This window comes from Scyliorhinus torazame, chromosome 5 (genome assembly GCF_047496885.1).
Source record: "Scyliorhinus torazame isolate Kashiwa2021f chromosome 5, sScyTor2.1, whole genome shotgun sequence".
Lineage (NCBI taxonomy): Eukaryota > Metazoa > Chordata > Chondrichthyes > Carcharhiniformes > Scyliorhinidae > Scyliorhinus > Scyliorhinus torazame.
The window spans coordinates 150,594,009-150,665,176 of NC_092711.1; the positions used below are offsets into that span (position 1 = coordinate 150,594,009).

General features: G+C 46.8%; 4 protein-coding genes across 5 annotated transcripts; 1 reads left to right on the forward strand and 3 right to left on the reverse strand.

Moving 5' to 3' along the window:
- Window positions 1–920: 920 nt before the first annotated feature.
- Window positions 921–29,976, reverse strand: LOC140422101 (uncharacterized). Its single transcript, XM_072507116.1, has 3 exons — window positions 29,917–29,976; window positions 27,578–28,896; window positions 921–3,762 (listed from the first exon to the last, which is right to left on the reverse strand). The coding sequence occupies exons 2-3, from the start codon at window positions 28,543–28,545 to the stop codon at window positions 3,048–3,050; spliced, it is 1,683 nt and encodes a 560-aa protein (XP_072363217.1). The 5' UTR covers window positions 28,546–28,896; window positions 29,917–29,976; the 3' UTR covers window positions 921–3,047.
- LOC140422055 (uncharacterized) lies at window positions 11,920–21,714 on the forward strand. Its single transcript, XM_072507032.1, has 2 exons — window positions 11,920–12,284; window positions 14,549–21,714. The coding sequence occupies exon 2, from the start codon at window positions 14,909–14,911 to the stop codon at window positions 16,043–16,045; it is 1,137 nt and encodes a 378-aa protein (XP_072363133.1). The 5' UTR covers window positions 11,920–12,284; window positions 14,549–14,908; the 3' UTR covers window positions 16,046–21,714.
- A 10,870-nt stretch (window positions 29,977–40,846) lies between the features above and the next one.
- LOC140422064 (uncharacterized) lies at window positions 40,847–44,822 on the reverse strand. Of its 2 annotated transcripts, none has more exons than XM_072507059.1 (2): window positions 44,672–44,822; window positions 40,847–43,371 (listed from the first exon to the last, which is right to left on the reverse strand). In XM_072507059.1, the coding sequence occupies exon 2, from the start codon at window positions 43,034–43,036 to the stop codon at window positions 42,026–42,028; it is 1,011 nt and encodes a 336-aa protein (XP_072363160.1). In that variant the 5' UTR covers window positions 43,037–43,371; window positions 44,672–44,822; the 3' UTR covers window positions 40,847–42,025. The 2 variants fall into 2 exon arrangements, with proteins under 2 accessions (XP_072363160.1, XP_072363158.1); XM_072507057.1 differs by lacking the exon at window positions 44,672–44,822 and adding an exon at window positions 44,356–44,614.
- A 20,234-nt stretch (window positions 44,823–65,056) lies between these two features.
- On the reverse strand, window positions 65,057–70,828 carry LOC140422091 (uncharacterized). The gene is made up of 2 exons (XM_072507108.1): window positions 70,709–70,828; window positions 65,057–69,766 (listed from the first exon to the last, which is right to left on the reverse strand). Exon 2 carries the CDS (start codon window positions 69,427–69,429, stop codon window positions 68,752–68,754), a length of 678 nt encoding a protein of 225 aa, XP_072363209.1. The 5' UTR covers window positions 69,430–69,766; window positions 70,709–70,828; the 3' UTR covers window positions 65,057–68,751.
- Window positions 70,829–71,168: the final 340 nt, after the last annotated feature.

A 71,168-nucleotide genomic window follows, 5' to 3' on the forward strand; every position in this document is an offset into this window, starting at 1 on the left:
TTTCTGAAATAAGGTGACCCAAACTGTACACAGTGCTCTAAATATGGTCTCACCAAGGCCCAGTACAACTGTAGCAAATCATAGCTACATTTATATTCCAGTCCCTTTGCAACAAATGGCAATATTCCATTTGCCTTCCAAATCACTTGCTGTACCTGCAAACTAATTTGTGGTTCCTGTACCAGGACACCCAGAAATCTCGCTCCATTTAAATAATGTTCTGTTTTATTTAACCCTTTCTGCCAAAGTGGACACATTCACATTTTCCCACGTTATGCTCCGTCTGTCAATTTGTTCCCACTCACTTAACCTATTTGTTGTCTTTTGCAGACTCCTTAAGTTCACTTCACAAATTACTTTCCTACCAAACTTTGTGCCATCATCAAATTTAGCCCCCATACATTCAATCCCATCATCCAACTCATTCATATAGATTGTAAAATAGTTGAGGGCCCAGCACTGATCCTTGTGACATTCCACTTGTCGCATCTACCAACCCAAACGTAACCCATTTATACCTACTCTCTGCTTCCTGTTCGCTAACCAACCTTCTAACCATGCTGATATGTTGCCCCCCCACCCCCCCCCCCCCATCCTGAGCTCTTAATATGTGTAATAACCTTTGATGTGACATCCTGGGGAATATCTTCTGGAAACCTAGATAAACAGGTTCCCCTTTACTGACATCCCTTGTTACTTCCTGAAAAAGACTCGATAAATTAGTCAATCCCGATTGACTCTCTGAACCACATTTTCAAACATTGTGTCAAAAGAAAAAGAAAATCTCCTCTCGCCCTCTAGCTCCTTTGCAATTAGCTTAAGAGAGACTCACTTTCAGTTAAAGAGCCTGTCAACCTCTTTCACCCACTTTTCCCAAAGTGAATGAATTTAAGCAGAAAAATACCACCAAAAATCAAATATTTTCAATGAAACAAGTTTATTAATGAAATAGAACATGGTTGTAAATAATATCGGAACATTACTTGCGGATCAAAGACAACCAGAGTTAAAGAGTAACCATGAAAGGATGTTCACAATATTTGGGACCCAAATGTTTCTCTTCGGTTCCTCTGTAGCCTGTTCCTGTGACTCCCCACTTTGGACACACGCACAAAACCCCGGGTTCAAGACACCATCAGCCCTGATCAGCCCCATCCCTTGATTTCCCAGTCAGTCCTCTATTAGTGTGGCACCCATGGCAGATTCCCAACTGGGGCACAGGCCCTGTTCTTCTCAGCTAAATTCAGCCCTCAGCTCAGTTGCCTGGCTGTCATTGACACGATCAATAACGAGACGGAAAGGTGCCCGAGGCTCAAATGGAAGACAAAACTGGTGGATTAGGATCTCTGTAAAGATCAGTAACTTCAAAACAAAAATCAAATCCCCAGTCAACAAATTAAAGGATCACATGACAGGACATAAGGTTTTATAACTTTACTGCAACAAACAAACTAGAAGCAACATTAACAAAATATTATTTTTGTAGGAAACCTACACCTTAAAAGTATCAGTCCAAAGTGATTCCTGAGGGTTCAGTTCTTTTCTTTTCCCAATCTGGCAGCCTTTAACTCCAGAACTGTCTTTCACAGTGAAAGATTGGCGAGCTACCAGAAAACTGAGACTAACCATAAATAGGTCATTATTTGGTTGGCAAGATGTAACGAGTGGCGTGTCACAGGGATCAGTGATGGGGCGTCAATCTTTTACAATTTATATCAATGACTTGGATGATGGGACTGAAGGTGGGTCTGAAGGTATGGTCATTTAAGTTTGCTGATGATGCAGGCAAAAAGGAAAAGGAGGTGGTGTTGCACTGATAATAAGGGACGGCATCAGTACATTAATAAGGGAGGATCTCAGATCAGGAATACAAAATGTGAAATCTGTTTGGGTGGAGCTAAGGAACAGCATGGGACGGGTTTGGTGCCAGAGGCACAGTGCTGCCTATTTACCCTGGCCACCCTGAGGAGGTTGTACAGTTTTTTACAGCACCGTTGGCCTGTCTGGACGGTGTTGCTCACGGAGGTTACTGTCTCTGCCACCTGCACCTAGGCACGATGAATGCTGGTAGCTGGCAGCCTCCTTCCCGGGCTGTGGGTCAGGGTTGCCCGCCTCTCCTCCATGGCGTCCAGCAGGGTCTCAAGCTCGGTGTCATAAAGCGGGGTGCCACTCTCCTCTCTGCCATCTTGTTGGCTGGGATGGTGGTGGGGAGTGAAGTGTGTTTGTGCAGCTGCAGCTTGTCAGCCGCCTGAGTGTCAATCATGAATCCGGCACCATCGCTTCTCGGCCTTTTGGCTAAGATCAAGTGTCTGTAGATTGAGCCTTTGGTTCAGATCTGGTATGTCTCTCTTGTGGGGACCATGAATTGGATTCAATTTGAATTAGTTTTTTGGAGCAGGCGAGGAGCTGGATTAGGGGATCACCCCTGACCCACACTCTGGGCCCTGGCTTGGTAACTCAGAAAAGGAAAACATTTATTTTTTAAAAATGAATCCGGCACCGTTTCTCATTGGAATGGATTGTGTTCCCTGTGGTGCCAATCTCTTTGAGTTCCTCCTGCACACTAGTCCCTTGGTTCTCGTGTTTTTAGGACAATTTCCGTATCTTCCTCTGTGAAGACAGGCACACATTGTTTAGTTTCCCTGCCATTTCCTTATTCCCCATTATAAACTCTCCTGTCTCTGCCTGGAATGAACCCACATTGGTCTTTGCTAATCTTTTCCTTTTCACATTCCTATAGGAGCTTTTCCAGTCGGTTTTTATGTTACTCACCAGTTTGCTCTCATATTCTATTTTCTCTTCATCAGTTCCTTGGTCCTCCTTTGCTGAAATCAAAAACAAGTTCCCAATCCTCAGGTTTACTACTATTTTGGCCACTTTATGAGCCTCTTCCTTTGATCTAATGGAATCTTTAACTTTTCTTGTTCGCCACGGTTGCATCACTTTTCCTGTCTCAGATTCCCTAAGAGAGAGAAAGAGAAGAGAACGAAATGCAGTCCTGGATGTAATTGAAGCAGAAACAGTAACAGCAGAATCCATCACTGTAATCAATTGTGAACTTGTTGGTGTCTCAGCAGGGACGAGGAAACATAGAATCCCTTCCCACACAGAGAGCAGGTGAACGGCTTCTCCCCAGTGTGAACTCGCTGATGTGTCTGCAAGTTGCTTGACTGAGTGAATCCCTTCCCACACTGAGAGCAGGTGAATGGTCTCTCCCCAGTGTGAACTCGCTGATGTGTCTGCAGGCTGCTTGACTGAGTGAATCCCTTCCCACACTGAGAGCAGGTGAACGGCCTCTCCCCAGTGTGAACTCGCTGGTGTCTCTGCAGGCTGCTTGACTCAGTGAATCCCTTCCCACACTGGGAGCAGGTGAATGGTCTCTCCCCAGTGTGAACTCGCTGGTGTTTTCTCAGATTGGATAACTGAATGAATCCCTTCCCACACTGAGAGCAGGTGAACGGCCTCTCCCCAGTGTGAACTCGCTGGTGTCTCTGCAGGCTGCTTGAGTCAGTGAATCCCTTCCCACAATGAGAGCAAGTGAATGGCCTCTCCCCAGTGTGAACTCGCTGGTGTGACTTCAGGCTGAATAACGCAGTGAATCCCTTCTCACACTGAGAGCAGGTGAATGGCCTCTCCCCAGTGTGAACTCGCTGGTGTTTCCTAAGATTGGATAACTCAGTGAATCCCTTCCCACACTGAGAGCAGGTGAACGGCCTCTCCCCAGTGTGAACTCGCTGGTGTTTCTGCAGGTGGGATAATTGACTGAATCCCTTCCCACATGGAGAGCAGATGAACGGTCTCTCCCCAGTGTGACTGCGTTGGTGAAGTTCCAGCACAGATGGGACTCTGTATCCCTTCCCACAGTCCCCACATTTCCACGGTTTCTCCATGTTTTGGGTCTCCTCGTGTCTCTCCAGTCGGACAATCAGTTGAAGTTTCGTCCACACACAGAACACATGTACGGTCTCTCCCCGCTGTGAATGGTGTGATGGTTTTTCAGGTTATGTAACTGGTTAAAGCTCTTTCCACAGTCAGTGCTCTGGAACACTCTCACTCGGGTGTGTGTGTCTCGGTGCTTTTCCAGTCACACTGATGTTTAAACTTTGTTGAAGTCAACAGGTCGGGCAAACATTTCTCCTAGTTTTAATGATAGATGAACCAAGTGACTCTGTCAGATCTAGACGTGATGTTTGAGATTTCTGTCTGTAAATCCTATCCTTTTAACATCCTGTAAAAAGAGTTTACAAAAGACATCACAGTCAGTACAGGATAGAAATTTAGAACAGATTATTTTAATTTTTATGGAACATCCTTTCCTCTCTTGTTCCCCAAAAGCTGTAAATCTCCATCCCACTCACTCTCCCTCCATTCTCACTCTGCTGTATCTAATATTCACCTTCCCAATTCTCCTGAAGGTGCTGATTCAGGCTGATTGACAGATCCCTGCTCACTGCTTCCTGTCCTGGACACAGAGGCCACAACTAATAGGAGCTGCAGTCGGCCATTCAGCCCATCAAGCCTACTCGACCATTCAATGGGATCATTGGCCGATCGACCTCAGCACCATTTTTCCACACTATCCCCCATATCCCTCGATATCTTCAATATCGAGAAACCTATCACTCTCGGTCTAAAAATACTTGATGACTGAGGCTCCACAGTCCGCTGGGGTAGAGAATCCCAAAGCTTCACCACATTGTCCTTAAATTCATTGCCGGGGCAGCACAGTGGCGCAGTGATTAGCACTGATGCCCCTCAGCGCCGAGGACCTGGGTTCGATCCTGGCCCCGGATCACTGTCCATGTGGAGTCTGCACATTCTCCCTGTGTCTGCGTGGGTCTCACCCCCACAATGTAAAACGATGTGCAGGGTCAGTGAATTGGCCACGCTAAATTGCCCCTTAATTGGAAAAAAAAGAATTGGGTACTTTAAATTTATTCTTTTTGAAGGACAACTAAGTTTTGCAGCCAGAGGTGTAATTAAAGCATCGTAAAAAGCGTGGGCTAATGGAATGTGAAATGAAAAGCCCCTAGTTGCCACATTCCGGCGCCTGTTCGGGGAGGCTGGTACGGGAATTGAACCGTGCTGCTGGCCTGCCTTGGTCTGCTTTAAAAGCCAGAGATTTAGCCCAGTGAGCTAAACAAGCCCGTACGTTGTTTGGATGAAGGGGATTCCCCGTGGAGTTAATTAGATTTCAGCTTGGTATGATGATGTCAGTACTGGGAAGAGCCACGGTTTCAAGCTTTTGCTTCAAAGCAGTGTTTTAGTTGAGAATTAGTTCAAGATGTGAGCAGAGGTCAAGCATCTCAGTTCAGTTGAAAATATATGTCTGGAGCTGGATTAGCAGTTTCTTCCCAAGCAGTTCAGAAGAGTGTCATTAGAAGGCGTGCTGAAACAAGCTGAAACAGCTTCCCAAGTTTCTTCATGGTTCTGACAGGATTCAGATCTTTTCTTTAAAGCGGTGACACAAGGTCTCTCTTGCTCAAAGAACATCTGTGTAAAGCAGATTTTGCTGAGGGCTAACTGTGTTTAACGGTGGATTGAGAGCTGAGATGGTGTTTTTGTTGTTTGAGTGGGAATAAAGGTAGCAGTTAAGGGTTACTGTATTCACTGTATTGATTAGCATTGTTTAAGGGCTATTTGACAGCGGTTTCCTGGTGTGATGTTAAACATATTTGAATATTGTGTCAGTAATAAAGTTTGTTTTCATATAGCACAGCCCTATTTTGTGTCAAATCACTCCTGGAGTGAGGTATCTTTTCCTCACAATCTGACAAAACACAAATAAAATATTGGGGTTTGTGTTCAGTATCCGAGCCACTGTTGGGGTCTGGTCCGGGATCATAACAGTGAGGAGGTGGGTTATGTGGATGTTTAGGGAACTTTGTACCCGAGGAGCAGAGATTTTACATTCTTTCCAGCCCCACAGCAATGTCTGACTAGAATTGACAACTTTTTTGTGCAGAGGACGATCCTACACCTGGTGTCCTCTTGCATCACAGGGAGCATCGTAATCGCAGACCTTCCCCCGTTTGTCTGGAGTTTTTGCTCGAGGGCTCACCCCCAGGCCGAGAATGTGGAGGTTTGGAGCCTCCCGAGTTCATTTATTACTCACTTTCGGGACGAGTTTGAGTTCCTCCTTTTGGTTAACTTGACTCCTGGTATTTCCCCCTCCATTTTGTGGGAGACGTGTAAAGTTTATGCTCGGGGCTGATCATTTCTCACACTGCTAATAAAAGGTGCAGGATGCTGGAGAACCAGCGGCGTCTGGAGTTTGGTTTGGCGAAGATGAGGAGAATTATAAGAAGCCTCCTAGTAAGCTATTGCTGAAGGAGGTTAACGCAGCAAGAGTGGCTTTGGACTCCCTGTTTACTCAGCAGGTCGAGAAAAGTTGAAAGTTTGTGACGTCGAAATTGTACGAGTTTGGGAATAAGCCGAGCAAATACTTGGCCCGTTTGACAAAGGGATGGAAAAGCGTCATGAAGACGGAGGAGATAAACAGGGATTTTGGGAATTCCATGCAGGATTATACAAGTCTGAGCAGTCTGGTGATGTGTTGGTGGGTGTGGAACATTCTTTCTCTTCCCTGAAGCTTCTGGAGGCCTCAGAAAATCTTAATGATCCCCTTTCTAGGGAAGAGGTGTCAAAGGCCGTGAAGGAGCTGCAGCCGGGTAAAGACCAGGGACCGGGTGGCTGGGGGGTTTTATTGGGGGTTTGCGGATTTGTTGTTGGACCCATTGGTGGGTATGTATTGTCACTCTTTTGACTCGGGGATGCTGCCACCGACTCTTCATGAGGCTAATATCTCTTTGATTCTGAAGGCGGACAAGGACCCAGAGGAGTGGGCCTCTCATCACCCAATCTCTCTTTTGAATGTTGACTTGAAACTGCGATCTTATGTTTTGGTGATAAGGCTGGAGGACATCCTTCCGACAATCGTGCGGGAGGACCAGACTGGGTTTATAAGAAGGCTTTCCAGTAACAATGTTGGAAGGTTGCTGAATGTGATTCAGGCTTTTCAGAAATATCCATTGGATGGGCTGGTGATCTCCTTTCGATGCAGAGAAAACTTTTCCTTGAGTTGAGTGGAATTATCTGGTGTATCTGCTGCGAGGCTTCGGGTTGGGTGAGGATTATAATGAGTGGATTCAATTGTTACATCAGAGACCGGCAGCGTCGGTGCTCAGCAATGGTTTAAGGGTGTTGAATTTTGAGCTTCAGAGAGGGATGAGATTGGACTGCCCTCTGTCTCCCTTGCTGTTTGCGTTGGCCATTGAGCCCTTGCCGGAGGATATTAGATCGGATCCTCTGATATCGGGACTGGGGGGTGGAGTGAGGCAGCACAAGATCACTGTGTGTGCAGATGATGGGCTGCTGTTTGTGTCGAACCCATTGTTTCAGTTCCGGACATTATTGGAGTAGTGGATAGGTTTAGTGGTTTCTCTCGTATCGAGATCAATTTTACTGAGTCTGAGGCCATGCCGGTGGGGAGAGGTTGAGGGGTAAGCCCCCTCCTCTTGCTAACTTCCCCTTCAGATGTCCTCCCCGCCCCCCACACCATGCCATTTAAAAACCTGGGAATGTCAATGGCTCCTCTTTCAGACAGCTATATGGGGCCAACTTTCCACAGCTGATGGTGACTATTAGGTGGGTCCTTGCCCAGTGGTCGGCTCTTCCGATTTCATGGCGAGGGAGGATCGCCTTCATTAAAATGAATGTGTTGCCCAGACTGTTGCACCCTCTGCAGATGCTGCCTATACTACTGTTAACCAGAGTCGTTAGGGGAATTAATCAAATCAGGGCAGGACCTACTCAGTTAATGGTAGGGAGTTGGGAAGAGTTACAGAACAAAGAGATCTAGGAGTACAGGTTCATAGCTCCTTGTAGGTGGAGTCGCAGCTGGACAGGGTGGTGAAGAATGCATTCAGTATGCTAGGTTTTATTGGTTAGAATATGGAATACAGGAGTTGGGATGTCTTGTTCAAGTTGGACAAGACATTGGTAAGACCGCACATGGAATACTGTGTTCAGTTCTGGTCACCCAATTATAGGAAGAATATTGTTAAATGAGAAAGAGCGCAGAAGAGATTTACCAGGATGCTGCCAGGACTTGATGGTCTGAGTTATAAGGAGAGGCTGGATAGGCTGGGACTTTTTTCCCTGGAGCGTAGGAGGCTTAGGTGTGATCTTATAGAGGTCTATAAAATAATGAGGTGCATTGATAAGGAAGATAGCCAACATTTCTTCCCTGATGTAGAGGAGTCTGGAACTAGAGGGCATAGGTTGAAGGTGAGAGGAGAGAGATACAAAAGAGACCAGAGGGGAAATTTCTTCACACAGAGGGTGGTGAACATCTGGAATGGGCTGCCAGAGGCAGTGGTAGAGACGGGTACAAATTTGTCCTTTAACAAGCAGTGAGACAGTTACATGGGCAGCGTGGGTATAGAGTGATACGGGCCAAATGCTGGCAGGTGGGACTAGTTTAGCGATAGGAATTGGGCGGCATGGACTAGCTGGGTCGAAGGGCCTGGTTCCTTGCTGTAAACATCTATAACTCTATCTGGAACAAAAAGAAACCTCGCCTCAAGTTTGTTAAGCTCCAATCACCAGGAGGTAAGGGAGGGCATGATCTCCCGAAAATCAGGCTTCATCAATTGGCGTCTCGTCTTAGGTTCATCAGAGATTGGGTGAGGATGGACCAACATTCATCAGGCTCAATACAGAAGCAGACCAGTCAGTTCTCCCTCGATCCAAAACTGGCATAGGCTGATTATGGAATGCATCTCCATTCAATTTTTAATGTCTGTAATTCATTCTGAGTCTGATGCATTGGGTAAAGTATGGGACTCATATCTCAAATACATAGGCTCCAATTTGACTGACTTGCTCCTCCTGGGCTTTCCATGAGTGAATTCAATTTAACTTAGGCCAGGAGTAGGGCACAGTGGTTAGTTCTGCTACCTCAGCGCCTGGGATCCAGGTTCAATTCCAGCCTTAGGTGGCTGTCTGTGTGGAGTTTGTATATTCTCCTTGTGTCTTTGTGGGTTTCCGCCGGTTACTCCAGTTTCCTCCCACCGTCCATGATGTGCAGTGAAATTGGATTGGTCACGCTAATTTTCCCCTTAGTGTCCAAGATGTGTAGGTTAGGGTGGGTTGACCATGGTCAATGCAACGGGTTACAAGGATAGGATGGGGAGTGGGCCTCTGTGAAATGCTCTTTCTGAGGCTCAGTGCAGACTTGAAGGGGCGAATGGCCTTCTCCACTATAGGAGTTCTATGTCATGTATGTTGTGTCATTCGTTTTAATTTGATTATCCTGTTCATCTGTTTGTAATATTTTTAGGTTTACAAACTAAATTGTTATATAATCTTACCTTCTTTCCCCACTCACTACTTTAACCTGTTAACTGGTTGTTCAATTGATCTGGCATTTCATCCCTCAAATATCCTGTTCCAAATTAATTCTGCAATGTGTTCCTCGGATTTATGTTGGCAATATCTCTTGTTCCGCTCTGTGCCCATGTTCCACTATTTTTTCTGTTACTCTGTTGCATTCATTGTTTCAAAACAATTTAAAACATAACAATTTATTAAAAATCTGTCCCAACTCATCCGTGAATATATTCAATAACCCCCACACCCCACTGGTCCCCGTGGAAGAGAAATCTAGAGACTAATAACCCTCTGAGGGAAGAGATGACAGGAAATATATAACATAGCTACAGTACAATATTATAAGGCTAGAAATAATAATAAATGTACGTTATTACAGAACCATAAATAATATATCTAATCTGTACCATGTAACAACACGAGACATGTCTCTGTCCGGTATTAATTTACTGTCCCCTTAAATGTCAGCCATTGCCTGGAGAAACCAGCCCTTCATTGTGAACATGAGGAAAGAGACCATCCTTTTAGCCAGACAAATAAATGTGTCAAGCTGAGGGAGCAAAGGGTGTCAATGTGTTTAAGAGAGAGAGACCTGGGCCAAGCTTTCCAGGGTCTGCACCCTCCTTGGATTCACTTCCTTTCCCTTCAGTCGCTGCAAGTGACCAATTGAAGGTCAGAATGAGAAAATAAATGGAAAGGGGGAGACTTGTCACTCGCACTTTGCGGCTGCCCTTGGGCGGTTGTGTGCGAGCTTGGTGTCCGCCCCCGGGCCGATTCGAAAGGCAGGCCGCCTCTGGGAGCTTCCTGGATGGGGTGGAACAGCAACTCGGTGCCCATCGCTCCTGGTCCCCGAGGGAAGGGGAGAAGACCGGTTTCGGAGTACTGCGACCAGTCGTGTTTCAAGTCAGCGGTTGAGCTGCGGAGACGCTGCTTCGGACTGCGAGGTTTGCTGTCGGCGGTTTTGAGTTCGCCCAATGGAGGACGAAGGAGTGGAGGAAGGATGGCAGCTGGATAGGCTGCTGGAAGCGGCGGGTCGGGACCGGGAGTGGATGCCCGACGGGCGGCCCGCGGCCTGCAGCCCGGGGTGGGTTGCTGCCGTTCCTGGGGTCTCCGAGGGTTCGGCCCCCTTGGACGCCCTGTGGGCGGTTGGGACTGACTCTGGGACTTTCGTCCCCATTGTCGACTGTTGCCAACATTGGAGCGACTCTGGCCGCTGCCATTGGAGGACTTTGAGGACATGTTGCTCCTTGTGAAATTTCGGCTGGAGCGCCGGGGTCATGACGTGGAACGTGTAAAATTGATGGATTCTTTTTTATGGACTTATCTATGTGTACTAAAGGATTTGTTTTCTTGTTTTCTTTGTTTTTCGTTTTCTTTGTCAGTCTAGGACATACAACTCATTTTGGTTTTCTTTGAAATGTTATTTAGTATTGGTGGTGGAATGCTAATTGGTGCGAAACTGCTCTGCCTTCGAATGGTCCCGTGCCTTCGGGCGGGGTCCAGGAGGGGGGAACCCTCTCTCCTCCGCCGTGACCGGGTCTGGCTCTCCGGAGGTCTGTGCTCTTAGCGAGGTAGGGCCTCTCCTCTGGTGTGTCGGCTGCAGGGCGGGGTGAGTGAGCGGGAATTAGTGTTCGGTGATTGATTCTATCTTGTTAAATCTTTTCTGGGGTGAATTGAGGCCTGGTGCCTGGTGATTGGGTTTGATATGACACTGTTAAAATGTATTGAGGTCCTGTGGGTCATATTTGTTTCGGAGGGGCCGTATTGTATCGGGGCCTTGTGCCTCGCAGCTGCTTGTCTTATGTGTTTAGAGGTCGTCACCTTGAAATGTGTTTGTGTCTTGTGTTTTACCTTTGGTTTCTGTTCCTTCTCCTTCTTTCTCTTTTGGAGTGGTCGTATGGTTTCGAGGCCTTGTGCCTCGCGACTGCTTGTTTATGTGTTTAGAGGTCGTCACCTCGAAATGTACTCGTGTCTTGTGGTTCTTTGTTCCTTTTTTCTTTGGAATGGTCGTTTGGTTTCGAGGCTTTGTGCCTCACGACTGTTCGTGTTATGTGACTGTTCGATTGTTACTTGAACTATGCGTAGGGCCTGTGCCTTGCGGCTGGTTGTGATAAGTGACTGGTTAATTGGTATCTGGAAACGTATTTCGGCCCTGTGCCTTGCAGCTGTTTGTGTTCAATGACTGTTACAACGTTACTGTGAAATGTAATTGGGCCTTGTGCCTTGCAGCTGTTTTGTGTTAAGTGACTGTTTAATCGTCAATTTGAAGTGTAATGAGGCCTGGAGCCTTGTAAATGGGTTTTTGTTATAATTGTGACGACAATAAAAGAAGAGAAATGAAAGTGTTTTACTCACAGATGTTGGAGACAGGAGGAAGTTTTTAGTCTCTAAGGTCCCAGTTTTGCTCAGTGTCCCGCTTCCGCCTTCAGACAACGGGGGAGCTGATTGGATGGAGGAAGAGACACCTTCCGGTTCACCAACTCTTCCCATTGGTCAACAACTTTCCGGCGCACGCATAGGAATCCGCGGTGACGTCTCAGTTCCAGTGTGCAGGCCCGGCGCGCGGACACTGCAGCTCCGCCCCACTCATTGTTCCCCCTCCTCGTGGCAAGATTTCCAGGCAACCGGCTGACAGCTCCGGCCAGAGCGAGAAACCTCTGGGTGATTTCCCCTCTCCCCCCCCCCCGGCCCGGGACTGCGCATCTCCAAGAGAGAGAAGAGGCTGCGCATGTGCGAGAAAAGGCCCAGCCCTGACCTGCCTGCTGAGGTATTGACCAATGGGAAGAGTTAGAATCGGAAGGACTCTTGTCCTCCAGCCAATCAGCGCGGGCTTTGTGTGAATGGAGATTGAGCTTCACATAGACTGAAACCTCCCCCTGTCTCCAACATCTGTGAGTAAAACACTTTCTTTTCTCCCCCTTTCCATTTCTTTTCTCATTCTGACCTTCAATTGGTCACTTGCAGCAACTGAAGGGAAATGAAATGATTACAAGGAGGGTGTAGACTCCGGAAAGGTTGGCCCAGGTCTCTCTCTAACACATTTACACCCTTTGCTCCCTCAGCTTGACACATTTATTTGTCTGGCTAAAAGAATGGTCTCTTTCATACTGTCCACCATCCCAATATCCCCTGATGCTCTCAGTGCCATTGGCAACGGTTCGATAGCCAGGGCAAACAGCAGTAGGGAGAGCGGGTGCCCCTGCCTCGTCCCCCTATGCAGCCTGCAATAATCTGATCTCAACCGGTTTGTCCGTACACACGACACCAGTGCCTGGTATAACAACCGGACCCAGTCCACAAAGCACTGTCCAAATCCAAACCGCCCCAGGACCTCCCACAAATAGTCCCACTCCACCTGATCAAAGACCTCTGCATCCATGGCGACCACCACCTCTTCCTCTCGTCCCTCTGGAGGTATCGTGATCACATTGAGTAGCCTCCTGATGTTGGCCGCCAGGTGCCTCTCGTTCACAAACCCCTCTAGTTATCCCCTATCACCCCTGGGACACAATCCTCTATTCTCAAGGCCAAGATCTTAGCCAATAGTTTGGCATCTACATTTAGCAGGGAGATCGGTCTGTATGACTCACATTGTTCGAGGTCCTTTTCCAGCTTCAAAATGAGGGAGATCGAAGCCTGCGACAATGTTGGGAGAGCACTCCCAGCTGCCTTGCCTCGTTAAAATTCCTTACCAGCACCGGCCCCAATACCCCAGAGAATTTCTTATAAAATGTCACCAGGTACCCCTCCGGACCAGGGGCCTTGCCCAATTGCATCGCCTCCAGTCCCTCTATCTATCACTTTCTGAAACCTATTTCCATTACTTGCTTTTGCTAAATCGCCATCTTTCTTTTTTCTAAATCACTCCGTCATTTTATACTTGTGTATTATAATTTGAAGAATTATCACAATTTGTAATTGAATGAAAACTCAACTACTGTATTTGTTAAAGACAATCAATCTGACCTAATCTTGTGTTGACAAACAAAGTTTACCAGTGGCACAAGCTGACAAAGTTCAACTGAACTTTGCCAAAAAGCACAGACTTGACCTCTGTTATTTGGGAACTAAGAAAGGATAACGGATATCCAGGGTTCCGAATAGATAGAGAGATCCATCAGGCTTCTATCTACGGGAAAGGCGGTGGGGCAGTTGAGAAGGGTAAGAAGGGTGGTGTATGAGTAGGGGGGGAAGGCGAGCAGGATGCTAGTGCACCAGTTGAGGAAGCAGGAGACTGCAAGGGAGACCGGGAAAGTGAAGGATGCTTCTACCAGCGCAATTGGGGCCCCCAGGGCCTCCACCTGCTCCTCTTCCACCTTCGAGAACTCCAACCACTCTAAAGTTCGCCTCATCGCCTCCGCCCCGGCAGGGGGTTCTGACTCGTACAGCTTGCTATAGAAGTCCTGAAACTCCCCATTCTCACCCGTCGGGTCCAGGACCATATTCCCTCCTACGTCCTTCACTTTCCCGCTCTACCTCGCAGCCCCGGGATCAATGAGCCTCTTCATGGTGTTTTGCAGCTCGGCCTCATGAGCTCAATGAGAGGTATTGAATCAGCACACTCAGCCTCTGGTTAATAACACGGAGAATGTTGGCAGTCATCACCTTCACCACTTCCGAGAGAGTCCCAGAGAGCGCGGGGTCGAGAGACCTCCTGAGGGTCAGGCCGCCATGTTGAAAAGGCGGCTCCATTTCCACTGAATCAACCTGCCCTCTTTTATCGGCAGATTTCTTAATCTTACTTTACCTAATCCCAATGTCTTCCAGAGACATGAGAACAAATATTAATTCAAGGATCAGGTAGATGAGTGTCGGGCAATCAGGATAAATTACGGATTCTAGTTGAGTGGCATCAGAATCTGCGGAAAAGCAGCTACTCCTGCGCCGCATCACATGGTTCCCACCCAGACAGATTTCTGATGACAAGGGAGTCGAGGGTTATGGATAACAGGCAGGAAAATGGAGAGAAAGCTGAGATGAGGAGGGATTTCTTCACTCATGGAGCAGGGTGAGAATGGAGGGAGAGTGTGTGGGATGGAGATTTACAGCTTTTGCAGAGTGAGAGAGGATAAAATGTTCCAGAGGAATTAAAATTGTCTGTTCTGACTTTCTATCCTTTACTGACAATGATGTCTTTTGTAAATTGTTTTTACAGGATATTAGAAGAGGAGGAATTACAGACAGAAATCTCAAAAGTCACATCTCGATCTGTCAGAGTCGCTCGGTTCGCCGGGGCCTGAATATCATCGGCCTTTGAATCGAGAAGGAGAAATGTTTGTCTGTTCTGTTCGCTTCAGACGATTTTAAACATCATTGTGACTGGAAAAGCACCAAGACACACACACATTGAGTGAGAGTGTTCCAGAGCACTGACTGTGAAAAGAGCTTTAACCAGTTACACAGCCTGAAAAAACATCACACCATTCACAGCGGGGAGAGACCGTACACGTGTTGTGTGTGTGGTCAAGGCTTCAACTGATTATCTGATCTGGAGAGTTACGACGAGACCCAAAATATGGAGAAACCGTGGAAATGTGAAGTCTGTGGGAAGAGATTCAGAGTCCGATCTAAGCTGGAGATTCATCGACGCAGTCACACTGGGGAGAGGCCATTTACCTGCTCTGTGTGTGGGAAGGGATTCACTGAATTATCCAGCCTGAAGTCACATGAAAGAGTTCACACTGTGGAGAAGCCGTTTCCCTGCTCTCAGTGTGGGAAGGGATTCAGACATTCATCCACCCTGAAGTCACATCAGCGAATTCATACTGGGGAGAGACCGTTCATCTGCTCTCCGTGTGAGAAGGGATTCACTGCGTTATCAAGCCTGAAGTCACACCAACGGGTTCACACTGGGGAGAAGCCGTTCACCTGCGATCAGTGTGGGAAGGGATTCACTCAGGTATCCAACCTGAAGACACACCAGCGAATTCACATTGGGGAGAGTCCATTCACCTGCTCTCAGCGTGGGAAGGAATTCACTGCGTTATTCAGCCTGAAGTCACACCAACGGGTTCACACTAGGGAGAAGCCATTCACCTGCTCCCAGTGTGGGAAGGGGTTCACTGCGTTATTCAGCCTGAAGTCACATCAGCGAATTCACACTGGGGAGAGGCCATTCAACTGCTCTCAGTGTGGGAAAGGATTCACTCAGTCACCCCACCTGCAGGCACACCAGCGGGTTCACAGTGGGGAGAAGCCATTCAACTGCTCTCAGTGTGGGAAAGAATTCCGAGATTTATCCACCCTGCGGACACACCAGCGAATTCACACTGGGGAGAGACCGTTCAACTGCCCTCAGTGTGGGAAGGGATTCGCTCAGTTATCCAGCCTGAAGATACACCAGCGGGTTCACACAGGGGAGAGGCCGTTCATCTGTTCTCAGTGTGGGAAGGGATTCAGTCATTCATCCACCCTGTGGAAACATGAGCGAGCTCACACTGGGGAGAAGCCGTTCGGCTGCTCTCAGTGTGGGAAGGGATTCAGTGATTCATCCCACTTGAAACGTCACCAGCAAGTTCACACTGGGAAGAGGCCGTTCACCTGCTCTCATTGTGGGAAGGGATTCCGACATTTATCCACCCTGCAGAGACATCAGCGAGTTCACACTCCGAGAGGCCATTCACCTGCTCTGATTAGGGGAGACGTTGAATGATCTATCCCATCTGCTGAGTCACCAACAAGTTCACAATTGATCACAGGGATTGGATTGTGCTGTTATTGTTTCTACTCTCCATTTCATTCGGACTGCAATTTATTCATCCTGTCAATTGGTCAATTGGGATGATCGGGGGGGTTTTCTGCTGGAATGGCTGGTCTCTCAACCTTTCCTCCAGTGGGCTGATGCTCTTTGAGCTTTGTTGCGAATACGTGATTTCCAATTTCACAAGGGTCACAGAGTGAAAATGTGTGGGAAGTTAAAATATATTTAATTCCTATTTCTGTTTGCAACCCCCCAAAGCATGCCACGTTGCCATAAAGATGGGCTATGGTGGTTATATGTTTCTTTGTTTAATTTTTCTGGGTGTTTCTCAAAGAAGGAAATGTTGAGGTATGAGGGACAGGTTGTCTGTGGTAGGTTGGGAAATTGCAATAAAAGGTTGGACAATAGGCAGACAATTGCTCGCATTGAAGAAATTATTACATATTTGCAACAAATACACATTCCTTTCAGGAACAAAAATCCACAGGAAAGTGGTGCAGTAATTCTTCACACCTGATTACAGCTTTTGGATTCTGCTGTTACTCAAGAGATTAGTATTAGTGAAAAAGTAGTACTGGAGAATTTATTGGATTAAAAATTAATAAATCCACAAAAGCTGCTGCTCTACATCCCAGAGTGTTGAAAGAGGTGGCTGTAGAGATAGTGCATACATTGGTGATCATCTTTCTAAATTCTATAGATGCTGGAATGGTTCCTGCAGATTGGAAGGTGGTAAATGTAACCCCAATATTTAAGGAGAGAGAGAGAAAACAGGGAACCACAGACCCATTAAGCTGACATCAGTAGGAAGGAAAATGCTACAATCCATTATGACGGACGCAGAGCAGCACGGTAGTGCATTGGTTAGCACTGTTACCTCACGGTGTTGAGGTCCCAGGTTCAATCCCGGCTCTGGGTCACTGTCTGTGTGGAGTTTGCACATTCTCCCCGTGTTTGCGTGGGTTTCACCCCCACAAACCAAAGATGTGCAGGGTAGGTGGATTGGCCACACTAAGTTGCCCCTTAATTGGAGAAAATGAATTGGGCACTCTAAATTTAAAGAAAAAATATTATGACGAACGCGATAGCATACGGCTGAGGAGTGTTACCACCCGGCCCCTCGAGCCTGCTGCACCATTCAATAAGTTCCCGGCTGATCTGATTGTAACCTCAACTCCACATAGACAAGTTGTGAGGGGAATACACACAGTTTGCAATGAGATATTGATAGGTTAAGTAAGTGGACAAAAAGTTGGAAAATGGAGTATAATGTGGGAAAATGTGAAGTTCATTTTGGAAGGGAGAACAAAAGAACAGTATTATTTAATTGGAGAAAAACTGCAGAAAGCTGCAACACAAAGGGACTTGGGGGAACTTGTGCACGAAACACAGAAAGCTGGCAGACAGGTGCAGCAGGTAATCAGGAAGGCTAATGGAATGTTGGCCCTGATTCCAAGGGGGTTGGAGTATAAGAGTCGGGAAGTCTTGCTGCAGCTGTGGACCAGAGGGACCCGTCTCAGAATAAAGAGATGCCAATTAAGACTGAGATACGGAGAAATATCTTCACTGAGGGTTGTGAGTCTTTGGAATTGAGAGCTGTGGGGACAGAGTCTTTGTCCATATTTAAGGCTGAGATAGATTATTGATCAGCGAGAGAATCAAGCATTACAGGGAAAGGGCAGGAAAGTGGCCAAGAGAAATGTTGGATCAGCCATGATTGAACGGCAGGGCAGGCTCGAAGGGCTGAATGGTCTACTCCTGTTCCTATTTCTTGTGGTATTCCTGCTGCCCCACCCCCATCCGATAACCTTTCACCCCCTTGATGAACAGGAATCTATCCAGATCTGTCTTGAAAATATTCACAGACTCTGCTTCCACTGCCCTTTGTGGAAGAGAGTTCCAAAGACTCCAAACCCTTGGAGAGAAAAAAGTTCTCCTCTGCCTTTAATGGACAAGTTATTACTTTTAAAGTGACTCCAATTTCTAGCTGCTCCCACAAGAGGAAACATCCTTTCCACATCCACCCTGTCAAGGCCCCTCAGGATCTTATACGGTTCAATCAAGTCACATAAACTCCATCGGACTCAAGCCCAGCCTGTCCAATCATTCCTCATAAGACCAGCCTCCAATTCCAGGTATGAATCCAGTAAACCTTCTCTGAACTGCTTCCAACACATTTACAGCATTCCTTAAATGAGAGCAATACTGTACACAGTGCTCCAGATGTGGTCTCACCAATGTCCTGTATAACTGAAATATAACCTCCCTATTTTTGTATTCAATTCCCCTCACAAACAATAACATTCTATTAGCTTTCCTAATTACTTGCTGTACCTGTATACTCGCCTTTTGTGATTCCTGCTCTTGGACACCCAGATCCCTCTGAGTCTCAGAGCTCTGAAAACTCTCGCTATTTCGATGAGAAGCTTCTTTTACTTCCTGCCAAAATGAACAATTTCACATTTTCGCACATTATTACCCATTTGCCAGATGTTATACCACTTATTTCAAATATACTTTTTTAACCTCCTTATGTCTTCACAATTTACTTTCCTACCTATCTTTGTATCATTGGAACGTAGTAGCAGGAGTTGGCCATTCAGCCCATCGAGCCTGCTCCACCATTCAATACAATCATAGCTGATCATCCACTTCAATGCTTTTCCTCACACTCACCATATCCCTTTGTGTTATTGGTATTTAGAAATCTGTCAGTCTCTGCTTTAAACACACTCAGTGACTGAGCTTCCACAGCCCTCTGGGGTGGAGAATTTCAAAGATTCACAACTTTTTGATCTATGTAGGTCAAACCATTTCCCTGTTCTCTCCCCGTATCCTTGTCGCTTTATTTCCCTCAAGTACCCATCCAATTTCCTTTGGGAAACATTCCGTCATCTCTGCTTCTCTCCCGCACGCCGGAAGTGGGTTCCGGATATTTCCCACTTTCTTCAAATGTAAATGAGGTTCAGAGAGCACAGGAGGCCATTCTGCCATTGTTCCCATGCTAGCTCTTTGGATCAATTATCAAATTAATTCCAGCGCCCCGCAAGTTTATTTTCCTAGTTTATTTTGAATCCCAACTCACAACAACCCGTTCTGTTTTAAATCTAATGGGCAGAATGGCCTCCTGTGCTCTTTGCACAGCATATTGTGAAATTATTAGATTTAAAACAGAACAAGTTGTTGTTATTTGGGATTCTCTGCCTGACAAAGGTGCAGGAAGTAAATTCAACTGTAACTTTCAAAGGGGAACTTTACAGATTCTTTACATAGTCCCATCGCCCGGCAAGTTTCTGTTCCTACAGAATCTGTAAAGTTCCTGCACCTTCATCAGGCAGCGAATCCCAAATCACAACACCTCGTTCTGTTTTAAATCGAATGATTTACGATATGCTGTGTTTGGATTTTCACCGGGGATCTGAAATGGAGAGAAAGACATGATTGTTGCACAAAATCAAGACTCCGTCTTTATTCATGATTTTCGTGAGTGGGCTCAGTTTGGGGACCAATACTTGTTTATAATTTTTTTTTTTTAAATTCCCAATTAAGGCTCAATTTAACGTGGCCAAACCACCTACCCTGCACATCGTTGGGTTGTGGGGGTGAAACCCATGCATACACGGGGAGAATGTGCAAACTCCACATGGACAGTCACCCGGAGCCGGATCGAACCTGGGTCCTTGCTGCCGTGAGGCAGCAGTGCTAACTACTGTGCCACCCTGTTTAGGGATTAATTCTAAAAATAAATTATATTTATATCGCATCTTTCATGATCCCAGGTTCTCCTAAAGCATTTTACAGCCATTGAAGTACTTTTGAGATGTAGTCACTGTTGTAATGTCGGAAACTGTAGGGATGCCTTAGTTCTAGGGGAGGGGGTGGCGTAGTGGTATTGTCAATGGATTACTTAACCAGAGATCCAGAGTAATGTTCTGGGGGACCCAGGTTCAAAACCCGCACTGCAGATGGTGACATTTGAATTCAATAAAAATCTGGAATTAAAAGTCTAATGATGACCATGAAACCATTGTTGATTGTCATAAAGACCCATCTGGTTCACCAATGTTCTTTAGGAAAGGACATCTGCTGTCCTTACCTGGTCTGGCCTGCATGTGATTTCAGACCCATAGCAATGTGGATGACTCTTAACTGCCCCCTCAAGGGCAATTAGGGATGGACAATGGATGCTGGCACAACCAGCGATGCCCACGCCCCATGAACGTATTAAAGAATGATATTTTGTTTTTAAAATCAATCACTCTTCTGTCTTCTTCATTGTTAAATGTAATAAGGTCAAGGAAGCCATGATAAAATCCAACATGTGACTGGACCTATATTTTTAAAATTAATACTGTATCAACCAATATGTTTCCAAAAGTTGCTGAACTCGTGGAAATTGTTTAAACTAATATTGTTCCAGAATTTTGTAAAGCTACAGGACATCATATGTTGCTAAAGTCTGGCTCAAGTTCAATCCAATCAAGGTTCATAAGAAAGGTATTGCCTTCCACAAGTTTCTTTGAACTAATGTATCTTGTATTAATCAACAGTATTAATCAAAGATTACTGTATTAATTAACTACCAGTCAGGAACAGATGACTGAATAAATAATGAGCCTTAATCAAGTTACAATTAATGAATCAATAATGAATCAGCAGGTTTAGTAAAAGACTGAGTTTTATTTGCTGTAAAAATGTAAAAGCTTAATTGCTGTGTATGTAAAGAATGTGCAATGAGGATAAATGTACTGGCAAGAGAAACCTTCAAGCTCTTATTAGCCTCAACATTTGAAACTGTATGAATAAGGGATTGTGTAGAATCAGATAAAGGGATAGTATGAAACAGTTCTGTTGTATTCCTGTCTAAGATAATGAGAAAAGGTGGTGTCAGTAATTGGGGATCCAATTAAATTAATCTCGTGACCAAATTGACCAATTGTCATATTGCAACAGGCCCAACTCTGAAGTGAGATATTGGTCACTTTGGGGATAAAAGTAGGGCTTCTGAAGATCTTCCTAGTTGGCCAAGTACTGAAGACTCCTGAGGCCGAGTTCCAAGAAAATTACGGTCGAAGAAGGAGCCAGACTTCCGAGGCTGAATTCCACAAGAAATACTGTCAAAGGAGTCAGAGAGGGTTAAGCTTCTACAGACTGATCACCCACATGAAGTCATAAATGTTATATATTTGGGGTTATTGTTGTGTTGTTACGTGGTCACTTGAAGAATCTAGTCACGTATATAGTTTGTGATGTCATTGGCTGCTTCGTGGGCTTTGCCTCGGTCTAGATCAAACTTTCGTCGAGTTAACGGGTGGCAGGTTGTACAGTGTTTAGCACTGTTGCTTCACAGCACCAGGGTCCCACGTTCGATTCCTGGCTTGTACGGACTGTCTGTACGGAGTGAGCACGTTCTCCCTGTGTCTGTGTGGGTTTCCTCCGGGTGCTCTGGTTTCCTCCCACAAGTCCAGAAAGATGTGCTGTTAGGTAATTTGGACATTCTGAAATCTCCCTCTGTGTACCTGAACAGGCGCCGGAATGTGGCAACTCGGGACTTTTCACAGTAACTTCATTGAAGTGTTAATGTAAGCCTACTTGTGACAATAAAGATTATTATAAGATTATTATCATTAGCTCTTCAATAAACCTGCCTTGTTATCTGCATTCAACCCCACATGCTACAACTTCATTCTTTTGTCCTTAGTGTGCAGAACGAAAGATAAAAAGAATACTGCCGATGAGAAATGGATTAAATTATTTTCAAGCAAGAAAAGAAAATTGAAGTTTTCGATGTTGAGACAGACAGCAGGTCAGCCGATTTCACCTGGCATTGGATTTATCAGATGGTTGTGCAGAACAAATAATTAACACTGGCCCCCCGAGGAGTTCAGGCTGCTGAGCTCACCACGTGTGCAGTTAGATTGAAATGAAAGTCACCATCGCCGCAGAAGACCATAGGCTGCTCTCCCCGTTTGAGAGAGAGCTGACTGGTGGTGATTTAACCTGAGGGTCACCACGCATCAGGGGCTGGATTCTCCGCCCCCCGATGCCGGATTCTCCGCCCCTCGATGCCAAAATCGCATTCGGCGTTGGGGCGGAGAATCCGTTTTGGTGTCGAAATCGGGACCACCGGCAGTTTTTAAATTCTCCGCCCCCCAAAAATAGATGTACTCGTGGAGTACGCCGCGCTGAGTATCCACCGCCTCAGGCCATGGCCCGAGCCCCGCCCCGCAATGCTCTGACCCGACTGGCTGAATTCCCAACGGCGTGGGACTCTCATGGTCCCAGCCATACGGGAACCTCGCGAGGCGGCTTTGGACTCAGTCCGGGGCTGCCGCAGTTGGGGGAGGGCCGATCGGCGGGCAGGGGAGTGTTCATTCTGGGCTGGAGGCAATGTGTGCGGGCGGACCGGGGTGCGCGGGCAGCCGATGTGGGACACTATTTTGTCGGTTCGCGTCCGCGGGCTGAATCCGCCGTGGAGTACGGCGCGGACGCTGCAGGCCGCCGCAGTGTACATGCGCGGTCTCTGACCCGTAAGTGCTGGGGGCCGTACCGGCAGCTAGAGCTGCGACCCTAACGACCGCTCCCTGCTAACCCCCAGCAAAGCGGGGAATCTGTGGCCTTTTGACGCCAGTTTGCCTGGCGTAAAATACCACAGTTTTCCCGACGGCGTGGGGACACAGTCTCCAAAACGGAGAATCCAGCCCCAGGGATGGGGCAAAGTTGAGAATGTTTTTGAAAATTTTTATTAAAGTTTTATACAATACAGAATGACAAATCTGTGCAGAGAAGATAGTTTGCAAAAGCCCAACCTTAATTTTCCTTTGTGACGGTCCCCCCGCCCCCTTCAATCAGTGTTTCAGGGTCCTTTCCTGGGCCCTTCACTGTACAGTCTGTAGTCATGTATTATTGGCAAGTGGACAGTGCCCTCCCCCTTCACTCCACCCCCTCCCTTCCCTGTTTTCGGCCTTCCCTTGGGAGTTCCCTTCCCTGTGCTCTTGTTCTAGGCTCTCTGGTCGGTTGTTTTCTGGCCTTTCCCCGATAGTTTCCCCCTTCCCCCTCTCCATTTCTTGTCTGCTCCCTGTGATCCTGTTGGCTCCCGTGCCCCATCCCCCATTCTATTGGTTGTTGACTTCAAACAGATCCTGGTACAAGTTGGTGAATGGCCTCTGACCCTCGGATGGTGAACTTGATCTTCTCCAGGTGGAGAAATTCCACCAGGTCTGCCAGCCAGTCTGCAGCTGTGGGTGGTGCTGCTAATCGTCAGCAGAGCAGGATTCTCCGATGAGCGATAGGGGTGCAGGGAGCGAACAATCCCCAACACTCCAAAGGAGAAGAACTTGCAATACTATCACTGGGCAGCCACGGCTGAAAGAGTGAGGAGATGGGTAAAGGACCCAAACACGGAATGGGTGAGGATGGACGAGTCCTCATGTACAGGAACGACCCTCCAGGCCATCGCCATGGCAACACTCCCAACCCCGCTAGCAAAACATTCCACAAGCCCAGTGGTGATAGCTACCCTGAGAACCTGGAACCAGATGTGGCAGCAGGGAGCTGTCATTGGGGTTGCAGCTCTAGCTGCCGGTACGGCCCCCAGCACTTACGGGTCAGAGACCGCGCATGTACACTGCGGCGGCCTGCAGCGTCCGCGCCGTGCTCCACGGCGGACTCAGCCCGTGGACGCGGACCGACAAAATAGTGTCCCACATCGGCTGCCCGCACTCCCCGGTCCGCCCGCACACATTGCCTCCAGCCCAGAATGAACACTTCCCTGCCTGCCGATCGGCCCTCCCCTGACTGCGGCGGCCCCGGACTGAGTCCAAAGCTACCTTGCGAGGTTCCCGTATGGCTGGGACCATGAGAGTCCCACGCCGTTGGGAATTCAGCCAGTCGGGTCAGAGAATTGCGGGGCGGGCCTCAGGCAACGGCCTGAGGCAGTGGATACTCAGCGCGGCGTACTCCACGAGTACATCTATTTTTGGGGGGCGGAGAATTTAAAAACCAACGGTGGTCCCGATTTCGACACCAAAACGGATTCTCCGCCCCAACGCCGAATGCGATTTTGGCATCGAGGGGCGGAGAATCCGGCATCGGGGGGCGGAGAATCCAGTCCCTGATGCGTGGTGACCCTCAGGTTAAATCACCGCCAGTCAGCTCTCTCTCAAACGGGGAGAGCAGCCTATGGTCTTCTGCGGCGATGGTGACTTTCATTTCAATCTAACTGCACACGTGGTGAGCTCAGCAGCCTGAACGCCTCAGGGGGCCAGTGTTAATTATTTGTTGTGCCCAACAACCTGACCAATCCATGCCAGGTGAAATCTGCTGACCTGCTGTCTGTCTCAACATCGAAAACTTCAATTTTCTTTTCTTGCTTGAAAATAATTTAATCCATTTCTCATCGCCAGTATTCTTTTTATCTTACGTTCTGCACACTAAGGACAAAAGAATGAAGTTGTAGCATGTGGGGTTGAATGCAGATAACAACGCAGGTTTATTGAAGAGCTAATGATAATAATCTTATAATAATCTTTATTGTCACAAGTAGGCTTACATTAACACTTCAATGAAGTTACTGTGAAAAGTCCCGAGCTGCCACATTCCGGCGCCTGTTCAGGTACAGAGGGAGAATAATCATGGGGGACTTCAATTTGCAGGTGGACTGTGAAAATCAGGTTGTTAGCAGATCCCAAGAAAGGGAATTTTTGGAGCAGCTTGTGGTAGAGCCCATTAGGGAACAAGCAATTCTGGATTTGGTGATGTGTAATGAGGCAGACCTGATTAGGTGAAGGAACCCTTAGGGGGCAGTGACCACAATATGATAGAATTTGCCCTGCAGTTTGAGAGGGAGATGCTGGAATCAGGTGTAACGGTATTAAAATTGAATAAAGGTAACTACAAAGACATGAGGGAGAAGCTGGCCAGAGTTTATTGGAAGGGGAACCTCGCAGGGAAGACAGTGGAACATCAATGGCAGGGGTTTTGGGGGGTTATTCGGGAGGCACAACTGAAATTCAACCCAAGGAGGAGGAAACATGCTGAGGGGTGGACAAGGCATCCATGTGGAGGCATTCCTGGTGATCTTTCAGGAATCACTAAAGGCAGGGAGGGTCCCAAAGGACTGGAAAATGGCGAATGTAACACCGCTGTTTAAGAAGGGAGGCAGAAGATGGGAAATTATAGGCCAGTTTCTGACTTTGGTCATTGGTAAGATTTTAAGATGTAAGATTAAAGATGAGATTGCAGAGTATCTGGAAGTGCATGATAAAATAGGACTGAGTTAGCACAGCTTCGTCAAGGGGAGTCATGTTTGACAAATCTGTTAAAAGTTCTTTGAGGATGTAACAAGGAAGTTAAACAAAGGAGAACCAGTGGAAGAGATCTATTTAGATTTCAAGAAGGCCTTTGGCAAGATGCTGTATAGGAGGCTGTTAAATAAGTTAAGAGCCGTGGTGTTCAGGGTAAAATACTGGCATTGATAAGAGGATTGGCTGACTGGCAGAAGGCAGAGAGTGGGGATAAAGTGGTCTTTTTCAGAATGGCAGCTGATGACTAGTGGTGTGCCTCAGGGGTCTGTGCTGGGACCACAACTTTTCACAATATACATTAATGATCTGGAAGAAGGAACTGAAGGCACTGTTGCTAAGTTTGCAGATGATACAAAGCTATGCAGATAGTATTGAGGAAGCAAGGGGGCTGCAGAAGGACTTGAACGAGAATGGGCAAAGAAGTGGCAGATGGAATACAATGTGGAAAAGTATGAGGTCATGCACTTTGGCAGGAAGAATGGAGGCATAGAATATTTTCTAAATGGGGAAATGCTTAGGAACTCAGAAGCACAAAGGGACTTTGGAGTCCTTGTTAAAGATTCTCTTCAGGATAATGTGCAGGTTCGGTCGGCAGTTAGGAAGGCAAATTTAATGTTAGCATTCATGTCGTGAGGGATAGAATACAGGATCAGGGATGTACTTCTGAGGCTGTATAAGGCTCTGGTCAGACTCCATTGGGAATATTGTGAGCAGTTTTGGGCCCCGTATCTAAAGAAGGATGGGCTGGCCTTGGAAAGAGTCCAGAGGAGGTTCACAAGAATGATCCCTGGAATTAAGAGCTTGTCGTATGAGGAACAGTTGAGGACTCTGGGTCTGTACTTGTTGGAATTTAGAAGGATGAGGGGGGATCGTATTGAAACTTACAGGATACCGAGAGGCCGAGATAGAGTGGACACGGAGAGAATATTTCCCCCAGTAGGAAAAACTAGAACCTGAGGCCACAGCCTCAGACTTAAGGGAAAATCTCTTAATACTGAGATGAGGAATTTCGTCAGCCAGAGCGGGGTGAATCTGAGGAACTCATTGCCGCAGGAGGCTGTGGAGGCCAATTCACGGAGTGTCTTTAAGACACATAGGTTCTTGATTCATAAGGGGATAGGGGTTATGTGGAGAAGGCAGGAGAATAAGGATGAGAAACATGTCAGCCATGATTGAATGGCGGAGCAGACTAGATGGGTCGAATGGCCTGATTCTGCTTCAATCTTTTTTTATTCATTTACGGGATACGGGCTGGTTGGGCCAGTATTTATTGCCCATCCCTAGTCTTATGGAAACGGACTCTGATTCCTATACTGTACAAACTGAACATTTTAAAAAATATAAATTTAGAGTACCCAATTATTTATTTTCCAATTAAGGGGCAATTTAACGTGGCCAATCCACCTACCCTGCACATCTTCGGGTTGTGGGGGTGAAACCCACACAGTCACAGGGAGAAAGTGCAAAGTCCACACGGACAGTGACCCGGGACTGGGATCGAACCCGGGTCCTCAGTGCTGTGAGGTAGCAGTGCTAACCACTGTGCCACCGTGCCCCATTGTACAAACTGAAGCCGAGCGAGTGTGGCGACGACACAGATCAGTTGTTAGTGACACCCATCAATGTGCCAGTACCGTGTGTGCTAGAACTACTCAGGATGAACCGCCATCCATACTACCCAATCATGTGACTGCGACCTCTGGTCAATCAGCAGAAACCGAGATTGCCGAAGAACCGAAGAATTTATTAAAGGGAAATCATGCTTGACAAATCCACTAGATGTAACTAGTAGATTTTTTTTTTTAAATTTAGAGTGCCCAATTCATTTTTTCCAATTCTGGGGCAATTTAGCATGGCCAATCCACCTACCCTGCACATCTTTTGGGTTGTGGGGGTGAAACCCATGCAAACACGGGGAGAATGTGCAAACTCCACACAGACAGTGACCCAGAGCTGGGATCGAACCTGGGACCTCAGCGCTGTGAGGTGTCTCAGCAGGCGCCATGAATCACGGAAACCCTTCCCACATGGAGAGCAGGTGAATGGCCTCTACCCAGTGTGAAGTTGCCAGTGCCTCTGCAGATGGGATGTATCAGTGAATCCCTCCCCCTACTCATAGCAGGTGAATGGCCTCTCCAGGATGTGAACTCGCTGATGTTTCCGCAGGTTGCGTTCATGCATGAATCCCTTCCCACATTCAGAGCAGATGAATGGCCTCTCCCTGGTATGAACTCTCTGGTGTGTCAGCAGAATGGATGACAGAGTGAATCCTTTCCCACACACTGAACATAGAAATGGCCGCTCGCCAGAGTGAACTCGCTGATGTGTCTGGAGGGTGGATGAATCACTGAATCCCTTCCCACACTGAGAGCAGGAGAATGGCCTCTCCCCAGTGTGAATTCGCTGGTGTCTCAACAGATGGGATGAATCACTGAACCGCTTCCCACACTCAGAGCAGGTGAATGGCCTCTCCCCAGTGTGAACTCGCCGGTGTACCCGCAAGTGGGATAAATGAGTGAATCCCTTCCCACACTGAGAGCAGGTGAACGGTCTCTCCCCAGTGTGAACCCGCAGATGTGCCTGCAGATGGGATAACTGAGTGAATCCCTTCCGACACTGAGAGCAGATGAATGGCCTCTGCCCAGTGTGAACTCGCTGATGTGTTCGCAGGCTGGATAATTGCGTGAATCCTTTCCCACACTGAGAGCAGGTGAATGGCCTCTCTCCAGTGTGAATTCGCTGATGTTTCTGCAGGGTGGATGAATGTCTGAATCCCTTCCCACACTGAGAGCAGGTGAATGGCTTCTCCCCAGTGTGAACTCGCTGGTTTGTCTGCAGGTGGGCTAACTGAGTGAATCCCTTCCCACACAGAGAGCAGGTGAATGGCTTCTCCCCAGTGTGAACTCGCTGATGTGACTGCAGGCTTGATAAAGTAGTGAATCCCTTCACACATTGAGGGCAGGTGAATGGCCTCTCCCCAGTGTGAACTCCCTGGTGTGTCCGCAGGGTGGATGAACGACTGAATCCCTTCCCACACTTAGAGCAGGTGTACGGCCTCTCCCCAGTGTGACTGCGCCGTTGAGCTTCCAGCTCTGATGGGGCCCTGTATCCCTTCCCACAATCCCCACATTTCCACGGTTTCTCCATGCTTTAAGTTTCCTTGTATCTCTCCATGTTAGACAATCAGTTGAAGCCTCGTCCACACAGAGAACACGTGTACGGTCTCTCCCCGCTGTGAATGGTGTGATGTTTTTTCAGGCTGTGTAAATGGTTAAAGCTCTTTCCACAGTCAGTGCTCTGGAACACTCTCACTCAGGTGTGTTGGTGATTTTCAAGTCGCACGAATGTTTAAAATATTTTGAAGCCGACACAGCAGTCAAACATTTCTTCAGGATTCACAGGCCGATGATATTCGTGTCCCAAGGAATCAAGAGACTGTGTCAGATTTAGACATGATGCTTTGAGATTTCCGTCTGTAATTCCTCCTCTTCTACTATCCTGTAAAAACATTTTGGGAAAGACATCACTGTCAGTACAGGATAGAAATTCAGAACAGACATTTCTAGTTTCTATGGAACATTTTTCCCCCTCTCATTCGCAAAAATTGTAAATCTCCATCCCACACGCTATCCCTCCATTCTCACTCTGCTGTATCTAATGCTGAAAGTACTGATTCAAGCTGATTGACAGATCCATGCTTCCTCTCCAGGATAGGGAGATCATAACAAATAGGAGCTGCAGTCAGCCATCAGGCCCATTGAACCTTCTCAACCATTTCATGAGATCGTTGGCTGATTTACCTCAGCACCATTTTCCCACACTATCCCCATATCCCTCGATAACTTCAATATTTAGAAACCTATCAATCTCAGTCTTGAAAATACTTGGATGACTGAAGCTCCACAATCCTCTGGGGTAGAGAATTCCAAAGCTTCATCACATCCTCGAGTAAAGAAATCCCTCCTCCTGCCTGTTGCCCATAAACCTTAACTCCCTTGTCAATCAGAAATCTGTCCAACTCATTCTTGAATATATTTAATGACTCCCAGACTCCTCCCATCTCTGTGGAAGAGAATTCCAGAGACCAACAACACCCTGAGGAAAGAGATGAATGCAAATATATAATGTAGCTACAGTACAATGTTACACAACTGGAAATATCAATATACGTTATTACAGAACCATAAATAATATTTGTAATCTGCACCTTATAACAACACTAGACATATATCTCTGACCGATATTAATTTATTATCCCCTTAAATGTCAGCCATCTCCTGGGGAAACCAGCCCATAAATTGTGAAAGAGATCATCCTTTAGCCAGGCAAATAAATGTGTCAAGTTGAGGGAGCAAAGGATGTCAATGTATTTAAGAGAGAGAGACCTGGGCCAAGTTTTCCAGAGTCTGTACCCTCCCTGGATTCACTTCCTTTCCCTTCAGTTGCTGCAAGTGGCCAATTGAAGGTCAGAATAAGAAAAGAAATGGAAAGGGGGAGAAAAGAAAGTGTTTTACTCACAGATGTTGGAGACAGGAGGACGCTTCAGTCTGTGTGAGCTCAATCGCCATTCACACAAAGCTTGCGATCTGATTGGATGGAGGACCAGCGTCCTTCCGGTCCTAACTCTATCCATTAGCCAACACCTCACAGGAAGGTCAGGGGCTGGGCTTTCCCCCACACATGCGCAGCTTCCCCTCACCCTTGGACATGCGCAGTACCTGATCACCCGCCCGTGCAGCGGATAGAGCGGGTTCCCCAGCGCGGGGGATTGTGGGAGCTACGGCCGACACTGTCCAAACTCCTGGGGTGAAAAGTGGAGGAGGCTTGGGCAGTTGTGTGCGAGCTTGGTGTCCGCCCCCGGGCCGATTCGAAAGGCAGGCCGCCTCTGGGAGCTTCCTGGATGGGGTGAAACAGCAACTCGGCGCCCATTGCTCCTGGTCCCCGAGGGAAGGGGAGAAGACTGGTTATGGAGTACTGCGACCAGTCGTGTTTCAAGTCAGCGGTTGAGCTGCAGAGACGCTGCTTCGGACTGCGAGGTTTGCTGTCGGCGGTTTTGAGTTCGCCCAATGGAGGACGAAGGAATGGAGGAAGGATGGCAGCTGGATAGGCTGCTGGAAGCGGCGGGTCGGAACCGGGAGTGGATACCCGATGGCCGGCCCGCGCCTGCAGCCCGGGGTGGGTTGCTGCCGTTCCTGGGGTCTCCGGGGGTTCGGCCCCCCTGGACGCCCTGTGGGCGGTTGGGACTGACTCTGGGACTTTCTTCCCCGTTGTCGACTGTTGCCAACATTGGAGCGACTCTGGCCGCTGCCATTGGAGGACTTTGAGGACATGTTGTTCCTTGTGAAATTTCGGCTGGAGCGCCGGGGTCATGATGTGGAACGTGCAATATTAATGGACTCTTTTTTATGGACTTTTCTATGAGTACTAAGGGATTTTGTTTTCATGTTTTCTTTGCTTTCGTTTTCTTTAGCAGCCTATGACATTCAACTCATTTTGGGTTTCCCTGAAATGGTAATTAGTAATTGTGGTGGAATGCTAGTTGGTGTGAAACTGCTCTCCCTCCGAATGGTCCCGTGCCTTTGGGCGGGGTCCAGGAGGGGGGAACCCTCTCTCCTCCGCCGCGTCTGGGTCTGGCTCTCCGGAGGTCTGTGCTCTTAGCGAGGAGGGGCCTTTCCCCCGGGGTGTCGGCTGCAGGGCGGGGTGAACGGGGGCGGGTGAGCGGGGATTAATTCTATCCTGTTAAATCTTTTCTGGGGTGAATTGAGGCCTGGTGCCTGGTGATAGGGTTTGATATGACACTGTTAAAATGTACCGAGGCCCTGTGGGTCATATTTGTTTCCGAAGCGGCCGTATTGTATCGGGGCCTTGTGCCTCGCGACTGCTTGTCTTATGTGTTTAGAGGTCGTCACCTTGAAATGTACTTGTGTTTTGTGGATTTTATTTTTGGTTTTTTATTTCATCTCTTTTGGAGTGGTCGTGTGGTTATGAGGCCTTGTGCCTCGCGACTGCTTGTTTTATGTGTTTAGAGGCCGTTACCTCGAAATGTACTCGTGTCTTGTGGTTTTTTGTTCCTTTTTTCTTTGGAATGGTCGTTGGGTTTCGAGGCCTTGTGCCTCACGACTGTTCGTGTTATGTGACTGTTCGATTGTTACTTGAACTATGCGTAGGGCCTGTGCCTTGCGGCTGGTTGTGATAAGTGACTGGTTAATTGGTATCTGGAAACGTTTTTCGGCCCTGTGCCTTGCAGCTGTTTGTGTTCAATGACTGTTACAACGTTACTGTGAAATGTAATTGGACCTTGTGCCTTGCAGCTGTTTTGTGTTAAGTGACTGCTTAATCGTCAATTTGAAGTGTGTTTAATCGTCAATTTGAAGTGTAATGAAGTCTGGAGCCTTGTAAATTGTTTTCTGTAATAATTGTGACGACAATAAAAGAGTTACTCACAGATGTTGGAGACAGGAGGACGCTTCAGTCTGTGTGAGCTCAATCGCCATTCACACAAAGCTCGCGATCTGATTGGATGGAGGACAAGAGGCCTTCCGGTTCTAACTCTTCCCATTGGTCAACACCTCAGCAGGAAGGTCCGGGGTTGGACCTTTCCTTGCACATGCGCAGCCGCTCCTCTCTTTCCTCCAGTCTTTCCATTGGTTATTTGGAGCCTGACGACAATGGACAACGGACGTCACTGTTGACATCATGAAACGTCGGCTATTTGGCCAATACGAAACGCCTTGCTCCTCCAATGCGCAGTTTACCCTCTCCAGTGGACATGCGCAGTCCTGCACCTGCTGCGGGGAGTTGTGGTCGCTGTGAACTCCATTACTCATCAGGGGTCCAGTCTCCAAAGTACACCTGGGTGGTGATTGGATTGTGACGTCCCTCTTAACAAAACAATTTTGTTAACTTCAGGTGTAAAGATTTTGACACCTGGGTGACACATTGGGGAGGGCAATAGGTAAGAGTGAGACTGAACCCGAGAGTCAGCATCTTCAGGGGAGGAGAATTGCGGGGAAAGCAGGAGGAGAATAGTGGGATGAATTAGTGTAAAAATAACTAGGTAGCAGGGAGTGTGTATGAGGCAGCACAATGGCAGTGGTCAGCACTGCTGCCTCAGTGCCAGGGACCCGGGTTCAATTTTGATTGGAGTTTGCACTTTCTCCCCCATTCTGCTTGGGTTTCCTCCGGCTGCTCCAGTTTCCTACTGCAGTCCAAAGATTGCAGGTTAGGTGAATTGGCCACGCTAAATTGCCACTTAGTATTCAAAGATGTGTAGGTGAGGTTAAGGGATTATTGGGATATGGTGGGAGTGTGGATGCTCTTTCAGAGGGTCAGTGCAGACTCAGCAGGCTGAGTTGCCGCCTTTTGCACTGTAGGGATTCTATAACAGAGATTTATAGTTTGAGAGAGAGAATAATTCTTATGTTGCTCCTGTTTAGGACCAAATCATATTGATTTTTTAAAAATATAATGTTTGAGTACCCATTTATTTTTTTTCCAATTAAGGGCAATTTAGCATGGCCAATCCCCTTATCTGCACATGTTTGTGATGTAAGCGTGAGCGTGAGAATGTGCAATCTCCACATGGACAGTGACCTAGGGCCGGGATCTAACCTGGATCGTCAGTGCTGTGAGGCAGCAGTGCTAAACACTGCACAACCTTGCCGCCTATATTGATTTTGACCCTTGGAGTTTAATTCTGCTGATGTTGGAGCCCTCTGTAACTGGGCTGGAATAAATTCTGGGTTTGGATCAACTGAACCAGGTTTGAATTGAACATCCTGTGAAATTTGCAGACAAGAACAGAGGAGCAGGAGTAGGCCATTCAGCCCTTCGAGCCTTATGCCCCAGTCTTCAAGATCATGGATGATCTGGCTGTGATCTCAACCCTCCACACGGGAGGGTTTAAACTAGTATGGCAGGGGGGTGGGCACGGGAGCAATAGGTCAGAAGGTGAGAGCATTGAGGGAGAACTAGGGAATAGGGACAGTGTGGCTCTGAGGCAGAGCAGACGGGGAGAAGTTGCTGAACACAGCGGGTCTGGTGGCCTGAAGTGCATATGTTTTAATGCAAGGAGCATTACGGGTAAGGCAGATGAACTTAGAGCTTGGATTACTACTTGGAACTATGATGTTGTTGCCATTACAGAGACCTGGTTGAGGGAAGGGCAGGATTGGCAGCTAAACGTTCCAGGATTTAGATGTTTCAGGCGGGATAGAGGGGGATGTAAAAGGGGAGGCGGAGTTGCGCTACTTGTTCGGGAGAATATCACAGCTATACTGCGAGAGGACACCTCCGAGGGCAGTGAGGCTATATGGGTAGAAATCAGGAATAAGAAGGGTGCAGTCACAATGTTGGGGGTATACTACAGGCCTCCCAACAGCCAGCGGGAGATGGAGGAGCAGATAGGTAGACAGATTTTGGAAAAGAGTAAAAACAACAGGGTTGTGGTGATGGGAGACTTCAACTTCCCCAATATTGACTGGGACTCACTGAGTGCCAGGGGCTTAGACGGGGCGGAGTTTGTAAGGAGCATCCAGGAGGGCTTCTTAAAACAATATGTAAACAGTCCAACTAGGGAAGGGGCGGTACTGGACCTGGTATTGGGGAATGAGCCCGGCCAGGTGGTAGATGTTTCAGTAGGGGAGCATTTCGGTAACAGTGACCACAATTCAGTAAGTTTTAAAGTACTGGTGGACAAGGATAAGAGTGGTCCGAGGATGAATGTGCTAAATTGGGGGAAGGCTAATTATAACAATATTAGGCGGGAACTGAAGAACATAGATTGGGGGCGGATGTTTGAGGGCAAATCAACATCTGACATGTGGGAGGCTTTCAAGTGTCAGTTGAAAGGAATACAGGACAGGCATGTTCCTGTGAGGAAGAAAGATAAATACGGCAATTTTCGGGAACCTTGGATGACGAGTGATATTGTAGGCCTCGTCAAAAAGAAAAAGGAGGCATTTGTCAGGGCTAAAAGGCTGGGAACAGACGAAGCCTGTGTGGCATATAAGGAAAGTAGGAAGGAACTTAAGCAAGGAGTCAGGAGGGCTAGAAGGGGTCATGAAAAGTCATTGGCAAATAGGGTTAAGGAAAATCCCAAGGCTTTTTACACGTACATAAAAAGCAAGAGGGTAGCCAGGGAAAGGGTTGGCCCACTGAAGGATAGGCAAGGGAATCTATGTGTGGAGCCAGAGGAAATGGGCGAGGTACTAAATGAATACTTTGCATCAGTATTCACCAAAGAGAAGGAATTGGTAGATGTTGAGTCTGGAGAAGGGGGTGTAGATAGCCTGGGTCACATTGTGATCCAAAAAGACGAGGTGTTGGGTGTCTTAAAAAATATTAAGGTAGATAAGTCCCCAGGGCCGGATGGGATCTACCCCAGAATACTGAAGGAGGCTGGAGAGGAAATTGCTGAGGCCTTGACAGAAATCTTTGGATCCTCGCTGTCTTCAGGGGATGTCCCGGAGGACTGGAGAATAGCCAATGTTGTTCCTCTGTTTAAGAAGGGTAGCAAGGATAATCCCGGGAACTACAGGCCGGTGAGCCTTACTTCAGTGGTAGGGAAATTACTGGAGAGAATTCTTCGAGACAGGATCTACTCCCATTTAGAAGCAAATGGACGTATTAGTGAGAGGCAGCACGGTTTTGTGAAGGGGAGGTCGTGTCTCACTAACTTGATAGAGTTTTTCGAGGAGGTCACTAAGATGATTGATGCAGGTAGGGCAGTAGATGTTGTCTATATGGACTTCAGTAAGGCCTTTGACAAGGTCCCTCATGGTAGACTAGTACAAAAGGTGAAGTCACACGGGATCAGGGGTGAACTGGCAAGGTGGATACAGAACTGGCTAGGCCATAGAAGGCAGAGGGTAGCAATGGAGGGATGCTTTTCTCATTGGAGGGCTGTGACCAGTGGTGTTCCACAGGGATCAGTGCTGGGACCTTTGCTCTTTGTAGTATATATAAATGATTTGGAGGAAAATGTAACTGGTCTGATTAGTAAGTTTGCAGACGACACAAAGGTTGGTGGAATTGCGGATAGCGATGAGGACTGTCTGAGGATACAGCAGGATTTAGATTGTCTGGAGACTTGGGCGGAGAGATGGCAGATGGAGTTTAATCCGGACAAATGTGAGGTAATGCATTTTGGAAGGGCTAATGCAGGTAGGGAATATACAGTGAATGGTAGAACCCTCAAGAGTATTGAAAGTCAAAGAGATCTAGGAGTACAGGTCCACAGGTCATTGAAAGGGGCAACACAGGTGGAGAAGGTAGTCAAGAAGGCATACGGCATGCTTGCCTTCATTGGCCGGGGCATTGAGTATAAGAATTGGCAAGTCATGTTGCAGCTGTATAGAACCTTAGTTAGGCCACACTTGGAGTATAGTGTTCAATTCTGGTCGCCACACTACCAGAAGGATGTGGAGGCTTTAGAGAGGGTGCAGAAGAGATTTACCAGAATGTTGCCTGGTATGGAGGGCATAAGCTATGAGGAGCGATTGAATAAACTCGGTTTGTTCTCACTGGAACGAAGGAGGTTGAGGGGCGACCTGATAGAGGTATACAAAATTATGAGGGGCATAGACAGAGTGGATAGTCAGAGGCTTTTCCCCAGGGTAGAGGGGTCAATTACTAGGGGGCATAGGTTTAAGGTGAGAGGGGCAAAGTTTAGAGTAGATGTATGAGGCAAGTTTTTTACGCAGAGGGTAGTGGGTGCCTGGAACTCACTACCGGAGGAGGTAGTGGAAGCAGGGACGATAGGGACATTTAAGGGGCATCTTGACAAATATATGAATAGGATGGGAATAGAAGGATACGGACCCTGGAAGTGTAGAAGATTGTAGTTTAGTCAGGCAGTATGGTCGGCACGGGCTTGGAGGGCCAAAGGGCCTGTTCCTGTGCTGTACATTTCTTTGTTCTTTGTTCCACGTTTCTGTCTGGCCCCCATAACCCCCGACTCCATTATCTGTCAAAAATCTGTTTAACTCCGCCCTGAATACAGAATCATGGAATTTGCAGTGCAGAAGAAGGCCTTTCAGCCGATCGAGTCCGCACCGGCCCTTGGAAAGAGCACCCCACCCAAACCCACACCTCCACCCTATTCCTGTAACCCAGTAACCCCACCCCAACTTTTGGACACTAAGGGCAATTTAGCATGGCCAATCCACCTAACCTGTACATCTTTTGACTGTGGGAGGAAACCCACGCAGACACGGGGAGAACGTGCAGACTCCGCACAGACAGTGACCCAAGCCGGGAATCGAAACTGGGAATATATTCAGTGACGCAGCCCCCACTGCTCTCTGGGTTACAGAATTCCACAGACTAAACACCATCTGAGAGAAAAACGTTCTCCTCAAGTATGGTACTGCTTCTCTATTCCTCCTGCCAAAGTAAACACCTTAATTTTGACACGAGTAGAGACAGAAAGGTGCCCGAGGCTCAAATGGGAAGTTGAAACTTGTGGTTCTAAACCAACACTTCAACATTTGTCAGTCAAATCCATGTTATTTATACTGGGGGTTTTATTATTGGATTTACTGGAGGCAAAGGGTTGGGGTTTAAAGGGTAACTTTCCCTTACTATCTTTGTATTGTCGATAGTGTCTGCCGTGGCTCAGTGGGCAGCTCTCTCACCTCTGAGTCAGAAGATTGAGACCCAGTCAGGACAAAACGTTCCAACATTCCTCGTCCCAGCACGGAGGGAGTGCTGCACTATCAGAACAGCCTTCTTTCAAATAAGATGTTAAACTGAGGCCCTGTCTGCCCCTCTTTCAGGTGGATGTAAAAGTTCCCACAGCCACTATTTTGAAGAAGAGCAGGAGAGTTATACCCGGTATCCTGGTCAATATTTATCCCTCAATCACCATCACTAAAAACAGATCATCTGCTCATTATCACATTGCTGTGTGTGGGATCTTGCTGTGTGTAAATTGGCTGCTGCCTTTCCTACATTACAACAGTGGCTACATTTCAAAAGTACTTCATTGGCTGTAAAGCATTTGGGACGTCCTGTGGGTGTGAAAGGCGCTATAGAAATGCAATTTTTTAAATTGAAGATTTCTGTCATCCAATCTTGTTATTTGGAAATTAATTGATTTCAGAACCCCCAACGTACCATTTAATAAATTCACTTTGGTTCAGACAAGACTTTAACCGATTAAGGCAAATGCAGAATTCTCTGGATTGCAAATTTAAAAAGCTTATTCAATGAAAAAGGTTTACTGATCAGCTTTAAGACATTGACTTTTCCAACTTCATGCGGATGATCAGTCTGTAGAAGCGTTACCCTCTCTGGCTCCTTTGACAGTAATTCTTGTGGAATTCAGCCTCGGGAGTCTGGCTCCTTGTTTGACAGTAATTTCCTTGGAACTCGGCTTCGGGAGTCTTCAGTACTTGGCCAACAAGGAAGACCTTTGGAACCTCTACTTTTGTCCCCCAAGTGACCATTACCTCACGTCAGAGTTTGGCCTGTTGTAACATAATCATTGGTCTTTTGGTCATGGGATTAAGTTAATTGGATCCTAAGTACTGACACCACTTCTCTCATTATCTCAGACAGGAATACAATAGAACTGTTTCATACTATCCCTTTATCTGATTCTATACAATCCCTTATTCATACAGTTTCAAATATATAGGCTAATCAGAATTTGAAGGTCTCTCTTGTCAGAACATTTATCCTCATTGCATACAGCAATTTCTTTACATACAGCAATTAAGCTTTTACATTTTTTTAACAAATAAAACTCCGTATTTTACTGCAACAACTGATTCATTAATGATTAATTAATTGTAGCTCAATTAAGGATCACTACTTATTTAATCATCTATTACTGACTGGTAGCTAATTAATACAGTAATCTTTAGTCAATACATTTGGTTAATACAAGATAAACTGGTTCAAAAGAAATTTGTGGGAGCCGAGTTTTCTTTCTCACTAATCTTGATCGATTGAACAATGAGACTTATTCTTGGCAGAATATGGTGTCCTGTAGCTTATCAAAATTAGAAACTAATTTATTTTTTCAAACAATTTCTGATCTCTCTGCAGTTTCTCGAAACAGCTGTGTTCTTGTATTGCTGTTTTTTACAATCACAACCCAGCCCTGAAAGTACTGCTGAAAACTTAATCAAGGTTAATTACTGAAATAATCATTAGTTTCATGACTGGCTTTTGATATGCAATCAATACAGAATTAATATAGAAAAGATACAGAATGTGAAATGGCTGCAGGAAGCCACATGTTAGAGGTTAAAAGGGCTTCCTTGACTTTCTTACTTAAAACAGTGAATCCACTATGAAAGTGACTTAATCTTAAAACTAAATTTCATTACACAATTTTATTACACATAACTACATTTTCCTGTATTAGAAAAGTTACTTTGCTTCTGAAGTATTTTACTGGCTGTAAAACACTTTAGGAGGCCCAGTGATCACGAGAAGTGCTTTGGAAATGCAATTCTGTTCTAATTGTCTGCAAACTATATTATATTACATTCTGTGTCCTCATCAAAATCATTGATGAAGACTGAGCCTTAACTTTGCATAGTAATCACGTCTTTGACACAATTTGAATACTCTGTGAAACTCCAGACTCACTATAGCCACAATTATTTGTTGTAAAACACAGTGAGGTGTTGTGATTTGGAATTCACTGTCTACAAATTGGGCTGGATGTTGATTGGACGGCACCCTTCTAAAGGGAATTCAACACATTCGTGAAAAGAAAACAAAATTGTCGGACGATGAGATTAAATGGGGAGTTGTACAAAGAGCTGGCATGGGCCAAATAGACTCTTCCTGTGCTCTAGGAACCTTGTGTGCATGTAAATCGAGTGGTAATGGCCTGGAACCTACTTCCCACATGGGCAGCAGAAGCAGAGATGATGGTATTTTCACAAGGAAAGTGGATGGGCACTTGAGGATAAAGCAGGGCAATGGGACAGGCTGATTTGTTCTACAGAGAGCCGGCATGGACTTGATGGGCTGAATGGCCCCAATCCCCACCCTTCAGATTCTGTGATCCCAGGAAATAAATTTCAGCTGCTCCAGTCTCTCCATCTCCGTCATCCCTGACATTCTCATAAATCTCCTCCGCACCCTCTCTGAGAACTTCACATCTTTCACAAAGTGTGGAGCCCCTATAGGTTCCATTCTAGCGGGATAGAATTGAAAAGCAGGGAGGTTATGTTCAACTTGTTTAGTTGAAGTTTTTTACGCAGAGGGTAGTGGGTGCCTGGAACTCGCTGCCGGAGGAGGTAGTGGAAGCAGGGACGATAGGGACATTTAAGGGGCATCTTGACAAATATATGAATAGGATGGGAATAGAAGGATACGGACCCAGGAAGTGTAGAAGATTGTAGTTTAGTCGGGCAGCATGGTCGGCACGGGCTTGGAGGGCCGAAGGGCCTGTTCCTGTGCTGTACATTTCTTTGTTCTTTGTTTTGTTAGAACCAGGGTTAGACTACACTGGGAGCACTGTCAACATTTGTGATCTCCATTTCGAAAAGGGAAATAAAGGCACTGGAGGAGGTGCAACAAAGATTCACAACAATAATACCAGAACTGAGAGCATTTCACCCTCGGGAAAGGCTGGGGCTGCTTTTCTCTAGAAAAGAGAAGACTGAAGGGTGACTTGATGGAAGTCTTTAAGATTATGAAATGGTTCAATAATCCAATAGGGATTTCATGAGAAACCTCTTTAATAAACAATAATAATCCTTATTGTCACAAGTAAGCTTACATTAACACTGCAATGAAGTTACTGTGAAAAGCCCCTAGTCGCCACACTCCGGCACTTGTTCGGGTACACAGAGGGAGAAGTCAGAATGCCCAATTCACCCAACAGCACATCTTTCGGGACTTGTGAGAGGAAACCGGAGCGCCCAGAGGAAACCCACTCAGACAGTGGGAGAACGTGCAGACTCTGCACAGACAGTGACCCAAGCCGGGAATCGAACCCGGGTCCCTGGCGCTGTGAAGCAGCAGAGCTAACCATTGTGCTACCATGCCACCCAGTGTTGAGGTGAACAGCATGAATACATTGAAGGGGAAGCTAGATACCTACATGAGGGAGAAGGGAATAGAAGGAAATGCCAATGGGCGGGGAGATGAAGAGGGGTGGATGAAGGCTCATGTGCAGAGGAGAATTGAAGACAAAAGTAAGGAGTTATATATGCTTCAGTTATACAGAGCATTGGTGGGATCACATCTGGAGCACTGTGTACAGTATTGCTCTCATTTAAGGAATGATGTGAATGTATTGGCTGCAGTTCAGACAAGGTTTACTGGACTCATACCTGGAATGAATGGGTTGTCTTATGAGGAATGGCTAGACCGGCCAGGTTTGTATCTGCTGGAGTTTAGAAGAGTGAGAGGTGACTTGATTGAAACACACAAGATCCTGAGGTGTATTGGCAGGGTGGATGTGGAGAGGGGGGGGGGGGGGGGGGGGGGAGTCGGAAATGTGGAGTTGAGGTTACAATCCGTGAACTTATGGAATAGCCTAGCAGACCCGAGGGACCGAGTGGTCTACTCCTGCTCCTAATTTGTATGTTATCACATTCTTTCAAATAGATCATCGCACTTTTCCTCCTATTGATGTCAGGCTAATGAAATTAAAGAAAAAATGGGTCTGTGGTTCCCTGTTTTCTCTCTCTCTCCTTAAATAGTGGGGTTACATTTACCATCTTCCAATCTGCAAGAACCACTCCAGAATCGATAGAATTGTGAAAGATGATCACCAATGTATCTACAGCCACCTCTTTAAACACTCTGGGTTGTAGAGCATCAGCTTTATTAACTTTCAATCCCATTAATTTCTCCAGTGCTACTTTTTCATGAATAATATTCTTTCAGTCCCACGTGCTCACTCGTCTCTTAGCTCTCTAGTGTTTTGGGGACAATTTCCTTATCTTTTTCCGTGAAGACAGACACACATTGTTAAGTTTCTCTGCCATTTCCTTATTCCCCATTAGAAACTCGCCTGTCTCTGCCTGGAATGGACCCACATTGGTCTTTGCTAATCTTTTCACACACCTACAGAAGCATTTCCTGTAGGTTTTTATGTTTCTCGCCAGTTTGCTCTCATATTCTGTTTTCTCTGTCTTTAATAATTTCTTGGTCTTCCTTTGCTCTGAATCATGAACCAGCCATCCAGCCAACTGAGCTAACTGACCCCTTGATAAATATGTAATAATTCCTTAAATGTTAGCTATTCCCTGTCTCACATCAGTTACCAAGACTCCCTCAGACAACTTGCGCCACATAGCCTGATGATTTTCTTCTGTGAGAAACATCCAGATGAGTTAATGAAAAAACCACGTAACCACCATAGTCCATCTCTATGGCAACAAGGCATGCTTTGCAGGTTCCAAACAGAAATGGGAACAAAACACCTTTGAACTTCCAAACACTCTTTCACTCTGTGGTCCTTGTGAATTTTAAAGCCAGGTATTTGCAACAAGGCTCAAAGAGCGTCAGCCCATGAGAGGAAATATCGTGAGACCGGCCAGTCCAGCATAAACCTTCCACCATCCCCATTGACCAACTGTTAGAATGAACAAAATGCCGTCCTGGATGTGATTGAAGCAGAAACAATAACAGCAGAATCCAACCCCTGTAATCAATTGTGAACTTGTTGGTGTCTCAGCAGGTGCGATGAATCACAAAATCCCTTCCCACATTGAGAGCAGAGGAATGGCCTCTCCTCAGCGTGAACTCGCTGGTGTCTCTGCAGGGTGGTTGATTCACTGTATCCTTTCCCACACTGAGAGCAGGTGAATGGCCTCCCCCCCGTGTGAACTCGTTGGTGTGACTGCAGGTTGTCTAACCGAGTGAATCGCTTCGCACACTGAGAGCAGCTAAATGGCTTTTCTCCAGTGTGAATTCGTTGATGTTTCTGGAGGGTGGATGATTCCCTGAATTTCTTCCCACACTGAGAGCAAGTGAACGGCCTCTCCCCAGTGTGAGCTCGCTGGTGTGTCCGCAGGTTGGATGAATGACTGAATCCCTTCCCACACTGAGAGCAGGTGAACGGCTTCTCACCAGTGTGAACTCGCTGATGGACCAGCAGGTTGGATAACTGAGTGAATCCTTTCTCACACTGAGAGCAGGTGAACGGCCTCTCCCCAGTGTGAATTCGCTGGTGTCTCAGCAGGTCGGATGACATTTTAAACTTCTTTGCACAGTGAGAACAGCTGAACAATCTCTCCTCAGTGTGAATGCGCTGGCGGAATATCAGGTCCACAGAGTTTTTAAACCCACTTCCACTGTCAGAGCATTTTAAGTTTTTCTCACTGTTATGACTGCACTGGTGTCTCAACATGTTGGACAGCTGACTGAATCTCTTTCCACAGACAGAGCAGGTGAATGGCCTCTCCCCAGAGTGAACTCGCTGATGCGTCTGCAGATGGGACAACCGGGTGAATCCCTTCCCACACTGAGAGCAGGTGAACGGCCTCTCCCCAGTGTGAACTCGCTGGTGCGTATGCAAGGAGGATGACTGAGTGAATCCCTTCCCACACTGAGAGCAGGTGAACGGCCTCTCCCCAGTGTGACTGCGCTGATGAATTTCCAACAGTGATGGGCCTTTGAATCCCTTCCCACAGTCCTCACATTTCCAGCATTTCTCCATTGCGCAGATGTCCTTGTGTCTCTCTAGGTTCAACAATCTATTGAAGTCTCCTCCACACAGAACTCGGTTTCTTTCCACTGTGAATGGTGCGATGTTTTTTCAGGCTGTGTAACTGGTAAAAGCTCTTTCCACAATTAGTTCACTGGAACAGTCTCACAAGAGTGTCTGTGAGTCTCAGACCCTTCCCAGTCACACTGATGATTATAATATTTTTAACCAGGCAGGATACTTATCCTGAAGCTTCCAAGGCCAATAATATTCCAGTCCCAATGAATCAAGAGATTCTGTCAGATGTTCCTGTGATGTTGGGTTTGAGATTTCTGTCTTCCAATATCCTGTAAAAGGAGTTCACAAAATTCATCACTGGTCAGTACAAAATAGAGATTCAGAACAGAAGCAGAACATTTTTCCTCACTCGTACCCCAAAGTAAACTCACACACTCTTCCTTCATTCTTACTTTGCTGTATCTAATCTACAGCCTCCCAGTTCCCCAGAAGATGCTGGTTTATTCTGGTCGACAGGTCCATCCTCACCACTTCCAGTCCAAGAAGTAATGACCTGATAATCATATGGTGTACTGGAATACAATTTTGCACCTTTTCTCAATACACAAAAGGTCACTGCATTCAAAATAGCAAAGTATCACCCAATCAATTCTGACTCACCAACCAATCACACCCTATTTTCTGAAGCATTAAACAATGATCCTTTTGAAATTTGGTATTCTTGCATCTATCCTGATAAGTGAAGATGAAAAGCTTCAACTGCATGTCCCTCTTTTTAGCAACGCACAAGTTATCTGGTACCAAGTGACAAATATTATTACAAGACTGGAAAGATTAATCAATGCATTTTATAGAGAACCATCAATAATATATCTAATCTAGGCAGCACAGTGGCGCAGTGGGTTAGCCTTGCTGCCTCACGGTGCCAAGGTCCCAGGTTCGATCCTGGCTCTGGGTCACTGTCCGTGTGGAGTTTGCACATTCTCCCGTTTGCGTGGGTTTCACCCCCACAACCCAAAGATGTGCAGGGTAGGTTAATTGGCCACGTTAATTCACCCCTTAATTGGAAAAAGGAATTGGGCACTCTAAATTTTTTTTTTAAATAATATATCTAATCTGTACCATATAACAAGACTAGATATCTCTCTGTCCGATGTTAATTTACTGTTGCCCTAAATGTCAGCCATCTCCTGGGGAAAGCAGCCCTTTAAGTGAACATTAGGAAAGAGACCATCCTTTTAGCCAGGCAAATAAATGTGTCAAGCTGAGGGAGCAAAAGATGTCAATGTCTTTAAAAGAAAGAGAGGAGAGACCTAGGCCAAGCTTTCCAGAGTCTGCACCCTCCCTGGATTCACTTCCTTTCCCTTCAGTTGCTGCAAGTCACCATTATCCCCCCAGAATGAGAACAGCAATGGACAGGGGGAGACATTGATTTGCTCCCAGATGTTCCAGATGAAGATGTTTTTGCCTGAAACTCATTGTCCAATCTCCGCATTGCGAGGTCACAATAGTGCCTTGCTTGAATCAGCCAATAGGAATCACGCTGCTCCGCGGTGACGTCACCGGGTTCCAGTCCGCAGGCCCAGCACGCGGAAACCGGGTACCCCCCCACTCCCATCCACATATTACCCTCCACCCTCCGCACCACCTCCTCGAGTCAAGGTTTCCAGGCAACCGGCTGACGGCGCTGGCTCGACCGAGAAAGCCACTCGATGAACTCCCCGGGACTGCGCATGTCCAAGAGAGAGGAGATGATGCGCATGTGCGAGGGCCAGCCCACCGCCTGACCTTCCTGATGAGTGTTGACCAATGGGAAATCCAGAGCACCGGAAGGACTCTTATTCTCTACCCAATCAAAGCGCGGGCTTTGTGTGACTGTTGATCGAACTTCACACAGACTGAAACTTCCTCCTGTCTCCAACATCTGTGAGCAAATGTCTGGTTTAACACACTGGGCTAAATCGCTGGCTTTTCAAGCAGGCCAGCAGCACGGTTCAATTCCCGTAATAGCCTCCCCGAACAGGCGCCGGAATGTGGCGACTAGGGGCTTTTCACAGTAACTTCATTGAAGTCTACTTGTGACAATAAGCGATTTTCATTTCATTTTTCATTTTCAAAACACTTTCTTTTCTCCCCCTTTCCATTTCTTTCCTCATTCTGACCTTCAATTGGTCACTTGCAGCAACTGAAGGGAAAGGAAGTGAATCCAGGGAGGGTGCAGACTCTGGAAACGTTGACCCAAGTCTCGCTCTCTCTTAAAGACATTGACATCCTTTGCTCCCACATCTTGACACATTTATTTGTCTGGCTAAAAGGATGCTCTTTTTCTCAATGTTCACAATGAAAGGGCTGGTTTCCCCAGGAGATGACTGACATTTGAGGGGGCAGTAGATTAATATCGGACTGAGTATGTCTCGTGTTGTTACATGGCACAGATTAGATATATTGGGTGGCACTGTTGCTTCATAGCTCCAGGGCCCCAGGTTCGCTCCCCGGTTTGGGTCACTGTCTGTGCGGCATCTGCATATTCTCCCCATGTTTGCGTGGGTTTTTTCCATGTGCTCTGGTTTCCTCCCACAGTCCAAAGATGTGCAGGTTAGGTGGATTGGCCATGCTAAATTGCCCTTGCTAAATTGTCCTTAGTGTCCAAAAAGGTTAGGTTGGGTTACGGGGATATGGTGGAGGTGTGGGCTTAAGTAGAGTGCTCTTTCCAAGGGCCGGTGCAGACTCAATGGGCTGAATGGCCTTCTATACTGTAAACTCTATGATTATTGCTGGTTCTGTAATAAAGTACATTTATTAATATATCGAGTCTTGAAACATTTTACAGGATATTAGAAGAGGAGGAATTAGAGGCAGAAATCTCAAACGTTACTTCAAGATCTGACAGTCACTTGATTCCTTGGGAGCTGAACATTATCTGCATTTGACTCTAGAAGGAGAAATGTTTGTTCTGTTGGATTCAAGACACTGAAAAAGCATCGAGACACGTATGTGAACAAGTGTGTTCCAGAGCACTGACTGTGGAAAGAGGTTGAACCAGTGAGACAGCCTAAAATAACATTGCACCATTCACAGCGGAAAAGACCGTACATGTCTTCTATGTGTGGTCGAGGCTTCAACTGATTATCCGACATGGAGAGACACAAAGGGACCCAAAACATGGAGAAACCGTGGGCATGTGGTGACTATGGGAAGGGATACAGATTCCCATTTGAACTGGAAACTCATTGATGCAGTCACACCGGGGAGCGACCGTTCACCTGCTTTCAGTGTGGGAAGGGATTCACTGAGCTATCCAGCCTGCAGACACACCAGCAAGTTCACACTGGGGAGAAGCCTTTCACCTGCTCTCAATGTGGGAAGGGATTCAGTTTTCCATCCACCCTGCAGAAACACCAGCGAGTTCACACTGGGGAGAAGCCGTTCACCTGCTCTGAGTGTGGGAACGGATTCAGACATTCATGCACTCTGTAGAAACATCAGCGTATTCACATTGGGGAGAGGCCTTTTACCTGCTCTCAGTGTGGGAAGGGATTCTCTCAATTATCCCACCTGCAGGTACATGGGCGAATTCACACCAGGGAGAGGCCATTCACCTGCTCTGAGTGTGGGAAGTTTTGTGAGGGCCACGAAGAATCCAGCACGAGTTTTAAGGATACAAAGGAATAACATTTATTTACAATAACATATATACATAACAGTAGCAGTAACTTCCCTTGCTACATACTCCTTCCTGCTGGTTCCTGAACTGGCCAGCTTTTTTTACACTAGGAGTTTATTAATGGTTTCTCCGCCCCCCTCACTGGGGAAGCTCATACTCCCACAGGATTGTGGGATAGTCATTAGTCCCCAGCCAATGGTAAGTAGGCAGGTTATAACATCCCGCCCCCCCAAAGTCCAAGGTATCCACCGAAGACCCTGGCGAAGGAGGGCGTCGGACTCGTTTGGCCGCAGGCCGGACACCATTTCCACGCGGCGCTGGATCAGGCGGCGTGTAACGAGACGGAGACCGGCGCTTCCGTGATGAACGGCGCAACAGTTGTACATCCACGGTCCGTGGACCCGAGGATTCCCCCTCTGATGCATCCTGTGTCTCCATCTCGAAGTCAGAGTCTGCTGCCTCCGTCAGGTCAGAGTCTCTATCTCCATTCGGTTCCGTAACGACCTGCGCAGGCTTCGAGTGAGGCACCAGTGGAAGATTGTGAGGACTACCTTCCCTTGTCTCTGGTCTCTGCGGCTGTAGAAATGAGCTCCGGGGGCGGGGAATCTTTTGAGGGGACAGTCTTCTGTACCGAACGTGGTCTGCATGTTTTCGCTGGAGACGACCCTGGGCTTGCACTTGCTAAGATATAGGGCCCGTTTGGCGAAAGATTACACCAGGAACCCACTGGGCACCACCAGCAAAATTCCGAACGAACACTGGGTCACCGGGCGCAAACTGCCGAATCGGCCGATGCCGAGAAAATCCCTGGCCCTGCCGTTCTTGTGTGCGGCGTACCTTTGCGCCAATGTCCGGGAAAACCATACTAAGGCGGGTGCAAAGTCTCCGGCCCATTAGGAGTTCTGTGGGAGCTACCCCAGTACGTAAACAAAAAGCGAGCCAGTCTCGTGTCCATTGATCCGGAAGACTGCTTCTTTAGGCCTCGTTTGAATGTCTGCACTGCGTGCTCTGCCAACCCATTTGAAGCCGGGTGGTAAGGGGCAGTGCGGATATGGCGGATGCCGTTCATCTTCGTGAACCTCGCAAACTCCTCACTCGTGAATGGAGAGCCGTGATCCGTGACCAGCACCTCGGGGAGGCCAGTCGTACCAAACGATAAACGCATCTTTTCAATTGTTGCGCAGGACGTTGTCCCCTGCATCTTATGCACCTCTAGCCATTTAGACTGGGCATCAATTAGTAGAAGGAACATGGATCCTTGAAAAGGGCCTGCGAAATCTGCATGCAAGTGTGCCCTAGGCCGCCCTGGCCATTCCCAGTGATGTAGGGGCGCGGCCGGCGGAAGCTTCTGATGCTCCTGGCAAATGGAGCAGTTTTGGGCCACCTTCTCAATGTCGGTGTCGAGGCCTGGCCACCAGACATAACTCCGGGCCAACATTTTCATTTTGGTCACGCCTGGATGCCCATTGTGCAAGTCTATTAGTATCAGCTCCTGGCCTTTTTCTGGGACAATCACACGCGTCCCCCACACGAGGATGCCGTCTTCCACGCTGAATTCTGACAGCTTGGAGGAAAATGCCCGCAACTCGCCTGGGAGCTGTCTATGCTGCCCACCATACAGGACTATGTGCCGAACCTTTGACAGGACTGGCTCCGTCTGGGTCCACTCACGGATCTGTGATGCCGTGACAGGCAAGGTGTCCATAAAATCTAGGGTTGCAACCGCCTCACCGGTCGTGGGGGTCGACTTGGGGCCGGTCGATAAAGGCAATCGGCTCAGTGTGTCGGCATTTGCTATCTGCGTACCTGGTTTGTGCTCCAGAGAATACTTGTATGCAGCAAGCAACAAAGCCCAGCGCTGGATCCGTGCAGAAGCAGCGGGCGGTATTGGCTTATCCTCTCTGAAAAGTCCCAGCAGAGGCTTATGATCAGTCACGATAGTGAAATGGCGGCCATACATGTACTGGTGGAAGCGTTTCACCGCAAAAACCACTGCCAGGCCCTCCTTCTCGATCTGCGCGTACTTTTTCTCCGCTGCAGTCAATGTGCGGGAGGCGAAAGCTGTCGGTCGCTCGGCCCCGTTCTCCATCTTGTGGAACAGGACGGCCCCAATACCATACGGGGATGCATCACATGTGACGAACAAAGGCTTTCCAGGATCAAAGTGGGTTAGTAACCCAGACGACGACAATTGTTGCTTTACCCGCCGGAAAGCGGTTTCTTGCGGCTGACCCCAAACCCAGGTGTGATTTTTCTTTAGCAGAAGGTGCAAAGGGGCCAGCGTAGTTGCCAGATTGGGGAGGAACTTCCCGTAATAGTTTACGAGACCGAGAAAAGAACAAAGATGCGAAGTGTCAGTCGGGGCGGGGGCATGTTGAATTGCACGCACCTTCTCTGCGACGGGGTGCAAACCTTCGCGGTCCACCCGATAACCTAGGTAGACTACTTCCTTTGCCTGAAATACGCACTTTGTGCAACGTAAACGGACTCCAGCCTCCGAAAGGCGTCTAAGGACAGCCTCCAGATTTTCCAAATGTTCCTGCTCCGACGTCCCTGTAATCAAAACGTCATCTAGGTAGACAGCCACACGTGGTAAACCCCTCAAAATGCCCTCCATAACATGTTGAAAAATTGCGCAGGGAGAGGATACTCCAAAGGGCAACCGCGTATATTCATACAGGCCCCGGTGTGTATTAATTGTTACATATGGTCGGGAGGCAGGGTCCAGCTCCAACTGCAGGTAGGCGTGACTCATATCTAATTTTGTGAACGAGAGTCCACCTGCAAGTTTCGCGTAGAGATCCTCTATGCGAGGCATTGGATATCGGTCGAGTCGGGAAACCGTATTCACTGTAAGTTTATAGTCGCCACATAAGCGAACTGTGGCATCTGGCTTCATTACAGGTACAATTGGTGCTGCCCAGTCAGCAAAACGGACGGGCCTGATAATACCCAAACTCTCCAAACGAGTGAGCTCCCCTTCTACCTTCTCGAGCAAGGTGTAAGGCACTGGGCACGCCCGGAAATAGCGCGGCGTGGCTCCAGGTTCGACTTGGATACGGGCTACGGCCCCTTTTATTTTCCCCAAACCAGGCTGGAATACATCTGGGTATCGTCCTAGCACCTCAGTCAACCCTTCAGAAACTGTTTGGAGGATGTGCTGCCATTGCAACCGCAAATGGCGCAACCAGTCCCGACCCAACAGGCTGGGCCCATGGCCGCGCACCACGATAAGTGGGAAACGCCCCTCCTGGCGTCCATAAACAACAGGGGTCATTGTAGTTCCTGCAATGTCCAGTGGTTCCCCCGTGTATGTGGCCAACCTGGCCTGTGAGTTGGTTAATGTAAGGGTCTGTATACCCTGCTTGATGCGGTCGAATGTCCTCTGGGCGATCACGGAGACCGCTGCGCCAGTATCCAACTCCATCTCAAGCGGGTGGCCATTGACCCGTACTGTCACCTTAATGGGAGTCACACGGGGAGCTGCCACACAATGCAGCTGCAGGCAGTAGTCCTCCATCTCCACGTCCTCAGGAGTAGTCGCCGCAGGTTCATCCACATGGAAGGTACGGCCCCTGGGCTGGTCCCAGTTACAGCCCCTGGGCTGGTCCCAGTTTCGGTCGGAACGACGGCGCCTCTGGCGCCCCCAGGACCGCCGTCCGCGACGGGGTCGGCTCCTACAAGTCTGACACGGACATGGCTCCTCATCCATTGGCTCTGGAGAAGGCTCCCTTCGGGGAGGAATGTCCGACGGTCACTGGCGTCAGTCCGGACGTTGCCTCGCCCAAGGTACCGCAGGAGTGCGGGGGGACATTTTCGGACGGAAGTGGTTGCGCCCCAAGGCATGCACTTCCATTCCCTGTAGCTCCTGTACTCCTCGTTCTGCGCTCTCTCGGGACAATACTATTTGAATGGCCCGTTGAAAAGTCAATGTTGGCTCCGCTAACAACTTTCTCTGGGTGGCCGCATTGTTAATACCGCAAACCAAACGGTAGCGTAACATTTCTGACAAGGTCTCACCATAATCACAGTACTCCGTAATCCTGCGTAGCCTGGATAGAAAATCGGCAAGGGATTCTCCAGGGGTCCTCTCAGCGGTATTAAACTGGTAACGCTGGACTATTGTGGACGGGGTTGGGTTAAAATGTTGCCCCACTATATTCACAAGTTCATCAAACGTTTTGGTGTCCGGCGCAGCTGGGTACGTAAGGCTCCTAATCACCCCAAACGTATGCGGGCCACAGACGGTGAGCAATATGACCCCCTGGCGCTCGTTTTCGGTGATATTGTTTGCCCGGAAATAGTAACGCATCCGTTGTGTGTACTGGTTCCAGCTTTCCAGCGCAGCATCAAAAACATCCAAACGTCCGTACAGAGGAATGGTATATTAGAAAACAACTTCCAACCTGTATCCAACAAAAATCCAGGGAGGTGGCTTCAGCAGTGTAGACAGCTATTCACTTTAACCTTCGTTGCCAGTTTTGTGAGGGCCATGAAGAATCCAGCACGAGTTTTAAGGATACAAAGTAATAACATTTATTTACAATAACATATCCATAACAGTAGCAGTAACTTCCCTTGCTACATACTCCTTCCTGCTGGTTCCTGAACTGGCCAGCTTTATTTATACTAGGAGTTTACTAATGGTTTCTCCGCCCCCCTCATTGGGGAAGCTCATATTCCCACAGGATTGTGGGATAGTCATTAGTCCCCAGCCAATGGTAAGTAGGCAGGTTATAACAGGAAGGAATTCAGATATTCATGCACTCTGTAGAAACATCAGCGTATTCACATTGGGGAGAGGCCATTCACCTGCTCTCAGTGTGGGAAGGGATTCAGTGATTCATCCCACCTATTGACACACCAGCGAATTCACACTGGGAGAGGCCATTCTCCTGCTCTCAGTGTGGGAAGGGATTTACTCAATTATCCAACCTGCAAACACACCAGCGAGTTCACACTGGGGAGAGGCCAGTCACCTGCTCCCAGTGTGGGATGGGATTTATTGATTCATCCCATCTATTGAGACACCAGCGTATTCACACCAGGGTGTGGGCATTCTTCTGCCCTCAGTGTGGGAAGGGATTCAGTGATTCATCCACCCTGCAGTCACACCAGAGAGTTCACACTGGGGAGAGGCCGTTCAACTGCTCTCAGTGTGGGAAGGGATTCACTCAATTATCCAACCTGCAGACACACCAGCGAATTCACATTAGGTAAGGATCGTTCACATGCTCTCAATGTGGGAAGGAATTCCATGATTCATCGCATATGATGAGACACCAACAAGTTCATAATTAATTTCAGTGGTCCTATTTTGCTGTTATTGTTTCTGCTCTCAGTTACATCGAGGATGGCATTTTGTTCATTATTGACAGTTGGTCAATGGGGATGGGTGGAGGGTTTCTTTCTGCTGGTCTTGTTGGTCTCTTGACTTTGCCTCCAGTGGGCTGATGCTCTTTGAGCCTTGTTGCGAATACCTGGCTTCAAATTGCACAATGATCACTGAGTGAAAAGGTGTTTGGATTTTTGAAGATATTTAGTTGCCAATTTTCTTTTCAATCCCCAAAACATGCTATGTTGCCATGAGATGGATCCTCATGGTTACATGGTTCCTTTGTTCAATTTACGTGGGTGTTTCTCACAGAAAGAAACTGTCAAGGTATGAAGGCAAAGTTACCTGTGATAGATTGGGAAACTGATGGGAGACAGGCAATAGCTAATCTTTAAGAAATAATTACATATTTACATGGGGATTAGTTAGCTCAGTTGGATGGATGGCATGCTTCTGACGCAGAGCGACATGAACAGTGCGGCTTCAACTCCCGTACCAGCTGTGCTTATCCATGAAGGCCCAGCCTTCTCAACATTGCCCCTCAGGTGACGTGCGGTGACCCTCAGGTTGAATCACCACCAGTCAGCTCTCTCCTCTGTCAAAGGGGGAGCAGACTATGGAGCGCTGGGACTTTGGCGACTTTCATTTCACATATATACGTAACTTATAGATTCATTTTAGGAACAAAAATCCAACAGGAAAAGTGATGCAACCGTGACTAACAAAGAAAAGTTAAAGATTCCAGTAGATCCATGGAAAGTGGCCAAAATAGTAGTAAGTCTGAGGATTGGGTACTTGATTTAGAATTCAGCAAAGGAGCAAGAAACTTATAAAGTCCCAAAAGACATGCTGTTAGGTAATTTGGACATTCTGAACTCTCCCTCTGTGTACCCGAACAGGCGCCGGAATGTGGCGACTAGGGGATTTTCACGGTAACTTCATTGCAATGTAAGCCGACTTGTGACAATAACGATTATTATTATTATTAAAGAGAGAGAAAATAGGGTATGAGAGCAAACCTAAAAAGCGACTGGAAAAGCTCCTCTAGGAATGTGAAAAGGAAAAGATTAGCAAAGACCAATGTGGGTCCATTCCAGGCAGAGACAGGAGAGTTTATAATGGGAAATAAGGAAATGTCGTGTTTAGCTGTACGTTTCCTGCCACTCAGTTCTGAGAAACACATGGCTATTCAACGCAACTCGCGTTGTATAAGGAACAGGAACGCGCGACCAAGGCCACACATAGCCCCATTTTGTACACTGGGGAGCTCAGCTGGCTGGATTTCCCCCTTGCAGTGAGAGATCGGGACATCATTTTTAAAGAGTGCCTCGATCTCCAAAACGATCCCCTCCCCTCGTAACTCTTTCAAGACCCACACCGGACACCTCATGCCTGATCATGCACATGCAGAAAATGCCAGTTTGGCACCTTGGCAGTGCCCATTCCCACTGGCAGTGCCATACAGGCACCCTGGCAGTGCCAGGCTGTTACCCAGGTGGCACCAGCAGTGCCAGGGCACCACCTGTCCAAAAGGCATGCATTTGGGTGCCTCGGTTCCCCTGGGTGACCCCCATGAGTGCTGCTCCATCTGGTCCCCGTTTTTGGGGACCAGTGCTGAACGGTGCTCACCCAAGGTCTCTGAGGTGAAGGGAATGAATCCCAGAGCCTCAGGTACCTCGGCAACATGCACATTAGAGTGGGGCTAACTCCTTGCTCTAATATGCAGATTTGCCAAAAAGTGATCTTGCCAACATCGGGTGGGGTTTTACATCACACTGTCTTGCGAGAACGCGTTGAATCTTGTGAGGCGTGGCGAGCCAGGTAGATCCTGGGAGCGGGGTCTCCTGGGTTTCATCAGCCATGCTGTGCCACGGTGAGATGTTCTGCCAGCGCAGCGTGGCCATTGGATCATAACCAGTGACTGAGGAAAGAGGGTAAGATCATATAAAAACAGGAGGATAACTGCCAGTTGCACAATCAGAGCATTGCAAAACATACTAACAATATGATGGTATTCAAATGAATAAGTTAAATTGAATTCGCTCATGGAAAGACCAGGAGAAGCAAGTCAGGCGAATTGGAGCCGATGCATTTGAGACAGGGGTCCCATACCTTCCAGAAAACCTAAGACTTGGAATGGAGTACAGACTTTGAAAATTCCATCGGGATGCATTCCATAACCAGCCCATGCCAGTTTTGGATGGAGGGAAAGTTGTGGCTAATCCAGGAGCAAAGATCAGGGTATTATATCTTCAGCCAGAGAGTGGTGGGTCTGTGGAATTCATTGCCACAGAGAGCGGTGGAGGCGGGGACGTTGAGTGTCTTTAAGACAGAAGTTGATAAATTCTTGATTTCTCGAGGAATTAAGGGCTATGGAGAGAGAGCGGGTAAATGGAGTTGAAATCAGCCAAAATTGAATGGTGGAGTGGACTCGATGGGCCGAATGGCCTTACTTCCGCTCCTATGTCTTATGGTCTTATATCGCCTTTTTTCATTCGAATCAGTGATTTCCCCATCTGGGAGACCCAGGATCAGAAATACAGGATCAGGCTCGATCAAAAGTTCTCTCCAATTCCCTGACTACATTTGACCAATAGGATTGAATCTTGATGCAGCTCCATAGACTATGTATATAGTCACCCTCGACTACCAAGCACTTTAGGCTCACAGGGAGTGGATTTATTTATTCTCACGTGTACCGAGGTACAGTGAAAAGTATTGTGCTGCGTACAATCCAGACAGATCATTCCATACATGGAAATACAACATAGGGCATAAATAAATACACAATGTAAATACATAGACAAAGGCATTGGGTGAAGCATACAGGAGTGCAGTACTACTCTGTAGAGAAAGGGAGGGGGGATGTATTAGGATCAAACATGTGTCTAAGACTGGGTGTCAAATGAAGGCTGTGTAGTATCTTCAACGGGGTCTCCTTCCTATTATTGCTGTTCAAAATTTCATCAGCCATAGTCCTATATGTTACCCTGTATCTCCACATCAATATTGACTGCTAAGTCCCATGACTACTAGGATCTCAGCATTGAAATTCAGGATATGGAATTTTGAGCATCATAGAACTGGCTCATCAATTGTTTAGGCTCCACAGAATTCAGGGTTCTTTTCACTGGGGAAATTGAGGAATCAAGAGGCAAAGATGTCTTGTTACAGATAACGTCTCTAAGCTGTAAGTACTTAAAAAGGACAGTCTAGGGATGTCAAACTGTTGACCAAAGTATGCCAAAAGGATGAACATGTCTCCCAGCCTCAAAATGCCTCTATCCAGGTATCAAATCCATGGTCAATGGGACCGGGTGGGAAGTCTGGACTGCGGTGGACAGGAGAGACAGTGGAAGTCAACTTAGATTTCCCTTTGAATTGGCGGACCAACCTCCACGCTCCTGAGAGTATTAATAATAACAGGATTATCACACTTAGCAGAACCTGTCTTAATGTCACCAGAAAACAACAAGACCTGTAGAGGGAAAACTGACTGGTCTGCTTCTATATCGAGCCAGATGGATCTTGTGTCTATCCTAACCCAATCCCTTATGAACTTAGATGAGAGGCCAATTGATATAACCTGATATTCAGGAGACCCAACCCTCCCTTAGCTCCTGGTAATTGGAGCTGCACAAACTTGAGGCAAGGTTTTTTTAAATTCCAGATAAATGTACTAATCATTCCATTAATTTCCTTAATGACTGGTCGACAGCAGAACCGGCAGCATTTGCAGAGGGTACAACAGTCTGGGCAACACATTCATTTTAATGAAGGCGATCCTCCCTCACCATGAAATTGGAAGAGCCGATCACTGCAAGGTCCCACCTAATAGTCACCATCAGCTGTGGAAAGTTGGTCCCATATAGCTGTCTGAAAGAGGGGGGTCATTGACATTCCCAGATATTTAAATCCCAAGGGGGTGCCATCTGAAGGGGAAGTTAGCAAGAGGAGGGGGTTTACCCCTCCCCACTAATTAAGGGGCAATTTAGCGTGGCCAATTCACCTACCCTGCAATCTTTTGGTTATGCGGGTGAGACCCACACAGGCACAGGGAGAATGTGCAAACTCCATTCCGGACAGTGAACCTGAGCCGGGATCGAACCCAGGTCCTCAGCACCATGAGGCAGCAGTGCTAACCGCAGCGCTGCCCATGTAAAATTGATCATATAACCAGAGACGTCACTAAATCTATCCACTACTCCAATAATGGCCGGGACTGAAACACTGGGAATCGATACAAACAGCAGCCCGTCATCTGCACACAGAGTGATCTTGTGCTGCCTCACGCCACCCTCCAGTCCTGATATCAGAGACTCTGATCTAATAGCCCCTGGCAAGGGTCCAGTGACCAATGTAAACCACCAGGGGGACAGAGGGCAGCCTTGTCTAGTCCCTCTCTGAAGCTCAAAATTCAACGACCGTAAACCATTCTGGAGCACTGCTGCGGATGGTCTGTGATTTTTCACAAAAATTTAGAGGACCCAATTCTTTTTTTCCCAATTTATTGTGGCCAATCCATTTACCCTGCACATCTTTTTGATGAGAACCACACAGACCCGGGGAGAAAACACCACACGGACAGTGACCTGGAGCCAGGATCTAACCCGGGACCTCAACACCATGAAGCAGGACAGCTAACCACTGCGCCACCATGCCACCAAGTGTGTGCTGTTGCAACATCAAGATTGCCACCCTGAACTTCTGCATGGTTTATATGCCACAACATTTTGTCTCAACCCAAGTTTCAAAACACTAATGCCAAATCTTCAGAAAAAGTATTTTAGGGGGAATCTTGTGTGATGCAAGTTCTTCACGCAGAATGTACAGCACAGAACCAGGCCATTCAGTCCCTGTCATTTATACTGTACACAGGGCTCCTCCCACTTTACTTCATCAAGCTTCAGCAACATTCGAACCGTTGTTACTGGAAAATCTTCACTTATAAACCCAGTCTGGTCCTCCCGCACGATTGTTGGAAGGATGTCCTGCAGCCTTATCGCCAAAACTTTAGATTGCAGTTTCAAGTCAACATTCAAAAGAGAGATTGGGTGATGAGAGACCCACTTCTCTGGGTCCTTGCCCACCTTCAGAATCAAAGAGATATTAGCCTCACGAAGAGTCGGTGCAGCATCACAGAGTCAAAAGAGTGACAATACATACCCACCAACGGGTCCAACAATGAATCCTCAAACCCTAGATAAAACCCACACCCACAGCCATCTGGTCCCGGTGCTTTACCCGGCTGCAGCTCCTTCATGGCGTTTGACACCTCTTCCCTAGAAAGGGGAGCATTAAGAGCATAACACTGGCTTTCTGAGGCCTCCGGAAGCTTCAGGGATGAGAATAAATGCTCCACGCCCACCGACACATCACGAGAATGTCAGCACACTTGGTCTCTGGTCAATAACACGGAGAATGTCAGCAGTCATTTTTACAGCCTCCGAGAGAGCCCCGGAGAGCGCGGGGTCGGGAGACCTCCGGAGGGTCAGGCCGCCATGTTGAAAAGGCGACTCCAGCCCCGCTGAATCTGCCTGTGCTCTTTTATCGACTAATTCCTTGATGTTCTTCAGCATAATCTTAGCAAACTCAATCCCGAAGTCTTCCAGGGACGTGATAACAAATATTAATTCAAGGATTCGGTAGATGAGTGCCGGGCATTCAAGATAAATGACGCATTATGGGCGAGTGGCACCATAACCTGCAGAAAAACAGCTACTCCGGCGCCCGCACTACGTGGTTTCCACCCCCCAAACCCGGGACAGATTTATTTTTTAAAATTGTAAAGTAAATTATTTCATTTGCCTATTAAAGGCCAATTCACCTAGCCTCACATCTTTGTGATGTGGGGGTGAGACCCACGCAGACACGGAGAGAATGTGCACACTCCACACAGACAGTGACCCGGGACCGGTATTGATACCGGGTCCTTGACACTGAGGCAGCAGTGCTAACCACTGCACCACTATGTCGCCCTCCACAGGACAGATTTCCAATTGACGAGGGAGTCGAGGGTTATGGGAAACCTGCAGGAAAATGGAAAGAAAGCGGAGATGAGGAGGGATTTCTTCACGCGAGGATGTGGTGAAGCTTTAGAATTCTCTACCCCAGAGGATTGTGGGGCCTCAGTCATCAAGTATTTTCAAGTCAGTGAATGATCGGTTTCTCAATATTGAAGATATCGAGTGAGATGGGGGTTGTGTGGGGAAAATGGTGCTGAGGTAGATCGGTAAATGGTCTCATTGAATGGTTGAGCAGGCTCGATGGGCCCAATGGCCAACTGCAGGTTGGATAAGTGAGTGAATCCCTTCCCTATTTGTTATAATGTCTACATCCAGGACAGGAAGCAGTGAGCATGGATCTGTCAATCAGCCTGAATCAGCACCTTCAGGAGAATTGGGAGGGTGAATAGTAGATACAGCAGAGTGAGAATGGAGGGAGAGTGTGTGGGACAGGGATTTACAGCTTTAGGGGAATGAGAGAGGAAAAGTGTACTATAGAAACTAGAATTATCTGTTCTGAGTTTCTATCCTGTACTGACAGTGATGTCTTTTGTAAATTGTTTTTACAGGATATTAGAAGAGGAGGAATTACAGACAGAAATCTCAGAGATCACGTCTTGATCTGACAAAGTCACTCGATTCTTTGGGATTGGAATATCATCGGCCTTTGAATGCAGGAGAAATGTTTGCCCGAACTGTTGGCTTCAGAAGATTTTAACCATCCGTGTGACTGGAAAAGCACCGAGAGAGAGACACACACCCGAGTGAGAGTGTTCTAGAGCAGTGACTGTGGAAAGAGCTTTAACCAGTTACACAGTTTGAAAAAATATTGCACCTGCTGAGACACCAGCGGGTTCACGAGTGATGACAGGGGTTGGATTCTGCTGTTATTGCTGCTGTGAATCACATCCAGGACTGAACCATGTTCATTCTGACACTTGGTGAAGGGGGAGGGTCGGAGAGTTTCTTTCTGCTGGACTGGCCGGTCTCACAACTTTGCTTCCAGTGGGCTGACAGGACTTTTATCCTGCAGAGTAAATAGTCCTACCGCCTCGGGTAGAACGAAAAGAAACACATTTGTCTCTGTTCCATTGAGCCTACAACACAGGGCCAGGCCAGTCGGCTCAATTGTCTCTCTGTATTTATGCCCCACATGAGCCTACACCCTCCCCTCTTCATCTCCCCCATCAGCATATCCTTCTATTCCTTTCTCCCTCATGTATATATCTCGCTTCCCCTTCAATGTATTCAGGAGAGGCAGTGGCGTAGTGGCATCGTCCCTAGTATTCCAGAAGCCCTGTGTAATGTTCCAGGAGCCCGGTTCAAATCCCACAAGACAGATGGTGAAATTTCAATTGAATAAAAATCTGGAATTAAAAGTCTAAAGATTAGGCCATTGTTGATTGTCGCATAAACCCGTGTGGTTCACCTTTAGGGCTGGAAATCTGCCGTCCTCGTCTACTTGGGCCTTGTGAATTGGCCTCAGTTCCAGGACAATAAATGTTGGCCCAGCCAGCGACGCCCACATCCCATGACTGAACTTTTAAAAATTCTGTTCACCTCAACCACTCGCTGTGGGAGTGAGTGCCACATTCTCACTCTCGCTGGGTAAAGAGGTTTCTCATCAAATGCCTATTGGATTATTGAACCCCTTCATCATCTTAAAGACTTCCATCAGGTCACCCTTCAATCTTCTCTTTTCTGGAGAAAAGCAGCCCCAGCCTTTCCGGAGGGTGAAATGCCCTCAGTTCTGGTATTATTCTTGTCAATCTTTGTTGCACCTTCTCCAGTGCCTCTATTTCCTTTTTCTAAATGGAGATCACAAATGTTGACAGTGCTCCCAGTGTGCGGGCGGTGCTGATGGGGGTGGGAGGTGAGGAATATGCGGGAATAGTGATTTCGGACCACGCCCCGACTATTGAGATGTGAGAGTTCGTTCGGGATAGGCACAGAGGTTGGGGTAGAGGCAGGATTCCGAGCTTTTGACCAACAAGGGAGTTCCGTGGGAAGGTAGCAATGGTGATTAAGAATTATGTTGCGCTTAATCAGAATGGGGAGGTATTGGCAGCAACGCTTTGGGAGGCCTTGAAGGCGGTGGTCCGGGAGGAAATTATTTTGTCCAAGGCCCATAAGGATAAGATGGGAGGGAGGAGCATCGGCGACTGTTGGACCAGATAGTTGAGGAGGATAGGAGGTATTCTGTGGCCCCCACGATGGGGTTGTTGGCGGAAAGGAGGAGGTTACAAGGGCAGTTTGATCGGTTGACAATGGGAAGGGCGGTGGGTCAGCTGCAGAGGGAGTGGGGGTGCAGAGTAGGGGGGGGGGGGGGGGAAGGTGAGTCGCACGCTGGCCCACCAACTGTGATGACTGACAGCGGTCAGGGAAATTCTTCAGGTGAAGCTGGAGTGGGGGGGAACATGGTGTCGGATCCGGAGAGTATAAATGAGGTGTTCCAGTCAGTTTTAGATGGGCTGGACTTCCCGGAGTTGGAGGAGGGGAAGAAGCAGGCACTGGATGAGCCGTTAGGACTAAAGGAGGTGATGGAGTGCATTGGCACGATGCAGTCAGGTAAGGCGGCGGGGCTGGATGGCTTTCCGGTGGAATTTTATAAGCCGTTCCCGACGGAGAAGGGGGGGGATTTCGGGCTATGGCGCAGGCGTCGTTTTCACTAATCTTGAAAAAGGGGAAGAATACATTGGACAGCGGGTCCTATAGACCCATCTCGCTGCTGCATACTGATGTGAAAGTCCTGGCAAAGGTATTAGTGAGAAGGTTGGAGGGGTGTGTGCCGGAGGTGGTCTCCGAGGATCAGACGGGGTTTGTGAAGGGGAGGCAGCTCCCTCCTGCAATAGTAGGAGGTTGTTAAACATAATTATGACCCTGTTGGGGCGAACAGGTGGAGGGGTGAGTGCCAGAGGTGAATGTACCAATGGACCAAGAGCAGGCCTTTGACTGGGTAGGGTGGAGGTATTTGTTTGAAATCCTGAGGAGGTTTGGGTTCGGGCCAAGGTTTGTGGCGTAGGTCGGTTGCTGTATGTGTCCCAAATGTGACCAAATTATCCTCTGACGTGAGATAATGGTCACTTTGGGGATAAAAGTAGAGGTTCCGAATGTTTTCCTTGCTGGCCAAGTACTGAAGACTCCCGAGGCCGAGTTCCAAGGAAATTACTGTCAATGTAGGAGCCAGACTCCCGAGGCTGAATTCTACAAGAATTACTGTCAAAGAAGGAGCCAGAGAGGGTTACACTTCTACAGATTGATCACCCGCATGAAGTTGTAAAAGTCAATGTCTTAAAGTTGTTCAGTAAACCTTTTTCATTTAATAAACGTATTTTAAAATTTACTATCCAGAGAATTCTGCCTTTGTCTTAATTGGTTAAAGTCTTGTCTGAACCAAAGTGACTTTATTAAATGGTAAGTTGGGGGTGGCTGAAATCAATTAAGTTCCAGAAAACAAGATCAGATAACAAATCTTCAATTTAAAAACATGCATTACTCTAGCGCCTTCCACACCCACAGAACGTCCCAAAGTGCTTTACAGCCAATGAAGTACTTTTGAAGTGTAGTCACTGTTGTAATGTAGGAAACACAGCAGCTAATTTACACACAAGATCCCACACACAGCAATGTGATAATGAGCAAATGTTTTTAGTGATGCTCATTGAGGGATATTGAGGAGGTGACGATGGAGACTGAGGAGGTGGCGATGGATACTGAGGAGGTGGCGATGGATATTGTGGAGGTGGCGATGGATATTGTGGAGGTGGCGATGGATATTGAGGAGGGTCTGATGGATATTTTGGAGGTGGTGATGGATCCTATGGAGTCTCCGTTTAAGAGCGCAGACTGATTCCCTCCTCAGTAACCAAATCGTGTTTGGCATTAAAATTGAAAAACGTTGTGAGCATTTGCTTAGGCAGCACAATTTATCGTTAGAAGATGCAATATGTTTGTGCCGAGTGAGTGAGCTTGCCGCGAGTCAGTCTGCAGATATACAGTCCCGGGAAAAAGGCGTGAAAGACGACAACGTTGCTGACGCCATTACAGCTGTGGCGCAGTTTTAAAAATGACGCGCTGCAGCTGGCAGCCATTTTACAAATGACATAAGCAGCTTGGTGATGTGTGCACGCTGTGGCCACGCCCACCAAGGAATAAAATGCCCAGCCATTGGGAAAGTATCTACAAACTGTGGCAAACTTTATCATTACGCTTCACAGTGCCGTTCAAGTACAAAAAAGCCTCCAATTAATACAAAAAACTTTTTTAACAAGGCCATGAAAATTCAAAGTATGCAAAACAAAGCAAAATGTTCTCATTTCGATGTTGAAGCACAACAATACGATTTAGAAGACACATTCTTTGTTGATGCAGTCAACAAGATTGATAATGCTGAAAAATGACAAAGCAGATATCATCTGTTCATATTAAGAAAGATTGGAACACATCATTGAAAGTAAATGGGTCCAAAATATTTTTCAAGTTGGATACTGGAGCTCATGCAAATTTGATCACTGTATCACACCTCTTTCCTCCAATTGAAGCTACTAAATGCCAATTGAGGGACTACAGTGGCAATATCATCAGCACAAGAGGGTTGTGTTGTCTAACAGTAAGTAACAATGATATCCACCTGCCAGTGCGATTTGAAATAGTTGATGCCAATAAATCATCTCTACAAGGTGTTGATGCTAGGGGCTGGTTTAGCACAGTGGGCTGAACAGCTGGCTTGTAATCCAGAACAAGACCCAGCAGCGCGGGTTCAATTCCCGTACCAGCCTCCCCGAACAGGCGCCGGAATGTGGCGACTAGGGGCTTTTCACAGTAACTTCATTGAAACCTACTTGTGACAATAAGCGATTATTATTAACAACGCCAAATCTTGTGAAAAGGATTCACAGCGCCATTCAATCTGTTAGTTCACAGCAAGATAACATACAGGACATCCTAGCTACGTTTCCAAATGTGTTCACTGGTTTGGGTATGTTACCGTTTACCTATAAAATACAGCTTAAAAAAAAATGCTACACCAGTAATACATCCTTCGAGAAGAGTACCAGCCCCTCTCAAAGAACGTCACAAGCAGGGACTTGACCGTATGCAGAAACTGAACATCATATAATCGAACCTACTGGTTGGGTTAGTTCCATGGTAAGCATATGAAGGCCTAATAGAGATCTACGAAGATGTATAGACCCAAAGGATCTGAACTGGAATATCAGGCGAGAGCACTATCCAATTCCTAAGTGCGAAGAGATTACACGTGAAAAGTTTTTTAAAAGTTAGATGCCTCAAAAGGATTTTGGCAACTACAACTTGATAAGTCCAGCAGAAAGCTCTGTACTTTTAATACGCTGTACAGAAGAAATTGTGTCAATCGCATGCCCTTTGGAATCATCTCTGCATCAGAATATTTCCATAGAGCAACGGAAACCATTACAGAAGGTATTGGTGGGGTACGGGTGTACGTCGATGATATTATCTGGTCTGCAACACCAGAAGAGCACAATTCCAGACTACTACAAATGTTAAGACGCATTGATTTGTATGGATTGAAGCTCAAATCCAAGTGTCAATTTGGGATTTCCAAACTGGGTTTTTGGGAGATCCCATATCTAAGGATGGTGTACAACCGGACAGTGCTAAAGTTAAAGCTATACACAAAATGCCTGTTACGACAGATAAAAAAGCAGTCTTGAGAATGCTTGGAGTTGTCAACTTTCTTGGCAAATTTGTTCCGAACCATTCGTCTAGGACAACAGCGCGTCGACAATTGATCAAGAAATATTTTTCTTTTTCTTGGACTTCACAACATGAAACGGAAAAGTCCGACCTCAAACCCGCACTGACCTCAGCCCCACTTCGCACATTTTACGATCCGACAAAGTAGGCAAAGATCTCGACGGACACGAGTCAAGTCAGGATGGGAGCTGTTCTTCTACAGAAGACTTCAAAATGATCTGTGGAGACCGGTAGCATATGCTTCTCGAGCCATGATGCCCACTGAACAATGCTGCGCACAGATTGAGGAAGAATGTCTTGGGTCTGGTGAAGGGTGTTGAAATATTTCCCTGTGTTTATGGTCTACCTACATTTGTGATTGAGACTGATCATCGGCCGCGTGTGTAAATAATTCACAAGAGTCTTAATGATATTCGCCCAGATTACAGAGAATCCTAATGAGACCAAGAAGATATGATTTTTGTCCAGTATATACTCCAGGAAAAGTTCTGATCCTTGCAGATACATTATCACGTGCTACTGAAATGAAGATAAGATTCCAGATCTTGTGCAGGTGATAGAAGCTCAAGCTGACATGCTAGCTGACACACTACATGTTTCTGATTGCAAATTAAGATTAATTAAAGAAGAAACTGCAAAGGATGAAGTTTTGCCGTGAATGATTCATCACATGACTGATGGATGGCCAAATGCAAGCTGTTCTTGCTTCAGAAATGTTAAAAATGGCCTTTCTGTGGTAAATTGAGTTTTCCTCAAACTGGATAGAATAGTCATTCCTACAAAGTTGAGAAGATAGATTCTTACCCAGATCCATGAAGGACACCAGGGTATTGAGGAATGTAAATGACGCGCGAGGCAATCCGTATATTGCCCTGGTATAAATTCAGACATTTAAAATTATGTTTCTGATTGTGACATTTGTCAAAGAAACTAGTCTGCTTAACAAAAAGATAAATTCCCAATGATGAATATTGTACAATTCAATGTTCTAAAGTGGGAATAGATGTTTTCTACTTTCAAGGCAAAGATTACCTCGTCATTATTGACTATTACTCAAATTATCCAGAAGTGATTAAACTTACAAACTCAAGTTCAAAATCAGTCATCAAGTCAACTAAAAGATGTTTTTTCTAGACACGGGATAACATTGATCGGCAAAAGGGACAATGGACCTTGTTTCGACAGTTGGGAATGGACCCGGTCCAATGGGAATGCTGAGAAAGGTGTAGGTATTGTGAAGAAATTGTTGAAGAAAGCATACGAGGCGAGACTAGATTTTGTGCTAGCTTTATTAAGTTATAGAGCTGCTCCTTTATCGACAGGTCTTTCGTCAGTGCAACCTCTTATGAACAGACTGCTGCATACAACATTGCCAACCTAACTGTACCAAATCTTGATGATAAATCAATTGTAAACAAGATGAGACAGCAACAGCAAACTCAAAGCTTGTATTACAACAAGTCAGCCAAACAGCTGATTCCGCTAGTTCCAGGAGATTGTGGACGTGTACAAGATCCAACAGGTGGATCGTGTTTTAAGTCAGGCAGCTCCACATTCCTATCTTGCAAAAACATCTGAAGGTTCGATATTCAGGAGAAATCGTCGTGCATTGTTGAAGGTGAAGCAACCTCCAACTCCAATTCAACCTCAACAATTGTTTTCCAACAGTAGGTTTCCTGGACATTGGTTAAAACTCAGTACTTCATCATCTGATGCTCAACTTACTGATGCAAATATGAATCAAAAGAAGAAAAATTCTGACTCAATGACAGTTGGATTGAGAACATCAACGAGATGAAGGAAGAAACCTGATCGTCTCAATTTATGAACTATAAAACACTGATTTAACTCGTATAACTTTTACTGATGTTCATTACTGTACATTGCCATTACACTGCCTGTATGTAACTTTGAATGCAAGAATCAAATTTTTCAAAGAAAGGGGGCTATCACAATATGTGGATTTTATAAAGCACATAAAGGGTTAATGTAATGTTACTACTCTACTCACTAGATGGTGCCATAGAGCAACCATATAAATATCACTGGCCTCCTTGACTTCTGGGAGAGAGTGGAAGGGAACCAGACAGAGTAGGTGTGAGATAGTTTAACTGATAGAATAATTTAGTGTTGTAGAAGTGTAGTGTCATCTTGACTTGTTTAATTCCTTAGTAATATGTTTGAATCTAATTCAGTGTAGTATAATTAGCTTTGTTTGTTAAACGCTGCTTGCTGTTCTTTGTTAACACTACAACCTTCACCATCCTGAAGGACAAAAACAAAGAACACAACAATCTCTTACTCTGAGATGATGCTCTCTGGTCCTAGGCTCTCCCACAAGAGGAAACATCCTCTCAGTATCTATCGTGTCGAGCCCCCTGAGAATCCTGTCTCAATACGGTCGCCTCTCATCCTTCTAAACTCCAATTAGTACAGGCCCAACCTCTCCTCATCAGAAAATCCCTTCAAACCCTGGATCGACCTTGTAAGCATTCTCTGGACTGCCTCCAATGATAGTATGTCTTTCCTTAGATAAAGGGACCAAAACTGCTCGCAGTATTTATGGTGTGGTCTAACTACTGCCTTGTATAGTTTTAGTAGAACATCCCTATTTTTATATTCCATTCCCTTTGAAATAAATGCCAACATTCAATGTATCTTGGCAATTACCTGCTGAATTTGCATGCCAACCTTGTGATTTATGCATGAGGACCCCCAAATCCCTCTGTGCTGCAGTGTTCTGCCGTCTTTCTCCATTTAAATAATGCTCAGCCCCTTTAGTTCTCCTACCAAAATGCATAACTTTACATTTTCCTACATCATCTTCCATCTGCCAAACTTTTGGGCACTCACTTTAAAAAAACAAAACTATTTTTATTGAAAGATTTTCATTTTATGACAGACAGACTTATCATCCACATACTCCGACTGCGCAATTGTATCTGCCCAGAGAGAAAAAAACCACACAGGAGTAATAATAATAACAAAAACATAACACAGGATTCGCCATGGTAACAGAAACAAACATTTTGCATCTTTAACTCGTTCTAGACACAGTGCGGTTAGGCTGTACATTTGTGCTCTACATCTTGCCGGTGTGGTCTATGTTAGTGCATCATTAGACCACAGAATTTACAGTGCAGAAGGAGGCCATTTGGTCCATCAAGTCTGCACCGGCCCTTGGAAAGAGCACCCTACTTAAGCCCACACCTCCACCCTATCCCCATAACCCAGTAAACCCACCTAACCCTTTGGACACTAAGGGGCAATTTAGTATGGCTAATTCACCTAACCTGCACATCTTTGGACTGTGGAGGAAACCGGAGCACCCAAAGGAAACCCACGCAGACACGGGGCGAAAGTGAAAACTCCACACAGACCAGTCACCCGAGGCTGGAATTGGACCCGGGTCCCTGGAGCTGTGAGGCAGCAGTGCTAACCACTGTGTCACCGTGCGTGCCCAGCATGGTAACTTCATGGCTTGAGAACCCCCCCCCCCCCCCCCGTTGTCACCTGTGGGGGAGTGGATAGTCCCAGCGCTGTGAGGGTGGTGAGGCCTCACCAGGAGAACTTGACCTTCTTTTGGGGGTGCTGCTCGTGGGCCCTGCACCCTGTTGTATTATATATTTCCCCTGTGTTTTGGGTGCTGCCTCTTTCCCCCCCGCCCTATACCTGCACGTTTACTCTCAGCGACTGATGCATGAGGACACCAAAGTCTCACTGAGTCTCCACCTCTTTCAACTAACACCCATTGAAATAATAATCTGCCTTCCTATTTTTCTACCAAAGTGGCTAACCTAACATTTATCCAGGTTATACTGAAACTACCATTCATATGCCCACTCACTCAGCCTGTCTAAATCCTGCTGAATAATCTCTGCATCCTCCTCACAGATCATCTTCTCCCAACTTTGCATCATCTGCAAACTTATTTTCCTTGTCCAAATCATTAATATATAATGTGAACAGTTGGGGTTCCAGCACAGTACCTGTGGCACTTCACTAGTCACTGCCTGCCAATCGGAAAAAAACATTCATTCCAACTTTTTGCTTCCTGCCAGCGAACCAGCTTTCTATCCATCTCAAGACACTACCCGTAATCCTATGCCCTTTGATTTAGCAATCTGCTGTGTGAGACCCCTTGACATCCGTCTGCACAGCGAATGCATCCATTTTATTTCAAATGCTCTGAGCATTCAAGTACAAAACCTTGGGTGGCACAGTGGTTAGCCCTGCTGCCTCACGGCGCTGAGGACCCGGGTTCGCTCCCAGCCCTGGGTCAGCGTTCGTGTGGAGTTTGCACATTCTCCTTTGTCTGCGTGGGTTTCACCCCCACAACCCAAAGATGTGCAGGTTAGGTGGATTAACCACGCTAAATTCCCCTTTAATTGAAAAAAATAATTGGGTATCCTAAATTTATGGGGAAAAAAAGGATAGTCCTTTTAACATTCCTTGACCGGTCCCTACTATTTATTACAATGTCGTTATCTGATACAGGCCCTTGGTTTCTCTGCTTTTTTTATTCTCTTTGCTGTATTTTTCTTGTGTTTCTGATTCCCCCTGCTCTTAATCCTGACATAGGTTCCCACCCCCTGACTATTTTAGTTTAAACCCCCCCTCCTCCTCTTGATTCTGTAAAACTTCTAGACATACGCTCAAAAGAATCATTAATTCAAAGTCCCATTTATTATGAACATATTTATTTTAGATCTACCTGTAGTGTTAGGAAAAACACTATTTATTATCCAGGATAAAATAAATGTCCTTCATCAGCTTTTGTGGATCATTTCAGGGAAATGTGCTCTCCTCGGCTCAAAGAGCATCAGCCCACTGGAAGCAAAGTTGTGAGACCGGCCAGTCCAGCAGAAAGAAACCCTGCGACCCTCCCACTTCACCAAGTGTCAGAATGAACATGGTTCAGTCCTGGATGTGATTAACACCAGCAATAACAGCAGAATCCAACCTGTCATCGCTTGTGAACTCGCTGGTGTCTTAGCAGACTTGACAAGTGAGTGAATCCCTTCCCACACTCAGAACAGATGAACGGACTCTCCCCGGTGTGAACTCGCTGATGTGCCAGCAGGTTGGATAGATCAGTGAATCCCTTCTCACACCCAGAGCAACAGAATGGCCTCTCTCCAGTGTGAATTCTCTTGTGTGTTAGCAGGTTGGATAACTGAATGAATCCCTTTCCACACTCGGAGCAGGTGAATGGCCTCTCCCCAGTGTGAACTTGTTGGTGCTTCCGCAGATTGGATAACTGAGTGAATCTCTTCCTACACTCTGGACAGGTGAACGGTCTCTCCCCAGTGTGAACTCGCTGGTGTGTTAGCAGGGTGGATGAATCACTGAATCCCTTCCCACATTCAGAGCAGATGAATGACCTTTCCCTGGTGTGAACCCGCTGGTGCACCAACAGGTTGGATGAATTAGTGAATCCCTTTCCACACTCTGAGCAGGTGAACGGCTTCTCTCCAGTGTGAACTCGCTGATGAGTCTGCAGGTGAGATAACTGAGTGAATCCCTTCCCACAAACAGAGCAAGTGAACGGCCTCTCTCCGGTGTGACCACGTCGATGAGTTTCCAGTGCAGATGGGGTACAAAATCCCTTCCCACAGTCCCCACATGTCCACGGTTTCCCCATGGCGTGGGTGCCCTTGTTTATCTCCACGTTGAACGATCAATTGAAGCCTCGACTTTACAGCGAACAAAGGTGCAATCTCTCCCTGCTGGGAACGTTGTGATTTTTTCAGACTGGATAACTGGTTAAAGCTCTTTCCACAGTCAGTGCACTGGAACACTCCCACTCAGGTGTGTGCGTCTCAGTGCTTTTCCAGTCACACTGAAATTTTAAATATCTTGAAGCCGACAAAAGAGACAAAAAATCACCCTTGAGATTCAGATCCTGATGAATTGAGTGAATGCCATATCTTGACAATTGGTTTGAGATTTCTGTCTGTAAATCGTCCTCTTCGAACATCCTGTAAAAGGTGTTTTCAAAAGTCATCACTGTCAGTACAGGACAGAAATTCAGAACAGACCATTTTATATTTGATTCAGTTGTTCCCCCATCTTGACTGTAATCCTCCCCATGCACCCTCACTTCCCCCGCTCCTTCTGTCGCCATTGTTTACTCCTGATAATTCTTATAACATTAGAACATGAGAAACTGGAACAGCAGGAGGCCATTCAGCCCCTCAAGACTATTCTGTCACTTCATCAGATAACGGCTGATCTTCACATCCCTGCGCTCACCCCAAGTCCGTTCATTCCTAAAATATCCAAAATTCCTCTATTCTCTGTCTTGAACAAACTCAGTGACTGAACATCCACAACACTCTGAATTTATTTATCCTTCTTAAGATAGCGGCATCACTGGCATGGCCAATATTTGAATAGACATGATAAATTCGACTTTAAATAGCTGATACATCAAAAACAGGTTTCACAAAATCACAAACATTTCTCCTGTCAGTTACAGAATGGATTGCTTCTGTGACTCAATGACTCTGTGTCTGGAAATATAAAATGTAGCGACAATACAATGTTACACAACTAGAAATAATAAATGTACTTTATTACAGAACCATAAATAATATATCTAATCTGCATAATATAACAATACTGGATATTTCTCTGTCTGATATTAATTTACTGTCAGCCACCTCCTCGGAAAGCAGCCTTTTAATTGTGAACATCAGGAAAGAGACCATCCTTTTAGCCAGACAAATAAATGTGTCAAGCTGAGGGAGGAAAGGATGCCAATATCTTAGAGAGAGAGAGAGAGACCTGGGCCAAGCTTTCCAGAGTCTGCACCCTCCCTGGATTCACTTCCTTTCCCTTCAGTTGCTGCAAGTGACCAATTGAAGGTGAGAATGAGAAAAGAAATGGAAAGGGGGGAGAAATGAAAGTGTTTTACTCACAGATGTTGGAGACAGGAGGACGTTTTAGTCTTTTACTCAATCTTCATCCTCAAGAAAGGCCGCACTCTGGCTGGAGGACCAGAGTCCTTCCGGTCCTCCAAGTTTCCCATTGGTCAACATCTCAGCCGAATTGGGGGGGGGGTGAAACTTCCACACATGCGCAGTTTCCATCTCCCTTGGACATGCGCATCCCGAGACGCCTGCGCGGCGGATAGAGCAGTTTCCCGAGCGTGAGGGATTGTGGGAGTTATACCCGCCATTATTCATACGGAACCCAGTGTGGCTAACATATTGGGGAGGATAATAGGTGGGAGTGAAACTGAACCCGATAATCAGCACCTTCAGGGGATGAGAACCGGGGGCGAATAGTGGGATTAATTAGTCTTAAAATCAATAGGGAGAAAGGAGTGTGTGGCCGACAGCATTTTCTGTGACAACTGGAACTGTCAGTTTGGAATTT

Bases quoted from the DNA above. Each gene is read 5' to 3' on its own strand.
- LOC140422055 (XM_072507032.1), top strand. From the start codon at position 14,909: ATGGAGAAACCGTGGAAATGTGAAGTCTGTGGGAAGAGATTCAGAGTC.
- LOC140422101 (XM_072507116.1), bottom strand. From the start codon at position 28,545: ATGGAGAAACCGTGGAAATGTGGGGATTGTGGGAAGGGATACAGGGCC. The intron at 3,763-27,577 runs GCATGAACGCAA...GAAGGGATTCAG, and splicing joins GAATGTGGGAAGGGATTCAT to TCAATTATCCCACCTGCAGA.
- LOC140422064 (XM_072507059.1), bottom strand. From the start codon at position 43,036: ATGGAGAAATGCTGGAAATGTGAGGACTGTGGGAAGGGATTCAAAGGC.
- LOC140422091 (XM_072507108.1), bottom strand. From the start codon at position 69,429: ATGGGGAAACCGTGGACATGTGGGGACTGTGGGAAGGGATTTTGTACC.